This window comes from Podarcis gaigeae, assembly GCF_964106915.1.
Source record: "Podarcis gaigeae genome assembly, chromosome: 8".
NCBI classification, from domain to species: Eukaryota; Metazoa; Chordata; class Lepidosauria; order Squamata; family Lacertidae; genus Podarcis; species Podarcis gaigeae.
Genome location: NC_139684.1, coordinates 7,153,344 through 7,212,824, shown reverse-complemented (window position 1 = coordinate 7,212,824; position 59,481 = coordinate 7,153,344). Strand labels below are relative to the sequence as shown.

Here is a 59,481-nt window from a genome sequence, read left to right as displayed (position 1 = left end):
GTAGTCCTAAAACATCTGGAGGGCCGAGTTTGCCTATGCCTGGTCCAGAGGTACTCTGCCCAGAGGCACCTCCAGCTCCTCCCTGCTGGGTATTTTTGCTTGGGCTGGATTGTGCCACTCACAAGGGGCTTAAAGAGGAGGGAAGAGGCCAGTTCAGCCTTGTCTCCCCACACACTTGTCCCCATGCTGCTAACATCCCGACTCTTCACAGCCTGCTTTCCCACCGCACCAAATCCCCAGTTTATGGGGGGAACACACTTGGATCCAGTTCCTGTCTTGCTCTTTTCCGTGACCTTTTTAAGAATAGAATAATAGTCCTGCTGGATGAGGCCAAAGGGGACCCATCCAGGCTAGCACCCTTTTCTCACAGTGGACAGCCAGCTGCGTGCAAGAAGCCTGCAAACTGAATGTGGAGGCGCAGAGCATAGCCATTGCAGCTAGTAGCCATTGATAGCTCTCTCCTTCATGAATTTGTCCAATTATCTTTTAACGCCAGCCAAGTTGGTGGCTTCTTGGACTTCTTGAGGGTTTGCAAAGGCGCTTTGTTTTTGTTTTTTTTAAAAGATATTTATTGAGATTTTACAAACAAAGAAAATTACAATATAAGAAAAGAAAAAGAAAAAAGATACAAAAATACAAAAAAGGTACAAAATATGTGAAAAATAAAAAACAATTAATTTTCGTGTCTTATGTTTCAATTACTCGTTTCCTGACCTCCTCACACCTCCCTTTTTTGTATTCCAGTTCACATTGTTGATTCAGCAAATCCTTTCCCTCTTTGTTTTTATCTTAATTATAAATCTTAACATATTGAACATCATATTTTCATCTAATTATCAATCATTTTTTGCATATTCTTTTAACTTTGTTACTAAAACCATCTCATTTCAATCCTGCATCATTTTAACATTCATTAATTTTACAGTGTTTCTGCAGATAGTCTTTAAATTTCTTCCAATTTTCTTCCACCAACTCTTCTCCCTGGTCGCGGATTCTGCCAGTCATTTCCGCCAATTCCATATAGTCTATCACTTTCATCTGCCATTCTTCCAAGGTGAGTAGATCTTGTGTCTTCCAATACTTTGCGATGAGTATTCTTGCTGCTGTTGTAGCATACATAAAGAAAGTTCTGTCCTTCTTTGGCACCAATTGGCCGACCATGCCCAGGAGAAAGGCCTTTGCAAAGGCGCTTTGAACTCGCCCGGGAGCCATTGGGCAGAGAGGAAAGAGAGTCCCCTGGGGGCTGCTGTGGTTCCTATGGTATCTCTCCTTGCCATGGCATCAAACAGGCAGGTGAAGATCACAAGGGGAAGGGGCAAACCTGGAGTTTTTGCTTCTACCAGGCCTGTCTAGATAGTGGATGACAAATGTCAATTGCCATCTGCTTTAAACAGTTTATAGGATTGTGTTTTAATGTTGTAAGTCACCCTAAGACCTTCAGGTGAAGGGCAGGTAGTCCTACAATTGTAATGTTGGAAGGTACCCACAAGGCTCATCTAGTCCCAACCTCCTACCATGCAGGAATAAATAATACTAATAAATAGCACATCCATTTCCAAGGAAGGCCAAGTTGCCATGGGGCTGCTCAACTCCAGACCAGATTACTGGGTCATCTGTTTAAATGCAAACAGGATAGCTTCTCTTTTTCTGTCACATGTTCCGTTATTTTTAGTGTTACACTAAGAAACTCAAGGTGCCATGCACAGTTCTCCTTCTCCATCTTGTCCTCACAACAACCCTGTGAGGTAGGTTAGGCTGAGACCGGCTCTCAAGGTCACCAAATGAGTTTAATGCCCAAATGGGGATTTGAACTAGGTACCTCCTAGGTTCCTAGTCTAACCACTACACCACACTGCCTCTCTTTTTGTTTGTTATTGTTTAGTCGTTTAGTCGTGTCCGCCTCTTTGTGACCCCCTGGACCAGAGCACGCCAGTCCCTCCTGTCTTCCACTGCCTCCTGCAGTTTGGTCAAACTCATGCTGGTAGCTTCGAGAACACTGTCCAACCATCTTGTCCTCTGTCGTCCCCTTCTCCTTGTACCCTCCATCTTTCCCAACACCAGGGTCTTTTCCAGGTAGTCTTCTCTTCTCATGAGGTGGCCAAAGTATTGGAGCCTCAGCTTCAGGATCTGTCCTTCCAGTGAGCACTCAGGACTGATTTCCTTCAGAATGGAGAGGTTTGATCTTCTTGCAGTCCATGGGACTCTCAAGAGTCTCCTCCAGCACCATAATTCAAAAGCATCAATTCTTTGGCGATCAGCCTTCTTTATGGTCCAGCTCTCACTTCCATACATCACGACTGGGAAAACCATACTTTTAACTATACGGACCTTTGTTGGCAAGGTGATGTCTCATACAAGCAATTACCATGAAACATACTATGGGAAAAGTTGTGTTTGCTGAAACACAGATGCAACCCTGGATCAGTTGAAGCAACCTCGCCCTAGACTCATGACATGGAAGGAAGTCTCACCTGCAAAGTGGGAATGACCCAGAGAATGCATAACATCATTTAACTGTTTGCTCTATCCTGCCCTTCCTCCCCAATGCTAAAAACTCTGCTATGGAAAACTAATAAAATCAGGGTCTCTTCTAGCAAGGAGAAGCCCCATGTGGAGGTTGGGAGCCTCAGGCTCCTAGCTTGAAAATGGTTGGGGTGTGGTTTAAAGTACAAGGCACGTGGGCCAACTTGCAGCCCCTTGTGAACCCTCGAATCCGTTTTGGAGGGTTGGGGAACCTTCCTGAGAAGATCTGGGTGGCAGGAGGGCTGCTGGCACTGCTTGGAATACAACCCTAAGCTCTTTCAATTGTATATTTTGAAACATGCCTTCTCTGTTTATTTGCATTCACTGCCTTCCTAGCAGACAGCCAGCCCTCTAATCGCCAAGCCCTGGCAGTCTTTCCCGTTTCCCTTTTCTGTTTTGTTCTGAGCTGGATGCTCTGCACCTTTGCCCCATGGTGACAGGCAGTCAGCAAAGCCTGCAAAACTGAAAGAAGGCAGCTTTCTGCAGTCATAGAATCATAGAGTTGGAAGAGACCACAAGGGCCATCGAGTCCAACCCCCTGCCAAGCAGGAAACACCATCAGAGCACTCCTGACATATGGTTGTCAAGCCTCTGCTTAAAGACTTCCAAAGAAGGAGACTCCACCACACTCCTTGGCAGCAAATTCCACTGTCAAACAGCTCTTACTGTCAGGAAGTTCTTCCTAATGTTTAGGTGGAATCTTCTTTCTTGTAGTTTGGATCCACTGCTCCGTGTCCGCTTCTCTGGAGCAGCAGAAAACAACCTTTCTCCCTCCTCTATATGACATCCTTTTATATATTTGAACATGACTATCATATCACCCCTTAACCTCCTCTTCTCCAGGCTAAACATGCCCAGCTCCCTTAGCCGTTCTTCATAAGGCATCGTTTCCAGGCCTTTGACCATTTTGGTTGCCCTCCTCTGGACACGTTCCAGTTTGTCAGTGTCCTTCTTGAACTGTGGTGCCCAGAACTGGATACAGTACTCCAGGTGAGGTCTGACCAGAGCAGAATACAGTGGCACTATTACTTCCCTTGATCTAGATGCTATACTCCTATTGATGCAGCCCAGAATTGCATTGGCTTTTTTAGCTGCCGCGTCACACTGTTGGCTCATGTCAAGTTTGTGGTCTCTTCCCCCTACCCTGTGTTGTCCTCTCCCTTGGGATCCTGGCCAGCTCTAACCCTGTGTGTCCCGTGAGGCCAGGGAGAGAGTCCCATGCGCCAAACCCAGCCCTCTCTGGGCTCAGTGGCAGGGCACAGTCTTTTGTACACAGGAGGCCCCAGGGGCATTTCCAAGGGCCGCTGCTGCCAGTCAGTGTGGACAGTACATATCTAGAGAGACCAATAGCCTGACTTGATATGGGGCAGCTTCTGTGACTTTTACTGGGTGCTGAGTTTACCGCATCAGCTCTGTCGTTTGCAGGGGCAAAGATGGAGCAACTATTTTCTCATTTCCTGAAGCACCCCCCCCCCCCCCATTCCACCAACTTCAATGGGAGGGGAAATAACTCCAGTCCCAGACCTGTTGTGAAGATGTGAGGGTTGCTGTGGGCATGTTGCTGGAATGATGGGGCTTAGGATACTGCATTGCTACACTAGGTCCACATGGGTTTCTGTTCTGTTTTGGGGGAGTATTCTGCCACACGTACTGGAGGAGTTTCATACGGTGTAAATTGTGTTCTGCCAACACAGCTACACCACCAGAACAGAACTCGTGCTTCTTCCTGTGGCTCCTTAGTTAGCAGGTTTTTTTATTTTAATTTTTTTTATCAGTTTTTACAAGAACAAATTCAAAATAATAAAAAGAAAAAAACTTTTACCATATCCATATGAGATTCTCTGAATCTCATGACTTTCCCCTGCACGGGTCCCTAAAATATTTTTTCTAAAACTACATATCATTACATTCTCCACAGTTTTCGTTTCTCTAAATTATCCATATTTTTCGTTTCTCTACAAGTTATTTTTACAGTCCAGCTAACGTTTTTATTTGTTTACAATGGTCTCCTAAGTAAATTATAAATCTCCCCCATTCTTTTTAAAAGTCATTATCTTCCGGATTCCTGAGTCTCCCAGTCAGTTTTGCCATTTCAGCATAGTCTAGCAGTTGGGCTTGCCATTCTTCCCTGATTGGAACTTGTTGGTTCTTTCCATCTTTGGGCTAGTAGCACCCTTGCTAGTTAGCAGATCTTTAATGCAGGATCATACCCCGCGATGCATATTTCTGCCTGTGCATCATTGTATAGTTGAGTCATTCCCTTTTGCCGAAGCAAGGATCTGCACCCTACTCTATACTGAGCCCAGGTGCGGTAGGTGGAAACTTCTGGCAGCTGGGATGAGCAGGGTGCATATTCACTCTCCAACATGCAAAGCGTCTGTGGAATGGAATAGGTGGCAAATGCTGCACTGTTTCCTAATCTATCAACGTTTCTTTCTTTTCTTAATCTATTAGCTATAAAACGCTCCTTTGCATCTGGGCACCAGGAGTGTTGTGAAAGCAGCGTGGGGGCGGGGGAAGCAGGGAGACTCATAAACGCTCCAATAATTGGTTTTTAAGGGTTTTTTGCCCCCCTTCCCTCCTTTCTTCTTGGTGAATTCTCAATTTCCCTATAAAAGAGGAAATTCATTTCCAGACACTAATGTAATGTCAGTGTGCAGGGTACTCAGCATGGATGATGTATAGGGGGACACTGCAGTGAGAGGACTACTTAATGATGCATAGAATTAAATCCTGCCCTCCTCAGCTGAGCCTTGTGCCTCCCTCCTTGTTCCCAGGCTCCTAGGGCATCATGGGATGTGAAGGCAGGGATTTGTATTGTCTGTACTGTGGAACAGCAGTGCCCACCTGGTCCCATCCTGACCTTCCCTTTTCTTAAGTCTCTAGCACTCACTGGTGCTATCAGAATCCTGAGCCCTTATTCCATCTGCTGTGTCTTCCGAGGGAACCTTGGTGCTGTTCAAAACCCAGCATGTAACACAGCATGTAAACAACTAAACTAAAACCCTCTGAATTATATCCTGGGTTGTCCTTGCAGCCTGGCACTGTTGAGCCACTGGGATCCACTCTTGACCTGAAGTACACGTGAAGAGGAACTGGGGGGGTCACAAACTAACCAGGAACCAGGAGTGCATTGTGACAGCCAAGAAGGTTAATGCAAATCTAGGCTGCACTGGTGGAAATCATGTAGCACCCAGAACATGAGAAGTAATGGTACCTAAGTTCTGCTTTGGCTTGGCCAGGTGTACTGGGCCACACGGTTTAAAGGGGGATATTGACAAAGTTGGGACATCCCCACAGGAACCACAGATACAGTAAGGGGCCTGGAGACCCCAAAGTCCGATGAGCAAAGATGGAAGGATGGGTATGTTTAACCTGCAGCCAATATGCTGGAGTGAATTCATTTCCTGTTGCTCTAGTTAGCATGGCGTGAAATTGCAAGAAAGAGGAGTTCATATAGAAAAAAAGATTCTGATTTCAGTATGGTGGGGGAACCTGCCTTAGAAGGTGGCAAACCTTTGGTAGAGGTTGTTAAGCACAGTCTGGGTGGCTACCAACCCCAGGTGTTTTAGTACTGGATGTCATGCATCCAGGAAGGGCTTGGACTACATGAGCCTCAAGGCTCATGAGAGCCAGTGTGGTGTAGTGGTTAAGAGCGGTAGTCTCGTAATCTGGGGAACTGGGTTCGAGTCTCCGCTCCTCCACATGCAGCTGCTGGGTGACCTTGGGCCAGTCACACTTCTCAGCCTCACTCACCTCACAGAGTGTTTGTTGTGGGGGAGGAAGGGAAAGGGAAATGTTAGCCGCTTTGAGACTCCTTAGGGTAGTGATAAAGCAGGATATCAAATCCAAACTCTTCAAATCCAAACTCTTCTTCAAGGGCTTCTGAAGACGTCCCTGGAGGAGCACAGACAGCCGCCACTAGGTCTTATGCCAACAAGCTATCAGCATTTCCCAACTGTTGGTAGTGTCTGTCTTGTGCCTTTCAGGCCCAGAGATGCCCAGGCCCCAGCAGGAAGGGCCAAGTAGCACCCAGGATAGAGGAGAGGAGAGATGATGGTTGGCCTGTCCCTGGGAAGGATGCAGGGTGTGTGACTCCAGGGGGGGTTCAGATCCCAGCCCCCACAGGACTCTTCCCTGTGCTCCAACTGAACCCTTCCATGCTGGCAATAAATCTCCCTGTGTGTATTATTTGTTTCTTGTTGACACCCTCTCTGAGTGCTTGGGGTGTTTGTAGGGACTGTGATTATGGGGTGCTGGGGCTTTCACAGCGCCATGCGCATTTGCTTGCATTGTTACCCTTGGGCACACACTGTACAGTATGTGTGTTCACCCATGACTGGCCATGCTATGGGTGGGTACTGCTGGTGGTGTTGCTTGGGATGCCATGTGCTCTAGAGCAGGGGTAGGCAACCTAAGGCCCGGGGGCCGGATCCTACCCAATCGCCTTCTAAATCCAGCCCGCAGGCGGTCCAGGAATCAGCATGTTTTTACATGAGTAGAATGTGTGCTTTTATTGAAAATGCATCTCTGCAGTGGCGTAGCGTGGGGGGTGCAGGGGGGGCCGGCTGCACTGGGTGCAACATCTGGGGGTTAGGGTTAGGGGGCGCAAATCCACGGGTTAGGGGGCGCAAATTACTTGCCTTGCCCCGGATGCTGACAACCCACGCTACGCCACTGCATCTCTGGGTTATTTGTGGGGCATAGGAATTTGTTCATTATTTTCCTTCAAAATATATTCTGGCCCCTCACAAGGTCTGAGGGGCAGTGGACCGGTCCATGGCTGAAAAAGGTTGCTGACCCTTGCTTTGGGGGGGGGGTCGATTTTGCAATGTACGCTTCCTGGTGTTTAATCAGAATCTCCTGCTCTTGAATCCATTGGCTTCAAGAGCAGGAGAAAACAAACTTGTTCCATCTTCCATGTGGCAGCCCTTTAGATATCTGAAGATGGCTATCATATCTCCTCCCAGTCTAGACATCCCCAACTCCCTCGACTGTTCCTCATAAGGCATCGTTTCCAGGCCCTTGATTATCTTGGTCGCCCTCCTCTGCACACGTCCCAGCTTGTCAATATCCTTCTTAAATTGTGATGCTCCAAAACAGACACAGTATACTTCATTTCTCCACTCCATGTCAGACACTTAAGGAAAGTTGAGTCACATATATTTGTAGAAAACTCGAATGTTCGAAACTGGCAAATTGTCAGCCATTAGTGAAAGATGTGACTTGCTTAGTCAATGATGCTATAGCTGCCTTTCTGCCACGTTTATCATCCGAAAGGAATCGACTGCCAAGTCAATGTGTTGTTACGGACACACCCACCTCCTCCTCCTTTTTTTAAAACCGCATTGCAATCTTTAACCCACCAAGAAAGTGCCTTTGAACCTGAGGGAGACTTCACTTTAGAAAATCCTAACCGTTAGGCAACTTCATCTGAGTGTTTATCGGGAAGGTAATGGTTAACTAAGGCCTGATGTTGCTGAGTCACAGAGCATAATTCATCAACCCAGATCTCTTTACCTGTCGAGACCTATCATATAAACATTAATACCGTCTGCTTAAACTGCTTAAATTCATCTGAAGCCCCACTGTCATCGAGTAACTGGGTGGGTGGGATTGAAGCTCCAGGGGCAAATGCCCCTTAATGCTGCTGCGTTGTCTGGGATCCGAGGGGTACTCCCCCCCCCCACCCACAGGAATGATGTTGTGCGATGAAGAATGGCAGGCCTGCTGCAGTTCGATACAAACCCACTACGCACACAGAAGCTGCTGATCTACCTGTGCATGCATTCCCAACTCATTCAGATACAGCCTTGTGTTCCAGAACCACAAACTGGCTTTTAAAAATTCCGCAGCACTTCCTTTCCTTTTGTTAACATTGCTGCTCCCACCTCACACCCAAACACCCCGAGATTCCAGTGTGAATATCTGGGCAAGTACTTTCCCTCACACACCTGAAGGGAATTAAGAGTAACCTCGTTTATTCTGATACCAAGGAAAATCACCATAGGAACACAGGGCGCTTTGTCAAAACACCAAAAAAGCAGCCCAGAATTTCAAGAAACCCTTTCTCAAAGACTATGTGGTTCTGAGCCTTGTCACTCACTGGCTGGGTTTCTCCAGCCACTCTGGGCGGCTTCCAATGGAATATTAAAATACAATAACCTATTAAACATTAAAAGCTTCCCTAAACAGGGCTGCCTTCAGATGTCTTCTAAAAGTCTGGTAGTTGTTTTTCTCTTTGACATCTGGTGGGAAGGCATTCCACAGGGCAGGTGCCACTACCGAGAAGGCCCTCTGCCTGGTTCCCTGTAACTTGGCTTCTCGCAGTGAGGGAACTGCCAGAAGGCCCTTGGAGCTGGACCTCAGTGTCCAGGCAGAATGATGGGGGTGGAGATGCTCCTTCAAGTATACTGGACTGAAGCCATTTAGGGCCTTGGCGTAACTGAGGATGCCAGGGCTGTGGGAGGGGTGTCTTTACCTCCAGTAAGATGCCACAGAAGAGAAGACCCTGTCAGCCTGATGATTTCACCACAGAAATTCAGGTCATGCAAAGGAAGCGAGAGAGGAACAGCAGCTTATTTGCCTGCAGTAGTGGGGGACAGGGGGGACGGGACTGCTACCCTGCCAGCCCAACTGGGCCACCCAGGTGCGGATCAGCAGCCGGTTGTTGGCACTTTGCAGACTCTGTCTTTGTCCACATTGATTGATTAAAAACCCTGTGGACAAAAGCAATGTTGTCCAAAGTCATGGTGACATCAGGTGATTGGCATCTAGCTGGCCTGCCCATTTGTCAAACTTGGCCCATAGGGTGGGGGAGAGAACAATCTGCCCCACCACCTGAACCCAGTCCCCCAACCTTGACCTACTGAGGTCAGCACCGGCAGGTGACCAGCAAGATCTTTCTTTTAATTATGTTGATAAAATTACAAACACTTCATGCCACTTTTTGGCTCTCACAAGACCTTCAGAGTGTTTTATATTTTTAAAAAACAAACCGTCAGATAACAAAAATCTCAAAAAAAGGAGAGATACCTTTGACATAATTTGGTCTCCTTTTTCTCCTTTATTGAAGAAGAACAAAATATTTTGATGCCATCATCGGTACATGACTAAAGGTGTTGGTGGCTCATCTAAGAGGGATCTTGGGCCTGGGCAGACAGTGGTTGCCAAGGTGACTGGGGTGTTTGCGAGAGAGGTGACAGGGGAAAAGTGCCTTTAGTAAGGTGTGTTGGGAAGAAGGGAAGAAGAAAGACTATGATCCATCTTGGGCAGGCTGGCTGAAGGCTGGGTGAGAGAGATGCCTTTGACTCCAGCGCTCCATTGTTGCGGGTAAGATGCCCTGCTTGATATGACCGTGTCGTCAGATCTGGACTCCCTCCATGCAGACTGAAGGTGTAAATATGTGAATAAATCATATTTCTTAAAGCTACGGTGGTCTCCACTGCGTCTCCAATTCTCCAAAGGAGCACAGGCCCTGGGGGAGTTCCTGGAACCCCCTGGAAGCTTGCTATCACTGGACAGAGAGTGTGGGTGGTGCCCAACATCTGAGACAATATTAAATCCCGTTTCTGTCTTCTAAGGCATTAGTGAACTTTCCCAGTTTGATGCCACCTGCAAATTTGAGGCACTCTGTGATCAAAGATGTTAAAAGCAAAAGATTCCTGTTTTGACACCCAGCTCTACCTCTCTTTTAAATCAGAACCAGTGAAGGTGGTGAAGGTCCTGTGTGAGTGCCTGGAGGCAGTTGGAGGATGGATGGCGGCTAACAGATTGAGGTTGAATCCTGACAAGACAGAAGTACTGTTTTGGGGGGACAGGGGGCGGGCGGATGTGGGGGACTCCCTGGTCCTGAATGGGGTAACAGTGCCCCTGAAGGACCAGGTGAGCAGCCTGGGAGTCATTTTGGACTCAAAGCTGTCCATGGAGGTGCAGGTTAATTCTGTATCCAGGGCAGCTGTCTACCAGCTCCACCTGGTATGCAGGCTAAGACCCTACCTGCCTGCAGACTGTCTTGCCAGAGTGGTGCATACTCTAGTTATCTCCCACTTGGACTACTGCAATGCACTCTACGTGGGGCTACCTTTGAAGGTGACCCGGAAACTGCAATTAATCCAGAATGCGGCAGCTAGACTGGTGACTGGGAGTGGCCACCGGGACCACATAACACCGGTCCTGAGAGATCTGCATTGGCTCCCAGTACGTTTCCGAGCACGATTCAAAGTGTTGGTGCTGACCTTTAAAGCCCTAAATGGCCTCGGTCCTGTAGACCTGAAGGAGCATCTCTACCCCTATCATTCAGCCTGAGATCCAATGCCGAGGGCCTTCTGGCCGTTCCCTCACTGCGAGAAGTGAGGTTACAGGGAACCAGACAGAGGGCCTTCTCGGTAGTGGCGCCCGCCCTGTGGAACGCCCTCCCTTCAGATGTGAAGGAAATAAGCAGTTATCCTATCTTTAAAAGACATCTGGAGACAGCCCTGTTTAGGGAAGTTTTTAATATTTAATGCTGTATTGTTTTTAACACTCGATTGGGAGCTGCCCAGAGTGGCTGGGGAAACTCAGCCAGATCTGCGGGGTATAAATAATAAATTATTATTATTATATATTATTGCAAGGGGTTAGACTAGACGACCCTTGTGGTCCCTTCCAGTTCCCAGCGGCGTAGAGTGGGGGGTGCAGGGGGGGCCGGCCGCACCGGGCGCAACATCTGGGGGTTAGGGTTAGGGAGCGCAAATCCACGGGTTAGGGGCGCAAATCCACAGGTTAGGGGGTGCAAATTACTTGCCTTGCCCTGGGTGCTGACAACCCACGCTACGCCACTGCCAGTTCCACAGGCCTATGATTCTATGAACCACCAGGGCAAGACAGAAGCTTGTGCCCACCCACACAGTCTATGCTGATGAGGAGCCACTACTGAGCACTTTTGGGGAAAGGAACGCCAACCAGCTACAAAACAAATAAGAAATAAATAAATGCGAAATGCTTCTCTGCCTATCAAGATGAGGGTAACAAAGTTGCGTTCACACACTCTTACGGTCTCCCTGCATGATGGACGCAGCATGCAGACCATATAAAATAATAGCAGAGGAGATCTGGCATGTTCAGAATAGCACATAGAATTTGCAGGCGCTGATAGAAGATATGGCAAACAGACAACAGATTTTCCCCCCTGATGGCTAATGACCGAGAAATGAAAACGGCAGCATGGAATTTTTTTTTGTTTTGACTATGGCAGACCAACACGGCTACCTATCTGTAACTGGCAGCATGGAAGGTGAAGGTTCAGCAATGCAACCACTATTTCATAGAATCATAGAACCATAGAATCATAGAATTATAGAGTTGGAAGAGACCACAAGGGCCATCGAGTCCAACCCCCTGCCAAGCAGGAAACGCCATCAGAGCACTCCTGACATATGGTTGTCAAGCCTCTGCTTAAAGACCTCCAAAGAAGGAGACTCCACCACACTCCTTGGCAGCAAATTCCACTGTCGAACAGCTCTTACTGTCAGGAAGTTCTTCCTAATGTTTAGGTGGAATCTTCTTTCTTGTAGTTTGGATCCATTGCTCCGTGTCCGCTTCTCTGGAGCAGCAGAAAACAACCTTTCTCCCTCCTCTATGTGACATCCTTTTATATATTTGAACATGGCTATCATATCACCCCTTAACCTCCTCTTCTCCAGGCTATGATCCACTGTGGGGGGAACAGACAACATAACTAAAACTTTTACTTCATTGTACAAATCAAATGTTATCACAGAACATGAAGAGCATGATTGAAGCTGATGGTGAGCTCACAGATGTCACAGGAATGTCCATCATTTGGGGAGTGTGCTGATTAATTCTGTGCCATGAGACTGGGGACTCTCAAGATTCTGATGTTACATGGAAACAGAGCTAAGTATCGTCAGCATGCTGATGGTGTCTCCGCCCCCCCAACTCCTAATGACAGCTCCCAGCAGCTTCTTGTAGATATTAAACAGCACTGGGGATCAGTGGTGTAGCGTGGGGGGTGCAGGGGGGGCCGGCCGCACCGGGCGCAACATCTGGGGGTTAGGGTTCGGGGGCACAAATCCACGGGTTAGGGGGTGCAAATTACTTGCCTTGCCCCGGGTGCTGACAACCCACGCTACGCCACTGCTGGGGATAAAATAATGGTCTGTGGCACTCCATAGCATAACCAGCAGGGGGCCAGAAAGCACCCTCCCAATGTTACTTACTAGATTTGATCCCGTAAGCAGGTCTGGAATACAGTGTCCCCAATTTCCAGGCCACAGAGCTGGTCCAGGAGGTATCAAAAGCTACAGTGAGACCAAGATGCAGGCATCTAGGCCACCAAGGAAGACTCAGTCCCATGACCAGGTGGAGCCCAGGTTGGAATGGATCGGGATATTTTTTGTCATCCAAGGATGCTTGCAGCTGCCCCGCTGCTCCTCCTTCCAACATCTTCCCCGAGAAGGAGGCATTTGCCATTGGTTGGCAGTTATTCCCATCCAAGAGGTCCAGGGGAGCTTTCTTTAGGAGTGGCCTGGTATCCTTTTTTTAATAATGTATTTTTATTACAGCTTTTCTTGATTTACAAAAGTATGTGCCATGTCTATCTCTCTTGTCCCCCCCCACCCCATGTAACATTTTTACAAATCAGTTTCATTTGTTGAGACATTAGGAAGGAAAGGGGGAAAGAGGGGGGTCGGGTGGGGGGTGGTCGGGTGGCGATGTTTCTATTATGCTTAATGTATGTAGGGTTTGGTGTCAGTGTTGCTTGTGCTGTTCACTTGTGTTCCTTTGGTGGTGAGAGAGGTTGGGGTTGGCCTAGGGCTTGGGGTTGTTTGTTTGTGATTGGCTGTGGTGATCTTTGTTTTCGTGTGTGAGTTGGGTGGGTGGGTGTTTTGGATCAGGTTAGCCATATTGATTTGTATGCTGTTGGTGGATTTTTGTCATTGTCTTGTTGGGCTGTGTAGGTGATAAAGGCAGTGGCGTAGCGTGGGTTGTCAGCACCCGGGGCAAGGCAAGTAATTTGCACCCCCTAACCTGTGGATTTGCGCCCCCTAACCCTAACCCCCAGATGTTGCGCCCGGTGCCGCCAGTCCCCCCTCACCCCCCACGCTATGCCACTGGATAAAGGGGAGTGGCCTGGTATCTTGAGGGTCAGGCCTGGTTTGGGAACTGTCTCTGCATGAATGAACTTTATCAAAAGTTGGGTGATGGAGTGAGCCCCTGTTGCCCTTACTCAATCTCTCAGTGGCTTTGGGTACCACTGACTCTGGCATACTCCTGGGGTGCGTATCACAAGCATCGGACTGCAGTGGTTTCATTCCTACCTGTGCAGTTGACTCCAGAGTAGCACTGTTGAGTGTGCTTTGACTCCCTGGAGCATGTGTTGTGAGGTTCCACTGGACCAGTGGCGTAGTGTAGGGGGTGCAGGGGGGGCCGGCCACACCGGGCGCAATATCTGGGGGTTGGGGTTAGGGGCCGCAAATCCACGGGTTAGGGGGCGCAAATTACTTGCCTTGCCCCGGGTGCTGACAACCCATGCTACGCCACTGCACTGAACACTATTTTATCCCCAATGCTGTTTAAAGTCTCCCTGAAGCCACCGGTCTATAAATATTTTCACATAAATAAGGAACAGAACAGCTGATGGCATTGCAATCAAGGTTAACTGTGAGGCATTCTCTACAATATGCTGAACATAGCCCCACTCCCCCCTGCTGGTTTATTTTATTTTTACCTGTATACCTATTCCAGGTAGTATATTCCAAGCTATATTACTTGGAAACTTTTGGGAATTACAGGGACAGAACTACCCAAACTGTACAGAAATTTATTCATGTATGCGACTACAGTGGCAAGATTGTTCCTCGCCCCAAAATGGAAAAAAGAAGAAGTCCCAGCAAAAGAAGAATGGATAGAAAAACTTATGGAATATGCAGAAATGGCGAAACTTACCGGAAAAAATCAGAAATCAAGACAACAAACTTTTTTAAATAAAAGAATGGAACTTGTTTATTGAATATTTACAAATAGATTGTAAACAGATAAGAAGATTGGCAGGATTACTGTAATAACCTGCAGTTTTATAAGAGTATATATTTAAAGTAGATGAATAAATGAGTAAATTAACTTAATTTGGATATGCAGAAAATATTAAAAATAAATGTATGGAACCGCAGAAGGAGGAGGAAGGAAGTCAAGTTTTGAAATGCTAAAATGATAATAAAATTATTGAAATGTATAAAATTGAAAATCATTAATGATAACAACAACAACAATAACAACTATTACTTGGAAACTTGAGATTTGTGAGATTAATAAGGAGGAGGGTTTGCTGCCTTACTCACCCTGTTGCCAAAATTCCACAGGTGCCTAACCTTCTTGTCACCTGCAGCTGAGACAATTCATCAGCTGGGAATCCCCTTGTGTTTATACTGCCTTGCAAGCTTCCCCTAATTATCTCAGTTGTCTAGGAAATAACTGTTTGGTAGGATCAGCCTTGTCTTTCTGGCCTGGATGTTGTCGCCTTCTCTGCTGGACTGAGTGCTTTTAGGAAGGGATTGCTCTTTGCTAAGACCAAACCACCAGGGTTGTCAGCAAAAAAAAGAGGGCAACTCCATGACGCCCTCTCTTGTGAGGAGCCCTACTGCCATTGCCAACTGTCTGAGGAAGGAAGTGTGCGATAGGAGTGCCCCTATCCTCCTGGCCTGGCCTTGGTCATCTGCTCTGCTCCTGGATCCAGTGGAGTGGGCGGGCGCATTTTCAGGATTTCTCCCTCCTCTTCTCTTTACCTTGTGTCTTCTTCAACTGCAAGTCTTATTAACTAATTTTTGTAAGCTGCACTGGGATCATTTTTGTTGTTGTTTGTTGTTTAGTCATTGAGTCGTGTCCGACTCTTCGTGACCCCATGGACCAGATCACGCCAGGCACTCCTGTCTTCCACTGCCTCCTGCAGTTTGGTCAGACTCATGTTTGTAGCCTTGAAGACACTGTCCAACCATCTCGTCCTCTGCCGTCCCCTTCTCCTTGTGCCCTCCATCTTTCCCAACATCAGGGTATTTTCCAGGGAATCTTCTCTTCTCATGAGGTGGCCAAAGTATTGGAGCCTCAGCTTCACGATCAGTCCTTCCAGTGACCACTCAGGGCTGATTTACTTAAGAATTGATCAGTTTGTTCTTCTTGCAGTCCATGGGACTCTCAAGACTCTTGGGATCATTTTTAGCTACTGGTAAATGGTGGGTAAAGTAAAGGTAAAGGGACCCCTGACCATTAGGTCCAGTCATGGCAGACTCTGGGGTTACAGCGCTCATCTCACTTTACTGGCCAAGGGAGCCGGCGTACAGCTTCTGGGTCATGTGGCCAGCATGACTAAGCCACTTCTGGCGAACCAGAACAGCACACGGAAACACCGTTTACCTTCCCACCAGAGTGGTACCTATTTATCTACTTGCACTTGATGTGCTTTCGAACTGCTAGGTTGACAGGAGCAATGGGAGCTCACCCCGTTGCGGGGATTCGAACCGCCAACCTTCTGATCGGCAAGTCCTAGGCTCTGTGGTTTAACCCACAGCACCACCCGTGTCCCTAAATGGTGGGTAGAAACATTTTAAATAAATAGCTCTGCTTAGTTTTCCAGGGGCTGCAGCAGCAGCAACAACAACAACCAATTATATTTGGAAGGTCTCATTTAAATAAAAAGAGCTGCACCAAATTCCAGTAAGCTGTAAAACAGACTCCAGTGTAGAGACCAAAAATGATGCCCACCATGGTTGTATCATCCCCAGTCTCATGGCACAACACCACCCGCGCCCCTAATTCAAGATTATATTACTGTAATATGTGGGGCTTCCCTTTTGCTTGATCCAGAAAATTCAGCTAGGGCACAGCATATTCATTGTACAGTGGTACCTCTGGTTACATACTTAATTCATTCTGGAGATCTGTTCTTAACCTGAAACTGTTCTTAACCTGAAGCACCATTTTAGCTAATGGGGCCTCCTGCTGCTGCCGTGCCGCCGGAGCACAATTGCTGTTCTCATCCTGAAGCAAAGTTCTTAACCTGAAGCAATATTTCTGGGTTAGCGGAGTCTGTAACCTGAAGCGTATGTAACCTGAAGCGTATGTAACCTGAGGTACACTGTATTTACAGCAATTTATTGTAAATTCTTTTGTTACAATCAAGTGATACAGAAATTTATCTTTTCTCCCAAAAATTACAGAGCTATTCTGCATTTCATAGCACAGTCGTCCCCTCCCCAAGAGCTCCAGTGATTTCGCTAAAAGTACCCTGGTCCATGTTCTGCTGTGTTATGTGACCTCACCACATCTGCTGCCATTTCTCTCATCCTTTCTGTTCTGCAGACTTCACACTTATTATATTAACCAGAATGGAGTGGTCCACCAGCTGGTGACAGCTGCAAAATAGTAGCTTGAGGGCAGATGCTCAAAGGGTGGAGCCAAGCACAGACTGCGTCCCTGAGTCACACACCTCCACATACCAGAACGAAAGCTACATGTGAGTTGCTGCAGATCAGGGGTCCCAGACACCTAACTGACAACAGCTTCTTCTGGTTTCTAGAGGGAATCAGAAATGCTTTACTGATTCAGCAGATGTGGCAGCAATCTAGCAGTAGATCCTGACGGACTTTTACCCCTCCTCACCAGGGGGGTTGGCCCCCATCAAGGACTCAGAGTGGCTGGGAGCTTACCTGCCTGTCTGCGAGCTCCCCAGGCTGTTCTGGGTAGCCAACATCTCCTTGCATCTCCTGAGAGCCAGTGTGGTGTAGTGGTTAAGAGCGGTGGACTTGTAATCTGGTGAACCGGGTTCGCTTCCCTGCTCCTCCACATGCAGCTGCTGGGTGACCTTGGGCTACTCACACTTCTCTGAAGTCTCTCAGCCCCACTCACCTCACAGAGTGTTTGTTGTGGGGGAGGAAGGGAAAGGAGAATGTTAGCCGCTTTGAGACTCCTTAGGGTAGTGATAAAGCAGGATATCAAATCCAAACTCCTCCTCCTCTTCTTGCCAGGACTGAACCTCAGTCAGCAGAGCATGAGACTCTTAATTCCAGGTTTGAGCCCCACGTTGGGTGAAAGATCCCTGCATTGCAGGGGGTTGGACAAGATGACCCTCGTCATCTTCCAATTCTACAGTTCTAGGTACGTCTGTCTGCTCCTTGCCCTTCCATTGAAACAAACTCTTGCTCCAAGTGGGGATTTTTCACCAGGCCTTCTGCAGCGTAGCTGCCCCACCTGAACAAGTTTACAGGATGAGGCCCTTGGAACCAACAAATCCTCTGCAAAGGGCCGCAGTGCGATGGCAGAGTCTGCTTTTCCTGAAAAGGGTCCACTACTGGTGCCTGGAAACCCAGGGGGAGCCAGTGCAAGGAATACTGAATGAGGTGTCTCTCTGTGTTATGCAGTGGCACAAGTAGGTGTCCCACCATAACAGGAGCTCCCTGCTGCCCCAGCCTGGCCTGGGCTGGCTGTCAGTGGGGGCCACAGCTGGGCCTAGCAGTCCAGGCCAGGTGACGTGGACCCAGGAAGGAGCTCTCCCCACCAGGCCAGGCCAGGCCAGGCCTTGCTTTCCTTTCCTCCCCTCCTGCCTGGTTTCTTTCACAACAGCTCCTGAGCAGTTCTTTTTAACTCTTAAAAGCACTCAGCCATGACCCCCCTGCTTTCTCTCCCCCTCCAAAACCCCAGGCAGCCAATCCAGCGCCTCTTCGCTTGCCGAGGCAGAGCTGCGAGGGGGCTGTGTGGATAAAACCAGCTTGCCATGTCTCTTTTCCTGGGGACAAAACGGCCGGAGAAGCCGCCCAGGACCAGCAGCTCCTTTCTCCGGCTGGCCCCGGTGGAGGCGACCAGGTAAAGGGTCCTCCTGGGGCGCCAGAGGCAGGAGACCCGCGCGGGGGTGGGGTGGAGAGGTGCCAGGGCCACCAGCTTCCCGGGAAGCTTCGCAAAGCCTAGGGTCGTCGAGAAATGGGTACGGGGGGGCCCTTCCAAGAACCCTCGGCCCTCCTCGCCTTGCGTGCCTCTGAGGTCTGCGCACTGAGACACGCGCGTCCAAGTCAGGGTCAGTAGGTGCCCAGAAAAGTACCCTTTGCTGGGGCGGCCCCCCACCTTTCCTCAGGCCTCTCGCTTTCTCTCCCCCAGCAGCAAGAGCAGGGCTTCAGATCCCTCCAGGAAAAGGACCCGGCGGCCTCTCGCCCGCCCCCCGACGAGCCGGCCAAGCCATGCCCCATAACTCCATCCGCCCAGGTAAGCTTTCCCGTGGCGGTGGGGCAGAGGGAGCAGGGTGGGAGGGAGTGGGGGAGCCACTCGCCCACTCCCAACTTGTACGGCGGGTGAGAGAAGAGCCTCCCCCCCCCGCTGCGTGCCTTCCACTCCCAACTGGCGCCCCAACTGCCGCCGCCCCCTCCAGTTGGGCTGCCGGTCTATTCCAGCCCCCTCGCCCCACGCGCGTTGGGGAATGAGGTCCGAGAGGGCGACGCCGCGGACGGGAAGGCAGGGCATTCCCGGCCCTCCTGCGCGGAAGTTGCGCGCGCCCCAGGCCAGCCCGGGTGCCCCCCTGCCGCGGCCAGCCAGGCTTGCGGGGAGGACCCACACAAGGGGGGCGGCTGAGCCCCATGGCGAGCAGCCCGGGCGAGTCGCTGGGCTCTCACCCGCCTCGCCAAGCGGGGCGCAAGAATCCGCCTCTGTGCCGGCCTTGGTGCGCTTGCGGAGGGAGGCAAAAACGTCCTCTGTGGCCGGAGAGGGGGTCGCTCCTGACCGGCTCGCCCCACCCAGGGGCACCGGGGAAAGCCTCCTCCAGCCCCTGCCCCACAAATGCACAAGCTTGGAGTGAAATGCTCGCCTGCCCTTCAAACTCCCCTGGGGCTCCCACGTAGCAACCTCCAGATCCCCTGATTTTTGGGGGGTGAAGCTGTTGCGCAAAGCAGCCGCTTCTTCACTCCATGTGGGGCGTAGAGAGAGCTGGGCTGCTACACGAAGCGCACCTCCTTCTTCTCACCCTTGCAAAGTTTCGACGTGCGGGAGACGTGGATCGGGATCAGCGGGGTCTGGCGCGCCCCGCGCACACCTCTGAGCGCGCGGGGAGAGTCACAGCCCGCCCACCTGGCCAGCGCGGGGCCCCTTCTCCAAGTTGTCCAGACCTTTGCGGGGTTGGAGGCAGAAAGGCCATCGCCAGGCCTTTGCCGGCTGAAAGTCAGGTCTGTGGCTCCCTGGCCAACCAGGTGGGGCCAACGCAGTATTTTCGTTTCATCCTGAGCCGATATTCAACTGGGCAGGTGCCCATGGGCGTAGGCAACGTGGGGCAGGGGGACAGTCGCCCCCTAAATCAAGTAAATATACATTACTAACTGAGATTCTGCCCCCCCAACATAAATCCTGGCTACGCCCATGCAGGTGACCGAGATCTCCACTGGTCATCAATTTCCGTATTTGCATTTTTTTCTTCTCGGAGAGCAACCGTGAGATTTCTCAGCAGGCAGAGAACAGGAGAATTGCCACCGGCGGGTTGGAAAGAAAAGGGAAAATTCAGTTCCCGTTAGCGTGAAATTTGGATGTGGGGTATTGCTGCTTCTGCTGCACGGTTCGCCATTATTATTATTATTATTATTATTATTATTATTATTATTATTATTATTATTATTATTGCTACTACTACTACTACTACTACTATTTGTTGTTGTTGTTGTTGCCCACCATCTGTGCAACCATTTAGGCTTTTAGATGTCAAAATTATCCTTCTTACCCGGCGCTGCAAAATCTCTCAGGGTTCCCACAAGATGGCAACTCACTGTAGCATTGGGTCGCCCAGCTAATTCAGTGTCCGTTGCCCGCTGAGCAACAGACTTTTTTTCCTTAAAGAAGTTCATATTCGAGTGAATGCTGGGCCAAACATTACGTTTCAGAAAAAAGCAGGTTCAAAGGAGTCCAGCCGCTGCCACGGGTCGGCATCTTCCGACTGAGGCGCGTCTGATGCCCGGGGCCAAGTCTCCAGCCCTTCCAGACTGGGTCGCGGGGAGTTCCGAATCCCATCTACTCGGCTGCTTCGGGCCACGCGCTCCGGTTCGCGCGCTCGCCGGTGCCTCTTTCGAATCCGAAGCAAGTCCCGCTTCGCCCCGGGAGGCTTCTGGGCGGGCCGAGGCCCCCTCCCTCCCGTGGGGAGAAGCAGGGAGACCAGCGGTGTCTGGCAGCGACAGTTCCCCGGTGCTCCGGGGCCTCCAGTGCCACCGCACCGGCTGCGAAGGGATCGGCAGGACGCTCCGTCCGGCCCGCCACGTCGGTTTTGCAGCCCCAGGCCTGCCTTCTCGTCGACCATCGCTCCGCCCCGCCCCACTTCCCTTCTCTTTTAAGGGCTCCTTTTTTCCCTTTCCCCCAAACTTGGAGAGCCGTCGAGGTGCCGCTTCCATCTCCACAATTCCGTCTCACAATTTCAGCGGCCGTTTTTTTGGAGACGTAAAAGCATAAGAAGTGCCTGCATTCTGGATCCGGCCAGAGGCCCGTCGAGTCCAGCACGTGTTCTTGCAGAGGCCGAGCAGGTGGAGAAACCCGACGGCAGGATTCGACCACAAGCGCCCTCTCCCTTGCTGCGGTTTCTAGCAGCTGGCATTCGGAATAATTGCTGCCTCCAATTGACCCAAACGATCTTGTCCCACTCGGAATATTTCTACATGAAGGAAACGCTCAGGCGGGGCCCTTTTGCAGACCTAGTTTGGCCACAGTGGAAGTAGAATCAAACTATCAATTAAATATATAACAAGATCATCTGAATGGTCCCCGCTGCCCAAGTCGAAGTCTCCTCTGAAGACTGTCGGTATATTGCAGGAGTTCTTATGGCGCATTTCTTCGCCATACATTCTCAAGCGCTCTGTCTGCCCCAGGCGCAAACGGGGCATTTGTACAAGATTCTCGTTGGAGCATCCGGACAACCCTAACATCTCTTCAAGACCCCGGCAACCCCCTTGCAGAGGAGACGGATCAGTCCCCGGGACTCGGTTCTTTGGCTCGGCTCGGCCGCTCCCAGGTCCAAGGGGCGGGAAGGCGCTGGTGGGACTGGGAGCGAGGCGCAACCCTTTTATTTTGGATGGGTCTCGTCGTGTTTCTCTCGCGGGCCTCGCAAGCAGCTTGAATGAAAAGGTGCCCGGTGTGTTTCCATCTTCCTCTGAGGCAACCTCTGCACCCAAAATGGTTCGATGACAAAATAGGTAAAAGAGCCGATATGAAATGGGGAGGCTGCATCGCCCTCTTGCCTCGACAGCGACCACCTTCGGGCTCCTGTCCTCCGCTCTTCGGGTTCTTTCTAACAAGATTCGGCTTTTCCAGAACCTTTGGTGACATAGGTGCCAACTCCCTGGGGCCCTGGGTGCTCGAGCCCCAACAAAATTCCCCATGAAGGGACAGGGCACCCACAGATTCTGGTGCCAGGGCACCCATGGTCCCAGTTTGGTACTCCTATCTGGTGATGACCGGCGCGCTGGGGCGAATTTGCTTTTCTGACTTTTAAGACGGAGTCGAGCACGTCTTGATTCCACCCCATGTGGGCATAAGGAGGGAGAAAATGCCCTCGGAAGTTCGTGGCGCCAGATCCACTGTCTGTTTGTCTTTATTTATTTATTTAAAAAACTGGCTTAAGAGGGAATGTGAGCGAAACTTATCAAAGAGCAACAGGCGCGGCTACCGTGCTTGTAGAGACATCACCTTGCCAACAAAGTTCCGTATAGTCAAAGCTATGGTTTTCCCAGTCGTGATGTATGGAAGTGAGAGCTGGACCATAAAGAAGGGTGATCGCCGAAGAATTGATACTTTTGAATTATGGTGCTGGAGGAGACTCTTGAGAGTCCCATGGACTGCAAGAAGATCAAACCTCTCCATTCTGAAGGAAATCCGCCCTGAGTGCTCACTGGAAGGACAGATCCTGAAGCTGAGGCTCCAATACTTTGGCCACCTCATGAGAAGAGAAGACTCCCTGGAAAAGACCCTGATGTTGGGAAAGATGGAGGGCACAAGGAGAAGGGGACGACAGAGGAAGAGATGGTTGGACAGTGTTCTCGAAGCTACCAGCATGAGTCTGACCAAACTGCGGGAGGCAGTGGAAGCCAGGAGTGCCTGGCGTGCTCTGGTCCATGGGGTCACGAAGAGTCGGACACGACTAAAGGACTAAACAACGGTGCTCGATGGAACAGAGAACGGAACCGGAGCTCCACGGGGAGACACTGCGGAGGGCGCGTAAGACCTGCCAGCTCCTGGGAGGCGGGTACGGTACACACGTGCAGGATGACCCGCTGGTTTCCAGCCCAGAGGGCAACGGGGCCGGGATGTTGGCTTTGGCTGTGCAGGCAAGCGAGGCCGCCCTTACTTTCCCTGCGGTGCCCGGTCTTCTCCAGGCGGACTCCCCGGTTTTGCGGCGCCAGCTCTTTGCCCCCCAACTGCTGCTCCATGGAAATGGCTTGCTTGCAGCCAGCTGGCGGGGGACGGGGTGGAGGACGGGTGCCATAAGAACCAACTCCTAGGGGCTGAGGTCCCTTCTCCCTCCCAATAAAATATTTGAGGGGGTCGCCGCCCCGAACCCCAGGTTGATGGGTACTGCTATTCAAATGGTGTGCATGTGCTACGTCTTGTGATCAGTTATGTTGGTTGGGGTCTGGGGCAGCCCGGCCGAGGAAATCTGATCTGGAAGTCCGTCACCAGGAGGAAAAACCAAGTGAGAAGCGATCGGGCTTGATCAAACTTCTTTTCCTCTCTGCTGTTTCCGGATCTTCTGAGATCCCGCGAAATTTGCTGCATTTCGCGCGGTGTCAGAGCAGAGAAAGTAACCTGCTGAGACGAAGACGATGAGAAAGAAGTCCGGGACCCCCAGCTCGCAGCTGGAGAGGCCGGCGAGGCCAAATTCCTACCTGGTGCTGCGAGGTGCTGGGCGCTTCCAGACGAGACTTCGAATATCCTTCGTGCAGTTTTGCGTCTAGATGGAAGCCGATTGCAAGAGTCCGGCAGCTGGAGGGTTTTGTGCGCATTTCCCGTTTGGGAGCCATTCCATGCCCGCATTCTTCTCACTTGGCTCGCTGACTTAAGAAACCTCATTCCAGGAAGAAATTAATTAACACTGCAATTAGCTATTTGATTAGTGGGAAACGGCAGCCCTCCCTTCCAGGTGCAGGTGTGCAGGGGCTGGACCTGAAAGGTCTCCCGCCAGCCCAGGGATACCGCGGGCGCTACTTTGAAAGTTAACTTTTTACAGTTCTGCTGGGCTAGGATAGTGCAAGGAGCAATCAGGGGAAATCACGTATCCCGGGGGTGCTGACGTGGTGAAGAGAAGCATAACAAAATATTGGGGGGGGGGGGACAACAAAGCCGACACAATTCTGTCGTGTTCATCCCGTAGATGCACAGACCCCACCAATTGCAAGACCCGTCCTCGAGTCCCTGCTGCTGCTATTTTCAAGAGCATCCACAAATATAATTCTTCAGGCGGGGGTGGGAGGTGTGGTTCTCCTACTTGTACCCAAAGCGCCGCAGTCTTCGTGCTCTTTGCGGCCCCATCCATGGTGCTGAAGAGGATGCGATCCTCACGGTCCTTTCCAACTCTGCAATTCTATGATTCTATGAACTGAGAAAGTAGGTGAAAGAACCCTCAGTTGTTGCTGAACTTCAGCTTCCACTGTCCTTCCTGGCTATGCTGACTGCCTGAGCAGAATTGGGACCATCGCAACATCTGGAGTGATTCTGCGTTATCTGTTCTTCTTTGCCTTGTTGGGTCAGCTTCCACCGAGACCAACTAATAACACGGAATAAGTGCACCACTAATGCACTATTCTTGTGTCAAAAACATGTTGCAGAAAATATCTACTACAGTAAAATACCAGGCTCTGGAAGGGCCCTCAGTTTCCATGTCGTGTCTTCTTCTTTGGTGATCATTTGTAGATGAGTAAGGGACGCGGGTGGCGCTGTGGGTTAAACCACAGAGCCCAGGACTTGCCGATCAGAAGGTCGGCGGTTCGAATCTCTGCGACGGGGCGAGCTCCCGTTGCTCGGTCCCTGCTCCTGCCAACCTAGCAGTTCGAAAGCACGTCAAAGTGCAAGTAGATAAATAGGTACCACTCCGGCGGGAAGGTAAATGGTGTTTCCGTGCACTGCTCTGGTTTGCCAGAAGCGGCTTAGTCCTGCTGGCCACATGACCTGGAAGCTGTACACCGGCTCGCTTGGCCAATAAAGCGAGATGAGCGCCGCAACCCCAGAGTCAGCCACGACTGGACCTAATGGCCAGGGGCCCCTTTACCTTTACCTTAAGATTGTCTTCCATAAACACAGTTTTAACAGTGAGTCCGTAAGTGTCTGTGGAGGCCAATTCTGGATCCACACGTCCTTCCACAGTGGGGACATAGGTTTCCAGGCGGGAGTGGGTCACGGTGAGGGTTTGCCAAGCTTGCCTTCCTCTTAGCACATTTCTCCCTTTTGCCCTGAGTTCGAGTGTCTTCAAAGCCCGGGAAGTGTTTGCCCAGCTTAGGGAAGGAGGCGTGATGCTCTGACAGGATCCTGGACTCCTGCTGCTTCCTTCTCTCTCTCTCTCTCTCTTTTTTAAATGATATTTTATTAGATTTTAACAAGAAAAAAGTTACAGAACAATAAACAAAAAACACAAGAAAAATACAAAAACCAAAATTTAACATAGAAAAAAAGAAAGAAAAAAGAAAAATCCCTCTTTTCAATTTCTTATAGTTCATTTACTTATTTTCCTGACTTCCTCACACCTCCCTTTTTTGTATTCCATTTAAAAATTGGTTTAGCAAATTCATACCCTCTTAATTTACCCTTAATTGTTTATCCTCACATATTGTAGCTTCAAATTTTCATCTAATATCATTCCATTATTGCAAATTCTTATTTTACCTTATTACTAGAACCACTTCATTTCATTTCAACATCATAAACATTTGAAAATTTTACAGTTCAATTTACCGTTAATTTCTTTAACCTTATCTTACCTTCAAAACAATAAAATTTCAAAATTTAAACCATATTTAAACTTAACTCCTTCAAACCTTTCTGCTAAAGCCAATTAATTCCTTTCCAGCACATTCTAGTATTTCATTAGTATTACACTAATTCCAAAAGTAAAAAGATATATAAAAAAGAAGTTCTCATTCTGGTTTTATCCAACGTCCCTTCTTCCTGGTTTCGGGTAATGTCAGTCCTTACACCATTGTATCCTGTCCATCAATCTGGTGTTGTAATATCTGAGGCTCTCAGGTCCCTTCTATGCCCCCTCTGCAGGTTTTCTTGTTCCTGTTTATACTTGCACACATCCTTGTCCCTTGTTGGATTCCTGCTGCCTCCTTCTCAAAGCCAGGCAGTGAAGGCCTCTTCACCTGGGCGGCAGAACCTCAGTAGGTGGGCAGGCAAGGGAGTGTCATTCAGCTAACTCGTCCTCTCTGCCCAGCCTTGGCATCAGGCCACACCCCTCCCGCATGTGCTGGCCCCTCCCCCTGCTTGTTGGTGAGTAGTGGCACTTTTTTCTTTAAAGAAATGCACTGCTTGTGTGAGAACGCAAATACCAATTCCAGCTGCGTTAGCTTATCTCTATAAGCTATTCGGATAAGGTTGCACAGGCTTCTATAGCAATTATGGTATCCAAGGATGCTTTAGGCAGACTTGGATTATTTTCTCCCTGGTTTATGTTTCCCTCTTAACAAATAAATCACTCTCAGACTGTTTAAGTAAATAAATTGTTAGATTTACTCACATCAAAAGTCTTGGCAGGTTTCAAGGCATACAATGATGAAAATCAGTGATGCAAATCAGACAGGCAATCCTCCTTAAAAGTTATAGTCCAAAATGGAGTATGCTCTCTGGACGAGAGTTTACAGACATCCTATCCCATTGTGGGTAAGAAAAAGTGTGTGCAGTGACAGTAAGGAGTAAAGATTTCGTTTCTATTGTTCCCCTTCCTGCTACACAAGTTTAGAGGATATGACATCATAGAGTCCCCTGTCTGTGACTATCCAGCAGCCATGCATTTCTGATTTTGGCTGCACATCCCTCTCACAAAAACAAGTCCTGTGAATAATTATTTAAGGCATTGTATAATAATAATAATTTATTATTTATACTCCGCCCATCTGGTTGGGTTTCCTCAGCCACTCCGGGTGGCTCCCAACAGAGTATTAATAATAATAATAATAATAAAGTGATTAAACATCAAACATTAAAAACTTCCCTAACCAGGGCTGCCTTCAGATGTCTTCTAAAAGTCAGATAGTTGTTTATTTCCTTGATATCTGATGGGAGGGTGTTCCACAGGGCGGGCATCACTACACTATATGTTTAGCCTGGAGAAGGGAAGAGAAGATTGAGGAGGGGTCAGAAACCTTAGACCAGGGGTCGGCAGAGGGCTGGTCCACTGTCACTCAGACCTTGTGGGGGGCCGGACTATGTTTTTTGGGGGGGGGATGAACAAGGGATGATGAGTGGCGTGCAATAGGGCTCCAGAGAGGGGCTGCTTTAAATGGCGGCCACTTGAGAGGGGCGCTCAGCCAACTACGGCTCCTGTGTCTTGCGAGTGGCAAGGGCTGGCAGAAGGACAATGAGTGGCACGCGAAAGGGCTCTGGAGAGGGGCTGGCACCAACAAAGCCCTGCCCCTTTCCTCCTCTAGGCAGGGCAGGGAGAAGCCAGGAGGAGGGAGGGAGGAGGCACCGCCATGGTGTGTGAGAGGGAGGGGGTGAAATGATGCAGCCCGAATGATCAGAATCGGATCCATGCTGATCCACCCAGCAATTCCCAGACCATCCGTGGGCTGGATCCAGAAGACAACAGGGCCGTATCCGCCCCCCCCCCAGCCTTAGTTTGCCTACCCAGGCCTTGGACCTAGGGGTCAAACGTGCCTTTGTTGTTGGAGAACAGTAGATATATTTCAGTGGTGTGCAGAGAGAAAGCCACTGATTGTAAGGGTAAAGGAAAGTTTTGGTTTGGTACTCGCAGCAAACAAAGCTATGCTAAGTCTTGGCTGGAGGAAAGTGGCAGAGCACTTTCGCTTGTCTGGATGGAGGAGTTTGTGTGAAGAAAGCTCTGTTTTTGCATGACTGGCACGTAGCCTACTGCATAAGTGACACCTGCTCCCCTGCTCAGTTTTGCCTCTGAGTCCCACCCCATCACTGGTATGGTTGCCCCTGCAGGAATATGACCCATGAGTTGAAAAAGGGTTGATCTTAAGGTGTTTGCTCCAGAGGGCAAGAGTAGAGATTACAGGAGTACAGGAGGTTAGATTTTGTTTGAACATTAGGAGAAATCTCTTGATAACAAGTGCGGAATGATCCTGACACCAGTTAAGCAAGTGGGGTAGCGATGGACTTTCTCTTCATGGAGAGGGTGGGCAGTCATTTATTAAGAACATAGGAAGACCTTTGCTGGATCAGGCCAGTCACCCTGCTCTCATTGTGGCCAAACATATGTCTGTGGGTGACCTACAACCAGGACTCTCCCTTTCTGCTGCTTCCAGAAAAGGGTATTCTGAGTTACTTCTGCCTCCCACTTGGAGGGCACTAGCAGCCATTGATAGCTCTCTCCTCCATGAATTTGTCTAATTCTCTTTTGAAGCTGTCCAAGTTGGTGGCCATCATGGGGATTTTCTGGGGGGAGGGAGGAATTCCATAGTTTAACTATGTGCTGTGTAACTGAGTACATTTTACAAACTTCAGTCATGTCACCGAACTTAATGACCTTTTCTCTAAGCTAAAAAGTCCCAAATGCTGCAATCTTTCATGTAGGGGAGTTGCTCCACCCCTTCATTGTTTTGCTTGCCCTTTTCTGAGTGTTATTGGGGAGGCTCTACCTCTGGATACCTGGGACACGGGTGGCGCTGTGGGTTAAACCACAGAGCCTAGGACTTGCTGATCAGAAGGTCGGCAGTTCAAATCCCCGCGATGGGGTGAGCTCCTGTTGCTCGGTCCCTGCTCCTGCCAACCTAGCAAATTGAAAGCACACCGGTGCAAGTAGATAAATAGGTACCACTCCGGTGGGAAGGTAAATTGCGTTTCCGTGTGCTGCTCTGGTTCACCAGAAGGGCTTAGTCATGCTGGCCACATGACTTGGAAACTGTACGCTGGCTCCCTTGGCCAATAAAGCGAGATGAGCGCCGCAACCCCAGAGTTGGCCACGACTGGCCCTAATGGTCAGGGGTCCCTTTATCTCTGGATTTATTTCTTTGAGCAAGGGGTTGTGCTGGATGCCCTCCCAAACCCTATGCACTTCCCTGAGTTCATGATTTAGGGCAGCATTTCAGATAGATAAATAATTTCAGAAGCGGCATTGGCAAATCCTTTTGGTTTTCAATAAGAGAACTGGGATCTATAGTCTGCCCTTTGGACTGCATTACTTCCACACCAAGGTCCAAATAGTGATGACAAGCGCCAGGAAGTATTTTCAAGAGATGTTGGCAGATATCTCTTTAGGTAGAAGGACAGAATTCTTGAGTCTTCAGTTCAACGTATCATGAAGTGGGAGACATATTAATACGCTGAAAACCCACATGTCAAAAAATGTAAAGCATTCTCTCTCTCTCTCTTTTCTTTCTTTCTTTCTTTCTTTCTTTCTTTCTTTCTTTCTTTCTTTCTTTGCCTTCTTTCCTTCTTTCCTCCATAATTGTTATTGCCCTCTGCATGATTGCTCTGGCCTCATATTCCATCTCCCCTCAGAGGCATTCGCAATTCTGTCGTTATTCTTGTATTAGTGCTGAGCCCATTAAAGCTAATTTGTTCACCCTAATCTCTATTTATTTTTCCCTAGTTGATATTAGATTTGCCTCTCTATTGCGCTCTCCTGATTCTTTTCCTTTTGGTCTTTCTAATGGGTTTCTCTGTTAATGGTACCCAACCTTCCTTCCTTCTTCCTTCCAACCCCGCAAATCCTCCCGTTAACTCCTCGCTGCCCTCCTTCTGCTCAGATCCCTGATAGGTGGCTTTTTGCAGTTTTGCCGCTCAGGCTCGAGAAATCACCTGTAGCTCTAATCTAAGCAAAGCCCAAAAGCACTTGGACAATTGTGCTTCGGTGAGAAAAAGAGTCTCATTGGCAGCATCTGTGTGTTACAGCTGCGGGGCTGGGTTCAGGACCCTCGGCAGACAACGCTTCCTTTGTGCAAAGAGGCGGTTACTCCTTTTCTTCAGAGGATCCAGACCTCCTTCCTCCTGGCAACACGTCTGTTGTGGAAATGTTGCATTTCCCCAGGACTTAAAATAGGCTGCTTCATAGAAACATGATTTGCCCTTGATAGGTACTGTATCAAGGACAGGGGCGCCGACTTATAAAAAATATTGGGGGGGCGGGGGCCCATACTGACTTATAAAAAATATTGGGGGGGCCCAAGACCTCCAAACCGCTGCTGCTGGGGGAATGAAAGGGGCGAGCCCCGGGCTGCCCCGACCTTAAGTGAACCTGTGAGGGCCCGCCCTTTGCGGCAGCCGATTGGCTGCAGCCGTGGGCGGTGAATATTAATGAGCTAGGGGGAATCCCCGCTTCTCGCGGGGCTGACGCCAGCCCCGCGAGATTGTTGATGGGTCGAGAGCCCGCAACCCCACCCCCTCTCTAGATCGGGAGTGGCTTTGTTTTAACTCATTACTGAATGTATTTTAAAAGGTAACTATCGTCAAACAAGGAAAATAAAAAATACCAACATAATTTTGTGATTTTACAAAGCATAATATAACTAATAATTTTCTTAAATTATTGGGGGGGGCAGAGCCCCCCCAAACGAATTTTTGAGGGGGCTCGGGCCCCCTCAGGCCCCATGGAGTCGGCGCCTATGATCAAGAAGCAGGTATCAAGGAAACCTATTGGTTCATGTCAGTAATCACACAAGCTCCAATTGAGGATTACTAAAAAATAAAAATAAAACTACCATATGAGAAATATTAAAAGGGACGCGGGTGGCGCTGTGGGGTTAAACCACAGAGCCTTGGAATTGCCAATCAGAAGGTCGGCGGTGTGAGCTCCCATTGCTTGGTCCCTGCTCCTGCCAACCTAGCAGTTCGAAAGCACCTCAAAGTGCAAGTAGATAAATAGGTACCGCTCTGGTGGGAAGGTAAACGGCATTTCCGTGCACTGCTCTGGTTCACCAGAAGCGGCTTAGTCATGCTGTACACCGGCTCCCTCGGCCTATAGAGCGAGATGAGCGCTGCAACCCCAGAGTTGGTCACAGCTGGACCTAAATGGTCAGGGGTCCCTTTACCTTTACCTTTTTATGAGAAATATTGCATTCCAACATCTGAGGTTTTCAGTTTTTTTGGTTTACCATACTTAGGTCACCCCATTGGAATGATAATATGTGGGGCAGGACATCAGAGAATCTTGAACTCTTGGTATGATGTGAATGCATTGATCAAATATCTGAGGAAGCCTTGCAGTCAGTACCGTAGTTAACAACCGGCTGAGACAGGGATGGCAAGCAGCCCCACACACCCCAAAAAACAAACGCACAGGTATATCCCCAGAGAAGAAGGAAGTAGGAAGAGATTTTAGTTTGCTACTTAGATTCAAGTGAGAAGGTGTCTAAGGCTAACACACTGCCTGTACAGGGTTTTTAAAAAATCCACTCCTTTCACTATAGTATTGTGAAATCAGGAGTTTGTTCCAACATAAATGGAGGCAAAATGCAGCCATAAATAAACAGAAGGGAAATACTGGGCATGTTCAGGGGATACCTGAGTTTTGGAGAAGTACAGAAAAACTTTTTCAAAAATTAAGGGGGTGCCTTCCCCCACCCCTGCAGCCCAGTGCTCAGTAACCCCCACTGAGCCTCTTGGGCTCGCCTATCAGTAGGTCAGCGGTTTGAATCCCTACGAAAGGGTGAGCTCCCGTTTCTCGGCCCTTCCTCCCGCCAACCTAGCAGTTCGAAAGCACAAAGTGCAAGTAGATAAATAGGTACCACTCCGGCGGGAAGGTAAACAGTGTTTCCATGCGCTGCTCTGGTTCACCAGAAGTGGCTTAGTCATGCTGGCCACATGACCCGGAAGCTGTACGCCGGCTCCCTCAGCCAATAAAACGACATGAGCGCCGCAACCCCAGAGTTGGTCATGACTGGACCTAATGGACAGGGGTCCCTTTACCTTTACCTAGTTAGAAAATAAATCATGGAAACTGGGGAGGGGAAAGGCCTGCAGGAAGAGCTGGCATGCTGAATGCAGCCACTCTGGCAAGGAGGGCATTTTGTGGATTTAGTTTCAGTCTTGTTGCTTGTCTTCTAGAATAGAGCAGTTGGGAGTGTGACTGGACAGAAATAAGTTCAGCTACCAGGAAGCGAGGGAGAGTGAGTGAGGGAGAGAGAGAGAGAGAGAGAGAGAGAGAGAGAGAGAGAGATGGACTCTATTGCTTCCTGCTTACCTTACTTCAGGAAAATTCCTGACAAGTCCTGGTTTTCAGGTGTAAAAATGGCATGGGGGAAATTCTGCTGAATTAGCAAAATGTAAGGGAAAACCTGGATGTATGTCAAAACGACGGAAAAAGCAGTGGAAACAGCTGCAAAAAAATTATTATTTTGGGGACAGGTTTCCCCAGAAAACCTCAACAATTTTGGTAGTTTCCTTAAAAAAAGAAAGAACCACTTTTGAAATATGGCAACCCTATGTACGGAAGTGAGAGATGGACCATAAAGAAGGCTGATCACCAAAGAATTGATGCTTTTGAATTATGGTGTTGGAGGAGACTCTTGAGAGTCCCATGGACTGCAAGAAGATCAAACCTCTCCATTCTGAAGGAAATCAGCCCTGGAAGGACAGATCCTGAAGCTGAGACTCCAAGACTTTGGCCACCTCATGAGAAGAGAAGACTCCCTGGAAAAGACCCTGATGTTGGGAAAGATGGAGGGCACAAGGAGAAGGGGACGACAGAGGACGAGGTGGTTGGACAGTGTTCTCGAAGCCACCAGCATGAGTCTGGCCAAACTGCGGGAGGCAGTGGAAGACAGGAGTGCCTGGTGTGCTCTGGTCCATGGGGTCACGAAGAGTCGGACACGACTAAACGACTAAACCACAACATGTTTGTGCATTCTGTGTTGGTGGGGTGGGCAGGATCGCAGGCTTCCGTGCTCTCTGTGTGATTCTTGGAACTGGCCTTGTAGGCAGGTCATGTCCTCCTGCCAGAGGCAGCTGCATTTGCCTGGAATCTAAGCTGTGCCTCTGATGCGTCAGTTTTAACTCTTGGCCGTGTTCCCTGGCAGTGGGGAAGGGAACTGAGCGGCCAGAGGTCAAGAATGTTAAACGTCTTGACTAGGACTAGCTGTACCTGCGAAACACAAGCCTGGTGATGCCATTGCTCATTAAGATTCAAGGAAAACAAAAATGGTCGGGAGAACAACCTGTTGGACTGGGTGTGATGGCCTGGGATTCGGACTCGGGTACTGAACCTGAGGGATCCCAGCCTGCACAGGATCCCCGCCTCCAGAACCAGCTGAGCCGGGGCTGGGGCATGAGCCTGAAGGGTCCTCACCTGTGCTGGGTCCTCAGGTGCAGGCATCAGCTGAGTCTGCTCTGGCTCCTGAGGTGATGGAGGACCCATTGCCTGCAGGTGCTCCACTCTCAGCCCCGTCAGAGGAAGCTGAGGTTGCCTCTGGGTCCGGTAACCCTCCAGCCTCTCCTGAGCTGCAGAGGCTCAGGGCAGAGAGGTGGAGGGCACTAAGTTCCCGCAGGAGGAGTGCTTGTCTCCAGGCCAGGAGGGGCGAGTCACCAGAGGATCGGGGCCGCCCTATGCCTCGGGGCAGATAAAAGCCGGCCAGCCCCAGTCCCAAGTTGCGGGAGCAGCGTTGTTGGTTGCTAGTTCCTGCCTGAACCCTGTCCTGCTTCCTGCCTGAGCTCCTGACCTGCCCTGGCTCCCTGCTTGCAAGCCTGTTCCTGACTTCACCCGACTCCCTGCCCTACACCCAGCTTCAGCTACTACTGACTGCCTCCACATTGCACCTTTGACCACAGACCGGACTTGGACCTTGTCTCTTGGGTAACCCACAGGACCAGCACACTGTGGCTGGCAGCAGCAATGGCAGAAGAGAGGGTCTGGAGGCAGGCTGGAGCCCCCTGGAGGGGGGGAGGGATATGCACTGCCCTGCTGGCATCACAGTCAACTCCGGGAACAGGCTCATTCACCTCCCCATTCCACCTTTGGGAACATCTGTACGATTTTCTCAAGTCTCCTGGCAGTTCATCCCCAGCAGAGTGACATTCAGAAGTTGAGCCTGTCAATCATCCTTGGATGCTGAGAATCAGACTGCATGCGAGATGAAAGGTCTGTGAAATATACTCGGAATCGAGAGTGGATTTCATGCTCTTTATTCAGCTCATAGTAGTGAGGAATGAAAGTTCCCCCAAAATGTCTGCTTTCTATACATTATTTACACAATGGGCCCCACGTGATTGGCTAATTCCGGGATTCTCCTGTAGGCCAATCAGGTTGCGGATTCACTTCCACCTGGAGCTGGATTGGGTGGCTCCTGTGGACCAATCATACTGCTGCATTGTTCTAGGACCAATCAGACTGCTGCATTCTGAATCCTATTGTTCTAGGACCAATCAGACAGCTGCATTTTGGATCCTATTGTTCTAGGACCAATCAGACTGCTGCATTTTGGATACTCAGTAAATATCAGTCTGGGACTGGAACCAAACTTACTTCTGAGCCCCAGACCAGACAGACACAAGAATAGGGGTTTCTTAACTATTTGCTCCTCCATCATGGCCCTAATCTAGCTCCCAGCTGTTATTCCCCCCAACAGGTAATTGAAACTTTGGGGGACAGGCATTTGAACTAGAGCTGTGGCGTTGGGGGGGCACAGGGTTAGATTTCCTGCACTATAATAATAATAATAGTAATAATAATAATAAACAATAATAAATTTTATTTATACCCCGCCCTCCCCAGCCAAGACCGGGCTCAGGGCAGCTAACACCCGATATAAAACAATTGATCAAAATACAACTTAAAAAACAAGATTAAAATACAACATTGAAACGTTAAAATGCAGCAGCCTTTCAGTGGAAACTCAAATAAAAAACTTTTCTGGGGATGAAACGTCAAGTCTTCACCAATGTTACAAATATCCACGGTCCAGTTCAAAATGGATATTCTTCTCTGGAGGAGAGCAAAGAAACGTCTTTCCCCATTGCAGGTAGGAGAAAAGAGTGTGTAGTGACAGGAAGGAAGAGATAGGGATTCATGTATTTTTAATCTTTTGTTGGAAGCCGCCCAGAGTGGCTGGGGAAACCCAGCCAGATGGGCGGGGTATAAATAAGTAAGTGTGTGTGTGTGTGTGTGTGTGTGTATTACCCAGTGCTTTTTCTTCACTGGCTACTCAAGGATACGCAGTACTGGCACCTCTTTTTTGTTGTTCTTAAAAAGTATAACACTTCATGGTGAGTATTGGCACCTATTTTTATAGGGGGAAAAGCACTGGATCAACCCATTGTGGTTTTCCTGTCACCAGGTTTGGGGGTATAATTGTTGTTGTTGTTGTTGTTATACTTATACTCCACTTATCTGAGTGCTGTGGGAATGTTCAGGGGTGCAGGAGAGGATATATTGTGAGATTATATCCTAATCCAAGTTGTGCTAACAAGTTCCCAAAATATCAGCAGAGTTTATAACATTCCCCTTAAAGTTCGCAACGGTAACGTCTGCACAGGTTCACTAGAACCTCTATAATAATTACCCTGGTAATATCCCCTTTTTGATCCCTCTTAAAATACAAGACACGACACAGTCTTTATAAAAGTATAAAAGAGTTTACTCACTCACGTTCTGTTCACAATTTGATCCCAGAAGGCAGACAGCTTTAAAAGGTTACATACATTCAGAATCTATTTTATAGCAAGATAGTCCTATCCTCCTCTCTTGGCTGAGTGCCAAGAGGGCATCCTGCTTCTTCGAAAGATGAAGATGAGAGGCAAGAGGCAAGAGAGAGAATGGCTGCCTGCCCTGTGCTTTTATCATTTACCTGCACAGGTGAGGCCACACCCACCTCTGGTCACATGCGGAGGAAGTTCGTCCCCAGGAAGTTTACCTTCTTGCTGGACAGACATCCCTCCCCATGTTCTAACATGTACACTCTAGGAATGTTGTCATTGACTGCTCCTGTGTTTACACCCCACAAGTGGGGTGTAACTATTATGACTGATTACCCCATTCAGACATCATAGAGTCCCTTCAATACAGGTTCTGAAACTCTGTGGGCCATAGATCCTGTTTGCAGCTGTCTAGCAATCATGCAATCCCACACACAAACCGTTGCCCCACAAAAGGTGGGTGCCTTTGTCCTCTATCTGTAGCCCGTCCCCAAACAATGGCAGCTCTAGGTGGCATCTAACTTTCCTCTTCTTTGCCCCCAAGGACGGGAAATTTCTCCCAAATGCCAGTAAGAAGCACTGCCTTCCTTGAATTGTTCTGCTGTTTTCTATTGTAAATAATGTAAAAAATGTTTCCCTATGATCAACCTTTCACTTTGAAAGAAAATAAGCTCCACCACCCACAACTATTGGGGTGGTGGTGCAACTATTGGGGTGGTGGTGGAGTAAAGTACTCCAATGAAAGGAATAGAAACCCTTCACACTTCAATTAACAGAGCCCCATGCTCCATCTAGAACAGGGGTCAGCAAACTTTTTCAGCAGGGGGCTGGTCCACCATCCCTCAGACCTTGTGGGGGGCCAGAATAAATTTTTTTGGGGGGGAAATGTACAAACTCCCGTGCCCCACAAATAACCCGGAGATGCATTTGAAAAACAGTGGTACCTCGGGTTAAGTACTTAATTTGTTCCGGAGGTCCATTCTTAATCTGAAACTGTTCTTAACCTGAAGCACCACTTTAGCTAATGGGGCCTCCTGCTGCCGCCACGCCGCCACAGCACAGTTTCTGTTCTCATCCTGAAGCAAAGTTCTTAACCCGAGGTACTATTTCTGGGTTAGCGGAGTATGTAACCTGAAGCATTTGTAGCCTGAAGGGTATGTAACCTGAGGTACCACTGTAAAAGTGCACATTCTACTCATGTAAAAACACGCTGATTCCTGGACCGTCCGCGGGTTGGATTTAGAAGGCGATTGGGCCGGATCCGGCCCCCAGGCCTTAGTTTGCCTACCCATGATCTAGAACCTTTTGTTAACAAAAATAACAGCAGTGGCAACAGCACTGAGACCAGCTCTCCCCATCCCTCTCGGGACTGGGTTTGTGTCTTAGCAGGACACGGAGGATTGAACCAGCTGGGCGGGGCCTTTGTGAATGGCCGGCCCTTGCCAGAGGTGGTGAGGCAGCGCATTGTAGACCTGGCACACCAGGGCGTGAGGCCCTGCGACATCTCTCGACAGCTGCGGGTCAGTCACGGTTGTGTCAGCAAAATCCTTGGCAGGTAAGCATGAAGGTGGCCACTCAGGGCTTTGCAGAGCTTGGGTGAGTAATGAGCGTGCCGGAAGACGGATTGGCCTCTCGCTCCGAGAATCCAACTGTGGCATCAAGAAGGAGCTGTAGCCAGAGAGGCTGAGAGTAAATTTTTCCTGTGGCCATTTTCAAAAGCCTCATCCCGGGAGCGTTCCAGAGGTCAGGGGTGGCCAGCTGGAGGGCTGTGGGCTCCATGGAACAATTTGCTATGGAGCAAACAAATTTAAATCATATTGTGGCAGAAGTTTTTGCTTGGTTTCTCATGCAATTTTATTGTGTTGCTGTTTCACGAGCGTTCCAGGCTTGCCCATTTCCCCTCTCAAGGAAGGAGATCTTTCAGAAAGCTCATTTCACATGTACTCAAAATCTCTGGATACCCTTATCAACCACATTACAGAGCCTGACCATGACTGTTCAGCCCTTAGAGTGGTGTTGTCAACGCAGCAGACACTGATGTCCAAAGCAAGGAACTGTGGCTTAACCCCGGTTTACTAACCACGATCTTAGGCCGCCTCCAAATGAGCTTCTGTCATTTCTGCTAAACGATAGTTTTGCAAGCTGGGAATGTTATAAGTGACTAAGTGCTGTACTATTGGGGCTTTGTAAATATAGGACGCCATGTAATCCTCTTATTGTGTTTTGTTCAAGTGGAAGAGTCCTCTTTTGCCTGAAGAAACACCCTGTGCTTGAGGTGTAAGAAAGAAATCTGCTGTATACTGTGGGTTTTCCTGGTTGCCTACAGTGCAATTGCTTAACGCAATTTTTGAAAGTATTCACCTTCCTACATGGATGTCTGAGCTAGTGAAGTGAGATGGACGGCCAGTTATGTGAGGCTGCCTCTGAAAAGTGCTCAGAAACTTCAACTGGCTCAAAGAGCTGCAGCGAGATGGGGGCAGGTTATAGGAAACAGATGATTCCCTTGCTGGAACAACTCCACTGACTATTAACCTGTTTTTGAGCACAATTCAAAATGGTGGTTATGGACCTATAAAGCCCTACGTGGCTTAGGCCCAAGCTGTCTGAAAGGCCCTATTCCCTCATGCAAACCTGCCTGGGCCCTGAGTTTTCTGGGGGGGAGTCTTCTCAGTCCCACCACCTTTTTGGAGGGCCTTCTTGGTGGCTGCTCCCAGACTCTGGGTCTCCTTCCCTGGAGAAGCCAGACTGGCCCCAGCCTTGCTGTCCTTCCGCCAACAAGTGAAGACTTTCTTGTTCCAACAGGGTTTTGGAACCTGACTGTTTTTAAGGAAAGTGCTGGGGCTGTGAAGTTTTCAGTAGTAACAATCTGCATGTTTTAAAAAGTACTGTGTTTGTGTGTTATTAAAGTTTTATTTTAAAAAATTGCCCCTCCCCCAATGTTTTTAGCTGTTTCTGCTTTAACCATAAACTGTTTTGAAAAAGCTGGGATGTAAATAAATGTAATAATCCTAATCCTAAAAATAAATAATTAGATGTGAGAAAGCAGATTGCTATTTTTTACTCCGTGAGGAACCCATCTTGAAATTTCCACTCTCTGTAGGAGCCCATCTCCATGTTTGCAGCGAGATTTCAGCCGGAGGGGTGATAAAACTCTAGGCAATGCCAAGAACATTTCTTGTTGTGAGTGTGGTAATCCTATTACTTTGTCTATTGGAGTAGGTACTACGAGACGGGCAGTATACGGCCAGGTGTGATCGGGGGCTCCAAGCCCAAGGTGGCAACCCCCAAGGTGGTGGAGAAGATTGGAGATTATAAACGGCAGAATCCCACCATGTTTGCTTGGGAAATCCGGGACCGGTTGTTGGCAGAGGGCGTCTGTGACAACGACACTGTTCCCAGTGTCAGCTCCATCAACAGGTGAGAGCACTCACCACATTCCATTGTGGCGACAGTAATCTGGGTTTATGGGGCCATTGGGCACCTGGTTACATATCTGAGCTTCTAACACTGGTCAGGACCAGCTTCTGATCTCAGCAATGCTGCTAGCAGACACAGGACCTGGCGTTCTTCCACAGACACCCTCTCCCAGCTCTTGTCTTCTTTTCTCTCCAGGATCATTCGCACAAAAGTTCAGCAGCCGTTCAACCTCCCGATGGAGAACTGCATGGTGCCCAAAACATTGAGTCCTGGACATAACCTCAGTAAGTGCTCTTTGGATGGCTCCCTCCTGATCTGTACCCACTTGGCTCCACTCTCTGGGTTCAACTGAATATAATAATAATAATAATAATAATAATAATAATAATAATAATAATAATATATTTATACCCCACCTATCTGGCTGAGTTTCCCCAGCCACTCTGGGCAGCTTCCAATCGAGTGTTAAAAACAATACAGCATTAAATATTAAAAACTTCCCTAAACAGGGCTGCCTTCAGATGTATTTTAAAGATAAGATAGCTGCTTATTTCCTTGACATCTGAAGGGCCTTCTCAGTAGTGGCGCCTGCCCTGTAGAATGCCCTCACTTTATTGGCCGAGGGAGCCGGCGTACAGCTTCCGGGTCATGTGGCTAGCATGACTAAACCGCTTCTGGCGACCCAGAGCAGGGCATGGAAACGCTGTCTACCTTCCCGCCAGAGTGGTACCTATTTATCTACTTGCACTTTGACGTGCTCTCAAACTGCTACGTTGGCAGGAGCAGGGACCGAGCAATGGGAGCTCACCCCGTCATTGCGGGGATTCGAACCGCCAACCTTCTGATCGGCAAGTCCTAGGCTCTGTAGTTTAACCCACAGCGCCACCTGCGTCCCCTACTTGTCGACATACACCTTTTTAAAAACTGTGAAATGCAAGGTTTCTTATAAACCAGAAGTGCACAAGAGAGCAGGAGACAACCAGTGTGTTGCTTCAAGCCAGGCAAGGCTTGCAAACCCGTTGAGCTGCCTTTCCTCCCCTTTTCCTGCCCAGTCTCCCATAACTGCAAGAGCAAATCTTATGTTTAATAGAACTCTTTTGCACAAGAGCAGTTCTGCACAAAAGAATAAATGTATTGGGAAGGCAACTTCAATAACTGGTGGGAAAGGGCTGGATGAATCCTTTCCTTTGGGCTTTGGGCTTTCCCCCCATTTCACTTTGGAGGTGATTCTGCTGTATTATTAAAATTGTATTAATAAAATAATGATAATTATTATTTTAAAAGTAGGAGTAGGGGGTGTGGCGAATGATGGCACCCAGCAAAACTAATGTGTGTCCACAATCAGGGGCCGTGTTGTTGTTTTTTGAGATTTTCTTCCCTTATAGCGTTATGCATGGATCTGGAAAATCTTCATGTAGGGTGGGGGATGGGGGGCAGTGCAGTTTGCCACCTGGATAAAGAGGAGGTCATGAGGATGCTTCAAAAATGAAAATAGAGACACAAGCAGCTTCAAATACACATTAAACTCCACTGTGGATGAGTCCTAAGTATTGAAAGGTTCTTAATTATTTTTTTGGGTGCGGTGGGGAGGGAGACATGTAATTATTTTTTTTGTAGAGAATATTTTTTATTAGTTTCTATAATCAAACCCATGTAAATAAGACTTTACATATTTAATACAGTATTACCCCTGTACAAATGAAAATAAAGTTTAAACATTCCCCCCCAATTTTTTTTTATTAATTTTCCTCATTTATAACAAAAATGACATATAAAAACACAAAACAAAATACCTTACAACACTAAAAGAAAGAAAAAAGAAAAAAGGAATAAAAACACTTATTACTTCTAGAATCCAAGTTAACTTTCATTGTAATCTGACTTCCTCGATTCCCCTCAACTGAATTTCATTGTAACACCTTTGTAACAGTTTTCCAAAATCATCTTTCTAATACAATTAACACCTTCAATTAACTACTGTATCTTCCTCTTTTTTCTTTTTGGCTTAAATTCATATTACTATACAATGTTCTTATTCTAGTCCTAGGCCTATCAGATACTTTCAAGTATCTTCTAATTATCTTATATTACAATATTTAGCTAAATAGTCTTTAAATTTCTTCCAATCTTCTTGGTGTTCCTCTTCTTTCTGATTGCGGATTCTTCTAGTCAGGTCAGCCAGCTCCAAAAAGTCCAACATCTTCATCTGCCGTTCTTCTACAGTTGGTATTTACAAGTTTAAACATTTCTAGACCAATATGGCTGTTAATTTCTGTACAATGCCAACTCACAGTACAAGTGGATATCTTTTCCCCAAAGCTTGTAATTGTGATTTTTTGTAAATAGCCCTACTGATGTTGTTTGTTTGTTAAAGTGATTTCCCACCCTTCTCCTGCAGAGTGATAGAAACATCTGATAGCTAGCTTGGAATCTCTGCCGTTGTTCCATGGCAGCAAAGTGAAACTGCATCCTTCAGTCCTAGCTGGAGAGGAGCGTTCCCAAGCTGGGCACCTAGGCCACCCTTGCCCTTTGCCATGGGGGCAAGTTCCCCACTTGGCCAGTCCTCCTAACTGCTCTTCACCTCCACAGTATGCCCTGGAAGAGGGGTGGGGTGTGTTTTCCTGGGAGGGCCTGCTGACATTTCTCCACTAACCCCCCACTGCTGTGTCTCCTCCAGTCCCCAGCTCAGCTGTGACTCCTCCTGAGTCACCCCAGTCAGACTCTCTGGGCTCCTCCACCTACTCCATCAACGGCCTTCTAGGGATCGGTTCCCCCAGCAGCGACCACAAGAGAAAAATCCAGGACAGTAAGTGATGTTGGGCTGGGAGGGTGCGGCAGGGTCTGACTCTGGGCACCTCTGTTGCTAACATGTACCGTATTTTTCGTCCCATAGGACGCACCTAGTTTTTTGGGGGGGAAATAAAGAAAAAAAATTATTTCCCCCCCAGGTGCGGGGCTGGGGCGGGGGAAGCCTGAGCTTCCCCCGACCCCAGCCCCCAGAACAGGCTACTATCCGCTAGCCGTGGGAGAGCCGCGTAATTTCGCCCAGCTCTCCCACGGCTAGCAGAGCGCTGCGCGAAGCCCGAAGTTTGGGGCGTGCTGAGCTCAGCGCACCCCAAGCTTCTGGGTGCAGGCAAGCTCTCCGCTAGCCATGGGAGAGCTGTGTCTCCCACGGCTAGCGGATAGCTTCCTGAAGCCTGGAGAGCGAGAGGGGTCGGTGCGCACCGACCCCTCTCGCTCTCCAGGCTTCAGCGAAAGCCTGCATTCACCCCATAGGACGCACACACATTTCCCCTTCATTTTTGGAGGGGGAAAAGTGCGTCCTATAGGGCAAAAAATACGGTAGTTTCTTCAGGTTGTGAGTGTAGGTTCAGAAGTGCTGTGGTTGAAGAGGGGACTCTTATACAGCCGCTTGTTTCGTGCCAAAAAGGACGGAAACCGCAAGCTAAGGCTCCAGACTGACTTCTGATTGGTTCTAATTTTGCTCCATAACCAGCAATGGGGTTCCATAGTCTCACATTGTGCCTGTTTAACTTTGGACACCTCACTTGCTCACAATAACTCTGTTGCATGTTACGGTGGGGGCGGAAATGTTCCTGTAAGCCAAACAAATTTTCTTTTCTTTTTTAAGATGATCTTTATTGGTTTTTTATAATTACATACTATACAGACACATATTATATTATTATATTATATTATATTATATTATATTATATTATATTATATTTCACATTTATTCTTGCTCTCATATATATATATGTTATATATAGAGAAGATGATGTGAATTAGGGAAACCAGTAGAACGGAAATAAACCTCATAATCGGAAAATACAAAGAAATTTATTGGACCAAAATGAATTAAAAATGTATATTATGACCAAGGCTGAACAGTATTTGTAAATGAATATAGACAGACAACAAGAATTGTATATATAGAAAGATTTATTTGTTTACGGACATTTCATGGGCAAAAATTGAAGAAGAACAACTATACAGTATACAAAATGGATAAAGACAATGCGAAAAGTTAAAGCCAAACAAAGTTTCATTCAGTCTCTCAGGTGGCTTAGATTTCATTTGGCTAGGGCAATTGTATGAGTGGAATATTGATAAAATAGCAACAATGGCTCAAACTCGCCACCTTAAACTCCCCACAGGTGAAAGTAGATGCTGACTCACGGAACATCATCAAGAGGTGGCTGCAAAGTCAGATTTCTTTGCTACTATCACTGCAAAAAAAGAAGTTTTTTTTAAAAGGGATGATTTTATGAAATGAACATTATATAGGTGGGGAAGAGGGAGGGAGCCTCAAAGCCCTTTTGGGGAGGGAAAGAATCCCCCCTCCCCAAATTGTCCCGTCCTGATTGGTCCACCGAGTGATGAGACATGACAGAAATGGTGGGTCTGAAAATTCTATTCACTAGACAATGAGGGAACTGCAAGAGGATACGGATGGGGGGGGACAGGTGAGCTGCAAGGGGGTTTGGCAAGGTCTAAGGGGTGTTGGGGGAAGGGTTGGGGAGTGGAACGAGGAGGGGCACTGTCCTGGGCGCATGTGCGCACATGTGCACATGAATCTATATTTATGTATACAGTTGCAAGAGGCCCATTTACCGAAACGATCCTTGCCATCCCTGAGCGACCCACACCTGCCCCTTTGCATCCAGGAGGGCTGAGCAGGAAGAGAGCGTGGAACAAAACCACATCTTGAACCCCCCTGTGTGAAAATGCCGTGGGCTTGGGGGGGGGGAGAGAGGCATCCTTTCCCACAGGTAGGCTGGGCAGAGGCTTGTCCAAGTTGGGCTGATTGCGGCTTCCCTCAGCAGGTGACCAGGAGAGCTGCCAGCTCAGCACAGACTCTCAAGGCAGCAGCACACCCCACAAGCACCTGCGCAGCGAGGCGTACGGGCAGCACCTGCTGGAGTGCCCTTTCGAGAGACAGCACTTCCCAGAGGCTTACGCTTCCCCCAGCCATGCCAAGGGAGAACAGGTATGTGCTGGAGCCAAAGTCCGCCATGGCAGCCTTGAGGTGGGGGTGGAGGGGTCGGGGGGGCTGGAACTCAGTGGTAGATGTATGTTTTAGATACAAGAGGTTTCAGGATCCATCCCTGGCACCTCTAATGTGTGTAATGTTCAGGGAGGCAGGAGAGGATATATTGTTTAATTTTAGCCTTCCCAACTTGTGTTAACAAGTTCTGTGATTTAGCAGAGTAACATTCCCCCTTTAAACTTACACAGCGGATAGGTTTGCCAGGGTTGCATAAGTCTCTAAAATAAGTTTCCTGGTTATTCCCCTTTTATTCCCTCCTAAAAAGAATAGACACGGCACAGTCTTGTATAAAAGAGTTTACTCACACTTTCTGTTCACAAATGGATCCCAGAAGGCAGACTTAAGTCACAAAATATATACACATGGACTCTATCCCATAAGGGGATACAGTGGTACCTTGGGTTACAGATGCTTCAGGTTACAGACACTTCAGATTACAAACTCCGCTAACCCAGAAATAGCACCTCGGGTTAAGAACTTTGCTTCAGGATGAGAACAGAAATTGCGCAGCAGTGGCACGGTGGCAGCGGAAGGCCCCGTTAGCTAAAGTGGTACCTCAGGTTAAGAACAGTTTCAGGTTAAGAACAGACCTCCAGAACAAATTAAGTTCTTAACCCGAGGTACTGTAGTTCCTTTGTCCTCTCTTGGAAGCCAAGAGAGCATCTCTGGCTAAGGAGATGTTGCTTCTTTGAGGAATAGAGTCAGAGAGAGAGATGGCTGCCTGCCCTGTGCTATTTTGTTACCTGCACAGGTAAGGTCACGCCCACCTCTGGTCACACATAGAGGAAGTTTGTCCCAGCCCAGAAGGAAACAGGAAGTTTATCTACTGGCTGGACAAACATCCCTCTTCACGTCTAAACATGTCCACTCTAGGAATGTTGTTTTTGACTGCTCTGTGTTTCACACCCCACATAATGTTGATGCACCAGTGGTGACTTCCTAAGCGGCAGGCGTGGGGGGGACGGGACATGGATGGAGGTGGGGGAGAAGCTACAAGGCTGAGTTAGAGGGATGATGAATATATTCATAGAACCATAGAGTTAGAAGGGACTCCACAGTTCAACCCCCTGCAATGCAGGAATCTCAACTACGCAGGAATCCCATCATATTGTGAAGGGATTCAGGGCTCATTGACACCGAAGGGATGTAGGGAACAAGTAGGGAGTCCCGTGTGTGGGGAAAACAAGGGGGCCAAGGACTGCGCTCAGATCCTTGATCTCCTGCTGCCCCACCCCTTTCTCAGGCAGGTATCTATGCCGTGCCCCTGCTCAACACATCCATGGACGACGGGAAATCAATGCTCACGCCTTCCAACCCATCGCTGAGTCGTAACCTGGCGGCCCACCAGACATACTCTGCTGTGACAGGTAAGGGCTGCCCATTCAGGGACGTCTAGGCACCCAACACGAGTGCACCTGTGGGTGCTCCAGGCCCCATAACAGCTCTGAAGGAGAAGTGGGGCAGAGTGTTCCCTGTGCATATTTGTAGCAAGTCGGTCACACAAGGGCCTGCGGTTTGTGGCGAGGTCTTTGTCAAAGCCTTAGCCTGAATATCAGGAGGCATAGCTGTCAACCTTCCCTTTACTTGCGGGAAATTCCCTTATTCCAGCGCCGTTTCCCGCTGCTACCCTGGATTGTTAGATATCCCGTAGACTGTCCCCGGGAAAGGTGAGGCTGCTGTACCCTTATTTTCAAATCTGAAAGTTGACAGCTATATCAGGAGGAGAGCAATGGGCTTTCCCCGAGTGGTCAGGGGGTCATTTGGAGAGGTGAAATGTGGGGTGGCACATCACTTAGGTACAGGTAAGGGTAAAGGGACCCCTGACCATTATGTTCAGTCGTGGCTGACTCTGGGGTTCATCTCACTTTATTGGCTGAGGGAGCCAGCGTACAGCTTCTGGGCCATGTGGCCAGCATGACTAAGCCGCTTCTGGCGAACCAGAGCAGCGCACGGAAACGTCGTTTACCTTCCCACCAGAGTGGTACCTATTTATCTACTTGCACTTCGTGCTTTTGAACTGCTACGTTGGTAGGAGCAGGGACCGAGCAACGGGAGCTCACCCCATCACGGGGATTCGAACCGCCAACCTTCTGATCGGCAAGTCCTAGGCTCTGTGGTTTAACCCACAGTGCCAGTGGGTATTGGCTGGTGCTTCGGGAGGCAGGCAAAGACACAAGGGTTCAATGCAGTTTGTAGATTCCTGAGCACATCAGCTGCTAAGGGTGTTTCCTGGCATGTCTGTTGATTCTGGTTTCCTCTGTCCCTGTCTTCCGTCTCTCTCCCTCTCTTAGGGCGCGAAGTGGTTGGCTCCACCCTTCCAGGCTACCCTCCCCACATCCCAACTGGCGGGCAGGGAAGCTATAGCTCATCTGCAATTGCTGGCATGGTGGCAGGTAAGGCGCTCCCTGGGAAAAGCTTCAGGGAAGGAGGAGGCGGAAGGGATGGGACTCAGGGCAATGAGGATGCCCATGGTTGGCTATGCCCCTCCCACGCACTTTGCCTGCAGTCTCAGGCTTTGCCACCTCCCCAGATTGCAGGGAAAGAAACGTGTGGTGGGTCTCATAGCCTTGTCCTGCCCACCTCTTCACCCATTCAACACAACCCTGTCACTTAAAAATGGATGTGGCATTTTTAGAGAATAGAGAAAATGCCTCCTCCTGGGGTCTTTCTGAGCCACTGAGACGCATCAAACACCTGGAGTTATGCAGCACAGCATCTCCCCTTCCAGAGCAGCCAGGAAGCCCACCCCCCACTGCAACCCACAAGCCTGAGGCCACCCAGCCCCATCTGCCCCCTTAAAGGGCCAGCTTCTGTTGGTCCTCCTTCCCCCAGTTGGCATTAGGCCTCCTCTGCCCACTGGGACCATTCATCCCACTGCCCCACATTCCTCCCTCGTTTCTTTGGGTTATTTCAAGCTCATTTTCCTACTCTGCTTTCATTATAAGAAACCATGTTGCAAAACACAATGTTAGACTCACTACAATAAAAGTCTTGAGAATCCACAGCAGCATTACCATATTTTTGGCTCTATAAGACGCACCAGACCACAAGACGCACCTAGTTTTTGGAGGAGGAAAATAAGAAAAAAAATATTCTGAATCTCAGAAGCCAGAACAGCAAGAGGGATTGCTACGCAATGAAAGCAGCAATCCCTCTTGCTGTTCTGGCTTCTGTGATAGCTGCGCAGCCTGCATTCGCTCCATAAGATGCACACACATTTCCCCTTACTTTTTAGGAGGGGAAAAGTGAGTCTTATAGAGCAAAAAATACGGTAACAACCGGAAGACTTAAAAACAGCAATCACTCATAAAACACTTTCCAGAATGAAAACGTTTTCGAACGCTGTCTGAAAACAAGAAGCAAAGGAGCTGGGCTTCCCGAAGGAGAAAATTCCACCGCAGCTGTGGCGCCACCACCGAGATGGCCTTGTACCTGGCAGCCCCTTTGCAAAAGTGGCCTAGAGCGCAAGGCCTCTGAGGCCAACTTGATGCAGACCCTGCAAGTGTCCCTATTTTCCAGGGACATCCCTGATTTAGAGAAGCCATCCTGGTTTCTGATTTGATCATGGAATATCCCACTTTTCCCTATGATGTCTCAATTTTCATTTTCATTGGGGAAATGTTGGCGGGTATGGAGTTATCCGACCCCATAGCCATCTGAAGGCAATCCTGTACAGTGGTAGCTCGGGTTACAGATGCTCCAGGTTACAGACGCTTCAGGTTACAGACTCCGCTAATCCAGAAATAGTACCTCAGGTTAAGAACTTTGCTTCAGGATGAGAACAGAAATCGTGCTCCGGCGGTGCAGCGGCAGCAGGAGGCCCCATTAGCTAAAGTGGTACCTCAGGTTAAGAACAGTTTCAGGTTAAGAACGGATCTCCAGAATGAATCAAGTTCTTAACGTGAAGTACTACTGTATAGGGAAGGGTTTTTTTTACAAAAATGTTTAATGTTTTATATATGTTGGAAGCTGCCCAGAGTGGCTGGGGCAACCCAGTAAGATGTGTGGGATATAAACAGTAAAATTATCCTTATGGAATGGGACATCCCTATTTTCATCAGAGAAATGTTGGAGGGTATGCTTGACGGTTGGAGCAAGTTCAATGGGGCAAACATTTTCCTCCATGAAACCTGATCCTAGCCATTAACGTGTTTAAAAAATGAGCTCAGAAACGATTTGGCCTCTTCTCCAACTGGCAAGTCGGATAGGTATAAGAGGATTTGACTTCCTGTGGGCATTTTTCAGCCTCTAAGGCAGAGGTCAGCAAACTTTTTCAGCAGGGGGCCTGTCCAATGTCCCTCAGACCTTGGGGGGGGGGGGGCTGGACTATATTTTTTTTGGGGGGGGATGAACAAATTCCTATGCCCCACAAATAACCCAGAGGTGCATTTTAAATAAAAGCACACATTCTACTCATGTCAAAACACCAGGCAGGCCCCACAAATAACCCAGAGGTGCATTTTAAATCAAAGGACACATTCTACTCTGTAAAAACCATGCTGATTCCCGGACCATCTGCGGGCCGGATTGAGAAGGCAATTGGGTCGGATCCGGGCCCCGGGCCTTAGTTTGCCTACCCATGCTCTAAGGGCAAATCCTGTGCACGTGGGCTCTGAAGTAAACGCAGATCTGTTCAGGGGTGCTTGCTCCCTAGTAAGCAGGTTTTGGTTGCCAGCCTAAGCTGCGCCTGAACTTTGCAAGCCTCGAATTCTGCTGTCAGGAGGACGGCCTTGCCCGCTGAGGTGGGAGAAGCTGCAAGCTGGTGCCGCCGTTCCCTTTGGCTTGGCGGACGTGCTGAGCTGGTGTGTCCCTGGGTTACCTTGGAGATGTGGTTAATGCAGCGTTGAGAATACAGAATCTTCTCCCTTGCGCACTCCCTCCCCTCAAGCGTGAAATGAGATTGGTCAGGAGAAGAAAGGAGAGATTGGGGGCTGTTTTTACACCGCTTGTAATGAGAGCACTCAATCAAATGCCCCTTGAAATCTTGTTCCCCTCCCTCGCAGTCGGGCTCCAGCCCCACCCCCCTCACCAACACCAGCATCCAAATGGTTTGAGAACCTGCTCTAACCGACACCCCCCCTGGCCACACACACACACACACACACACACACAGCTGAAGGCAACCTAAAGGCAAATACAAAGACACCTCTATCCACTAAATCAGGGGTAGGCAACCTAAGGCCCGGGAGCCGGATGCGGCCCAATCGCCTTCTCAGTCCAGCCCACAGATGGACCGGGAATCAGCGTGTTTTTACAGAGTAGAATGTGTCCTTTGATTTAAAATGCATCCCTGGGTTATTTGTGGGGCCTGCCTAGTGTTTCACATGAGTAGAACTGTGCTTTTATTTAAAATGCATCTCTGGGTTATTTGTGGGGCATAGGAATTCGTTCACCCCCCAAAAAAATATATATAATCCGCCCCCCCAAGGTCTGAAGGACAGGGGACCGGCCCCCTGCTGAAAAAGTTTGCTGACCTCTGCCTTAGAGGCTGCAAAATGGCCACTGGAAGTCAGATCCTATACCTATCTGACTTGCCAGTTGGAGGAAGGACCAAATCGTTTCTGAGCTCATTTTTCAAACACGTTAATGGCTAGGATCAGGTTTCATGGAGGAAAACGTTTGCCCCATTGAACTTGCTCCAGCCGTCAAGCATACCCTCCAACATTTCTCTGATGAAAATAGGGACGTCCCATTCCATACGGATAATTTTACTGTTTATATCCCACACATCTTACTGGGTTGCCCCAGCCACTCTGGGCAGCTTCCAACATATATAAAACATTAAACATTTTTTTTTTAAAAAAGCCCTTCCCTATACAGTAGTACTTCACGTTAAGAACTTGATTCGTTCTGGAGATCCGTTCTTAACCTGAAACTGTTCTTAACCTGAGGTACCACTTTAGCTAATGGGGCTGCGCGATTTCTGTTCTCATCCTGAAGCAAAGTTCTTAACCTGAGGGTTAGTGGAGTCTGTAACCTGAAGCATATGTAACAGAAGGTACCACTGTATTATTTTTTTCAAAATATAGTCTGGCCCCCCACAAGGTCTGAGGGACAGTGGACTGGCCCCCTGCTGAAAAAGGTTGCTGACCCCTGGGCTAAACCCTACATGGGACCTTGTAGGGTCATTGTTTAGGACCACCAAGATTAGTGTACGTGACATATTTAAAGTACTTGGAGGAAGTACTAGAAAAAGTATTATGCGTGGAATAAAACATTGCGCTGATACAATCAATCTGTGCAGACGTTTCCGCCTGCCAGATGGAACAATCTCCCCCCCATGCCCCCGCTCCACTCTTCTGGGACTCCAGAGAAGATTTGAGGGAGGTGTGTGGGGAGAAGAAGGGGGAAGCCCCATTGTGGAAATGGGAGTCCTGTTGCTGGCTTCTGTAGTACACTGGGCCACATCACACTTCAGAGTGGTGAAAAAGCAGGCCCTCCATGTGTCCCTATTTTCCAGGGATGGTCCCAATTTAGAGAAGCCATCTCAGTTTCTGATTTGATCCCTGAATGTCTTGCTTTTCCTTAGGACATCCCTATTTTCAACCGAGAAATGTTGGAGGGTATGGAGTTACCCAACTCTTGAGCCAGCTGAAAGCAGCCCTGTATAGAGAAGTGTTTTTTAAAAAAATGTTGAATGCTTTATTATGTTTTTATATATGTTAGAAGCCGCCCAGAGTAGCTGGGACAGCCCAGTCAGATGGGTGGGGTATAAATAGTAAATTATTATTATGGAATAGGATGTCCCTATCTTCATCGGTTGGAGGATATGAAACATTCAATCCTTCCTCCTAGGGAATTCTGCGAATTGTAGTTCTGTGAGGGGAATAGGGGTCTCCTAACATCTCTTGGCACACTTCTTTAAAATCTACATTTCCCAGGATGCTATTTTTTTTGGGGGGGGGGGAGCCATGTCTGTTAAAGTGATAAAATAGTGCTTTAAGGTTTGGATGTGGCCGAAAATAGCATCCGGACTTCTGCGGATTATTACTTATCTGTCAGGAGGACCCCCTCCCCCCTCTCCCCTCCCCCACCTTGGAGGAAAATTGGGAGTGAGAATATAAACTGCTAATAATGCTTGACTAAATCGGGCTGTGGTTTCCTTATGAGAACACAGATGTGGGTCACCGTTTTCTTTCCATTTACAGGTGTATAGATAGACCTCTACATATCTAGAGAGTCCCCCAGAGAGTCCCCCAGCTGCTGCCTTCCTGTGGGGTGGCCCCCCGTTTCACCTCCAAACTGAGAGGGACCCATTACGAAATGTTGCAGCATAGAGCACATAGGAAAGGGGGGGGTCAATCCTTTTTGTGTTTCACCTAGGAATGCATCCTCAGGGAAGGGAGATTTCAGGAGCGGAGAAGAGATTAATGACACCCCCCCCCACCCTTGTCTCTCACCCCACTTTCTCCTGCTGGAGGGCTGCCCTACCCTAGCTTGCGCATTTCAGGGCAGGGTAATTCTGAAGACTGCACCCTTTGAGCCTCTGCCTGGCTTCAGGTCTCCCTTGCTCAGCCGCTGCTCAACTGTCACCAGCAGCCTGTCAGCTCAGAGGTTCTTGCCAAGGCCATTGGGCTTCTGTAAAAAACCTTTTCATGAACAGGCTTCGGTATTTCTGCGTATATGAGGAGTCCCCCGAGTTTGCAGAAGCTCCTCCCTTAAATTTGGGTGCCCCCATTTCACTTCCATCTTGAGAAGCACTAGAGCCCAAGTCCCCCCTGTGGGAATGTTCAGGGAGGCAAGAGAGGGTATATTGTTTATTAATATCCTTCCTAACTTGCTCTGGCAAGTTCTATAACTTAGCAGAGTTTTACATTTTCCCCTTTAGATGCACAGCAGATAGCTGGTTGCAGGCTTGTTTAAGCCTCTCAATATTAGATTCCTGGTAAGTTCCCTTAAAAGGTAAAGGTAAAGGGACCCCTGACTGTTAAGTCCAGTCGCAAACGACTCTGGGGTTGTGGCACTCATCTCGCTTTACTGGCTGAGGGAGCCAACGTTTGTCCGCAGACAGCTTCCGGGTCACGTGGCCAGCATGACTAAGCTGCTTCTGGCGAACCAGAGCAGTGCACGGAAATGTCATTTACCTTTCTGCTGGAGCGGTACCTATTTATCTACTTGCACTTTGATGTACTTTCAAACTGCTAGGTTGGCAGGAGCAGGGACCGAACAATGAGAACTCACTCCGTCACGGGATTTGAACCGCCGACCTTCTGATCGGCAAGTCCTAGGCTCTGTGGTTTAACCCACAGCGCCACCCACATCCCTTACATCCCTCTTAAAAGAATCAACAACCTTGACTAAAGTATATATAAAAGTTTACTCACATCATCAGTTCACAATTGGATCCCTGAAGGCAGACTTAGATACAAATATGTACATGTGGATCTACCCCGTATGGGGGTTAATCCCAGTGACTGCAGACTGGCAGTCACTGCAGTTCACACGACGAAAGGAAGGTGAAAAAGAGGAAGTGAAAAAGAGAGAGGTGTGCTGTGTGCCTTGCCCTTTCGTTACCTGGGCAGGTAAGGTCACGCCCACCACTAGTCACATGCAAAAGGAAGGATGCACCAGCCAGGAGGAAACAGGAAGTTTTTGACTGGCTGGACCAAACATTCCCCCGCATGTCCACTCTAGGAAAACAAGGAATGTTGTACTTGATTGCTATTTGTGTAACACATCCCACATACTCTTAGAAGGCAACAGGAGGAAGATGGCAATGATGATGGCAACAACCAGGTTTGGCATCTTGATTTTTGTGGTGCTCGATGAAAACAAATTTGTAGCCTTAACACCACATCAACCCTGCATTTAGCTGTTGTGGAGATGTCCCCACTTGCAGCCCCACCAGCGAGCCTCTCCCAGCTGCCTCTGATGCGTGTTCCCTTGTCTTTGTCTCCAGCAGGGAGTGACTATTCTGGAGGCGCCTACAGCCACGGCCCTTACACCAGCTATGGAGAGCCCTGGCGATTCCCCAACTCTGGACTGCTGGGTGAGTCTCCTCCTCTGCGGCTGCAAGGGCAGGTGGTTGGGGGTGGGGGGCTTTCCCAGCTTGGCCTGGCAGCTTGTGTGTCAGGTCTCCTGGAACCTTGAGGGCCAAAGCTGAGGGCTTAGGCAGGTGAGGACTGTTTCTGGTGCTCTCCGACACAGAAAGGAGGCACATCAGTCCTTGCAACTAGCCAGTGGCATATGTCAGCACCCGGGGCAAGGCAAGTAATTTGCACCCCCTAACCCAGGGATTTGCGCCCCCTAACCCTAACCCCCAGATGTTGCGCCCGGTGCGGCCGGCCCCCCCTGCACCCCCCACACTATGCCACTGCAACTAGCCGCCAACAAGGAGCCTGACTGGGCTGACCTGACCTGCTACGAATGCTGGAAAGTAGAACTGTTTACTTGATGCACTTCTCATGAGATTCCTGCATTGAAGGGGGTTGGACTAGATGACCCTTGTTTCCCGCTTCCAAATCGAAGATTGCTGTTTGCAAGCTCCCAGCTCCAACATGACCTTCTCTTGGCGGAGTTGTGAATGCAGTCACGGCCTGCGGCTTCCAGCAAAATATTAAAATACAGTAATTCATGAAATATTAAAAGCTTCCTTAAACAGGGCTGCCTTCAGATATCTTCTAAAAGTCAGATAGTTGTTTATTTCCTTGACATCTGGTGGGAGGGTGTTCCACGGGGAGGGCGCCACCACCGAGAAGGCCTTCTGCCTGGTTCCCTGTAACTTCACTTCTCGCAGGGAGGGAACCGCCAAAGGCAAAGCTGTCAATGTTTCCCTTTTTTTAAGGGAAATTCCCTTATTCCCTATAGGATTCCTCGCAAGAAAAGGGAAAAGTTGACAGCTATGTCCAAAGGCCCTTGGAGCTGGTCCTCAGTGTCCAGGCAGAACGATGGGGTTGGAGCCGCTCCTTCAAGTATACTGGACCGAGGCCGTTTAGGGCTTTAAAGGTCAGCACCAACACTTTGAATTGTGCTTTGAAAACGTACTGGGAACCAATGTAGGTCTTTCAGGACCGGTGTCATGTGGTCTCGGCGGCCACACCCAGTCACCAGTCTAGCTGCCGCATTCTGGATTAGAAGAGGTGCTTTCTCCAGTGTAAAGCAGGTACAAGATGATGAACCCTTGTGACAAAGGCTGATGAAAGAATTTGAATGGGATCCCCAAATTTTTGGAGGGGTGGTGGCGGTGGGGAGTTAGACAAAATAAACTGTCTGTTACAGGACTCCGTATCCCTTGTAGGTGGGCTTCCTTCCAACCCCGTTTCCTTGCCACAAGTGACCACGCAGAGAGGTCTGACTGAGACTCTCCTTTTCCCAGAGGCCCACAGCTCTGCCCAAATATTTTGAAACCCAAAGTGACCAAAGCCCCACCTCTGCTTCTGCAGCCAGTCACACACCTTGCACAGATGCCAGATAACTTTCTGCTTCTCTTGCGGGAAGGAAGCCATTTGACCAAAGTCCTACACAGGAAGGAAGTAGCCTGGCCCTGTCTCAGAATAGGGGGCAGGGAAGTCAATCATCCCCCGGGCTGTTTTGATGGCATCTTAACATGAACCCTGCTGAGGTCTTCTGCAAAGGCTGTGGGTACAAGATGATTAATGTGTATTGAGCTGGAGTGAATGGTTAACCCGGGCAGGTTATTTGCTAATAGCCTCTTTCTCTCTCTCTCTCTCTCTCTCTCTCTCTCTCTCTCTCTCTCTCTCCAGGTTCCCCCTATTACTACAGCTCATCTTCACGGGGCCCTATACCTCCCAACACCACCTACGACCACCTGTAGATGATCCAGTCCCTCTGGGAGCCAGGCCAGCTCTCCTGGGCCACTCTGTTTATAGCCCAGCGGCAACAAAGAGGGAGGTGGACTGGTTCAATCTGCAGAGTGCCCCAGTGGGCAATGGAATCCACACAAGCAGTTGCAGCAATTGCAAGCATGCGAGGCCATCCTGTTACCCATGAAGCTGGGAAGGATGGAGGAGCAGGTGGCATGAATGCGCTTGCGTCCCCGGACTCCAAAAGTGAGGACAGTCTCAACACCTTGAAATCGAGGAACTCAAACCAATGAAATCAAGTGATGCTTTATGAAGTCACTATACTACTGTTCTCTCTTGCACGAAGGCGGGTGAAGGTGCTTGTGCAAACTGTGGGTCTTTGAAAGGACTGGACACTTGGAGAGGGGCAGAGGGAGTAGTTGGGAAAAGAGCAGGCTTGGGGCCAGGACAGGGAGCTTGAACGCCTGGGCTGCTTCTCTCCTCACCCTAGGGGAACCTGGCTGCAGTTTAAGTTGCTTGCTCGTGCAGGTTGCACCATCCCTTATTTCTGGCTGTTCCTGTTTCGTTCTTGCCATGTTTGAACAGCAGGAAAAGGAAGGCACAAATGCAGCCTCAGAGATAAGGACCCCAAATGCAACTTTTGTGGGCGAAGGCAGATGCAGCTGATTCAGTTACGGATGGGGCGAGGACAGATGGGCTGAGCTCAGTCTTTCGGTCAGAAGGAGTGGGGCACAAGAAACAGCTGGTGGGAAATTTCCCAGTGGAGAATTCTCAGCCTGCAAGTTAAATCTCACAGTTCCTCTCCTGGTGGGCTCTTTCCCCCTCGCCCTCTTTTACTGGCTTGCTCTAATACAGGGGCCAGATCCGGCCAGCCAACTGCTCTTGCCAACATTTGCAGACCTGATCTCATTTCAGCGTTGGCAGGGTACCTGCAAAGTTGCCAAGGCAAGATGTTGAGGGCCGTGTCCCTTTTGGGGGGTTGAGCTGTTCTTTTACCTAGTGGAAATTGAAGCAGAGCTGCTGGAACGTGGTAGGTGTCGAGTTGCACTGTGTGTCCACGTCTATATGCCTTTGTTTCATGCTGTATAGACAGTACTTTGCACAAGCTGCATCCCTGGGAAATGGACGTGGGTTTTCGCCCTGCCTCCATCAGCACAGAACAGTCTCCTCCCCTGCATCCCTTTGAATAAAAGCAGTTTGTATTAATGACACGGAACCCTTGGCTCTGTAGGGATGTGTATAGATGCTAGGAGAGGAGATATTTATTAGATATTATCTTTCTTTCCTTATGTTGAGGAAGCAGCGTGCCACCCCTTTGCCCCTTCAAAGGGAAGCTTTAATAGGCTAGTTTTAGCCTTTTAGATTAAGAATCCAGGATGCTTTAAGGCAGACTGGTTTCTTCTGGTGTTTCCCCCTTTTCTCCCCTTAAAACAATAATCATACAAACAGTCTTGTAAAAGTTTAAAAAAGAATAACATTTACTCATTCAGAATACTTGTTGAAGAGTAACAGATACAGCAGTAGGAAATTTACAGGACTCAATGAGCTTCAGCTCCTATCTGGTGCCTATCTAGCAAACATGCATTGTTGGTTTGACTGCACTGCAAATATCCCATGTACCCATTCTCAGGCGAAACAACACACACACTCTTTTATGAAACCACCCAGAGTCCCATTTTGACTCAAAGGTTTTGGAAGCTGTCTCTTGGTAGACGCTTGGTCAGGATATCAGCAGTCATCTCTTTGATGTGCCAATAAGCCAACTACACAAGTCCGTCTTGGGTGGCCTCATGTACATAGTGATACTTCATCCCGATGTGCTTTGTCCTTGTGTGGAATTTCTCATTCTGGGACAACTCTAGGTAACTCGGGTTGCCCCACTTACTTCCTATGGCCTTCTTCCCAGGAGGCAGGCCAGTAAGGATTCAAGTGTTGTTTTGATGCAATGCATCCATATCTCCTCCTGTGCAGCCTCCCTCCATAGACTGACTTCCGCAGTTGGCATTTCCTCTATCTCTTCCCACGTGGAAGGTCCCCTGAGGTAACGCTGACCCTGCAAAGTAGGGTTCTGGATGAGCGTCTGACCTGTGGTCCTGGACCTGTGGTCCCATCAGCTTCCTCCTCCTCCAGGGCAGGCTTGTCTCCACTGAGCTGCCCCCCTTTACTTCTGGTGCTGCTGCCAGGAGTCTGGTCCTCTGTATCTTCTTCTTGTGCATCGCTTGCAGAGGGAGCCATGACACTAGAAGGCAGATCTGGACATTGTATACAGTGGTACCTCGGGTTAAGAACTTAATTCATTCTAGAGGTCCGTTCTTAACCTGAAACTGTTCTTTACCTGAGGTACCACTTTAGCTAATGGGGCCTCCCACTGCTGCTGTGCCACCGCCACATGATTTCTGTTCTCATCCTGAAGCAAAGTTCTTAACCCGAGTTACTATTTCTGGGTTAGCGGAGTCTGTAACCCGAAGCGTCTGTAACCCAAGGTACCACTGTATAAGGTTTTTGGCTGCTTCTAATTTCTCAGAAAAGTCCACCACACTATTCCTTGTCTCAGCTTTGTTGTGCTCAGATGGGAGACAGATTAAAGGGTAAAGGGACCCCTGACCTTTAGGTCCAGTCGTGGATGACTCTGGGGTTGCGGCGCTCATCTCGCTCTATAGGCTGAGGGAGCCGGCGTTTGTCTGCAGACAGCTTCCATGTCATGTGGCCAGCATGACTAAGCTGCTTCTGGCAAACCAGAGCAGCGCACAGAAACAACGTTTACCTTCCCACAAGAGTGGTACTGTACCTATTTATCTACTTGCACTTTGATGTGCTTTCGAACTGCTAGGTTGGCAGGAGCAGGGACCGAGCAACGGGAGCTCACCCCGTCGCAAGGATTCGAACCGCTGATGACCTGATCAGCAAGCCCTAGGCTCTGTGGTTTAGACCACAGCGCCATCCGCGTCCCTGGGAGACAGATTACCAAAGCTCAAAAGGTGTGCATTTAGCTTCCTTTGTTAGCAGCAGTCTGCTCTGGAGATACAGCACAGTTGCTGCTGCGCCTCCCCACATGCGTTGGGGTAGAAATGCATCTTTGTAACACGGACCTTGCCAGCTCCATGATGGATCTGAACTTTCAGCTACCGAGTTCTGTTGTGGGGTGTAAGGAACGGGTGTTCTCTTGGTAGACGCTTGGTCAGGATATCAGCAGTCATCTCTTTGGTGTGGCAATAAGCCAAACTAGAAACTTACAGGACTCTTGAGCTGCGGCTGTCCTGTCCTGTGTCTATTTAGCAACCATGAATGGTTGGTTTTGACTGCATTTTAAGTATCCAAGAGGCTTGTGGTCCTCAGCCTTCAATTTGGGGGAAATAGAGAAAAAAGAAACCCTTCTCTTTCCATCTGTCAGCAAAAGAAGATGGGGACCAGCTGAGGGAAGAAGAACCATGCTTTGTGGTCCCAGGTTCAAGTGGCAGTTGAAAGAATCCCAGCAAGTAGCAGCTCCCTGATGGAGTAGACATGGATCAGCTGCAACAGATCAATGTACGGCAGGGACTGGCCAGGCCACAACCTCCACTCTCTAGTAGGTTTAGCTCTCTTGCAATGCACCACTGTATAAGACTCCTGACCTTCCCTTTAGGAACTCTTCAAAGACTGCTGTTTGCAACTGGAGACCTTTTTTGTCCCTAGCCCAGGTGTGGGGAACATCTGGCACTCTGGATGTTGCTGAACTACAGCTCCCATCATTCCTGAGCCATGTTTGCTGAGGCTCATGGGAGTTGTAGTTCAGCAACTTATGGAGGGCCAAAAGTTCTCTACACCTGCTCTAGGATCCTGGGATGGTATGGACATAGCCCCTATATCAAATAAAAAAGTACTGGCTATGCCCATGTGGGGTGGTGATAATGCAAAAGGTGTTCTGGTAAAAACTCCCAAAACTTCAAAGTATCTGCACTTCCATTTTTTTAAAATGAAAAAAAGCATGGTGGTTTTTTTAAGCCAATGCTTTGTAAAACAAACTTGCAACTTCTAAAGATTCAGCTTTTTAAAGAAGCCAAAAGTGCTTTCAAAGGAAGTGAGTAAATAAACTTGTTTTAAGACATTTGGCATTGTGGATTAGCAACCCCACTCTTGATCACAGAATCAAGGACCCATCTAGTCCAAACCCCTGCAATGCAGGAATTTCATTGGGGTCCCCCATCCAATTTGAAACCAGATCAGACCCTGCTTAGCTGTAGCAAATATGCTAGCTGTTTTATCATGGTTGGTCATATCAGGTTTCTGCTGGGAACTGGAAGGATATCATGCCTGGGACCTGAGAATTTAGATGTCACAGCGGGAGAGCTGGAGTCTGTGAATTCTAGATGAGAAGGTGCTATCCAAGCCACCCAGGTTTAGCTTGACCTTGTACACTCAGGTGGAGCCTCAGTGATAGATCGCATGTAGGCGGTCCCAGGTGGCATTTCCATTCCAGGTAAGGCTCTGGAGAGCCACTGAAAGCCACTGCAGACAGAACTGAGCTCGGTGGGCTGGTGATCTGACCTGTTTTCAAGCAGTTTGGAACTGCTGCTTTAATGTGCTTTGGAAACCTCCGAGTCAGCAGCTGCCAAGGGAATCGGCTTCCCTGTGGGAAACGCGACTGGAGCAGGAGGAGCTGTCGGGGTCACCTGCGCCACTGGAACAAGGAAGAGTCAGCGGCTGGCGGCCGCTGGGCCAAATCCGGCCCTTTGTGGGCTAGAAACAGGCACCCTCCGCCAGGCACCCAAACTGCAGGCAGGAGAGAGGTTGAGATCGTGGCTTCCGTGAGGCTGTCCATAGAACCGGGCCGGGGGGCTTGCGGAAGGTACCGCGACCCGGGAGCCTGGGCCGGGGACGACCCCTCTCTTAGCTATGCCGGGCGGCCCCCGGGGAAAAGAGCTCGGCGGGAGCCGGGCGCGAAGG

At 48.9% G+C, this 59,481-nt stretch overlaps 1 protein-coding gene across 9 annotated transcripts; it reads left to right on the top strand.

Annotated features, from left to right (window-relative positions):
* The first annotated feature begins 18,256 nt into the window (after positions 1–18,256).
* On the top strand, positions 18,257–55,767 carry PAX8 (paired box 8). Of its 9 annotated transcripts, none has more exons than XM_083753351.1 (11): positions 18,257–18,378; positions 18,667–18,771; positions 36,718–36,883; positions 38,548–38,745; positions 38,941–39,029; positions 41,423–41,551; positions 43,569–43,735; positions 45,039–45,162; positions 46,087–46,188; positions 52,695–52,784; positions 54,499–55,767. In XM_083753351.1, exons 2-11 carry the CDS (start codon positions 18,747–18,749, stop codon positions 54,567–54,569), a joined length of 1,161 nt encoding a protein of 386 aa, XP_083609477.1. In that variant the 5' UTR covers positions 18,257–18,378; positions 18,667–18,746; the 3' UTR covers positions 54,570–55,767. The 9 variants fall into 9 exon arrangements, with proteins under 9 accessions (XP_083609477.1, XP_083609481.1, XP_083609479.1 ...); XM_083753355.1 differs by having other exon boundaries at positions 18,295–18,378; positions 43,572–43,735; XM_083753353.1 differs by having other exon boundaries at positions 18,295–18,378; positions 38,545–38,745; positions 43,572–43,735.
* Positions 55,768–59,481: the final 3,714 nt, after the last annotated feature.

Excerpts from the sequence above, each read along its gene's own strand:
- PAX8 (XM_083753348.1), top strand. The coding sequence starts at position 18,747 with ATGCCCCATAACTCCATCCGCCCAG. Across the intron at positions 18,772-36,717 it reads CCATAACTCCATCCGCCCAG|GACACGGAGGATTGAACCAG; the intron begins GTAAGCTTTCCC and ends GTGTCTTAGCAG. Across the intron at positions 39,030-41,422 it reads GAGTCCTGGACATAACCTCA|TCCCCAGCTCAGCTGTGACT; the intron begins GTAAGTGCTCTT and ends TGTCTCCTCCAG.